General features: G+C 46.6%; 2 long non-coding RNA genes across 4 annotated transcripts; one reads left to right on the top strand and one right to left on the bottom strand.

Moving 5' to 3' along the window:
- Positions 1-5,121: 5,121 nt before the first annotated feature.
- LOC135282765 (uncharacterized) lies at positions 5,122-23,838 on the bottom strand. 3 transcript variants are annotated; one of them, XR_010348812.1, is made up of 5 exons: positions 23,768-23,838; positions 23,604-23,689; positions 21,238-21,368; positions 12,030-12,151; positions 5,122-9,320 (listed from the first exon to the last, which is right to left on the bottom strand). It is a non-coding gene; the product is annotated as an uncharacterized LOC135282765 (long non-coding RNA). The 3 variants fall into 3 exon arrangements; XR_010348813.1 differs by lacking the exons at positions 5,122-9,320; positions 12,030-12,151 and adding exons at positions 17,350-17,498; positions 18,810-18,867; XR_010348811.1 differs by lacking the exons at positions 5,122-9,320; positions 12,030-12,151 and adding an exon at positions 17,350-17,498.
- Positions 23,839-46,543: 22,705 nt separating this feature from the next.
- On the top strand, positions 46,544-49,977 carry LOC135282826 (uncharacterized). Its single transcript, XR_010348854.1, has 3 exons — positions 46,544-46,639; positions 48,197-48,278; positions 49,876-49,977. It is a non-coding gene; the product is annotated as an uncharacterized LOC135282826 (long non-coding RNA).
- The last annotated feature ends 10,971 nt before the right edge of the window (positions 49,978-60,948 follow it).

Raw genomic sequence — 60,948 nt, 5'->3', positions numbered from 1 at the left:
TAATGTGGCAAAGGCAGTGCAAGAAGAATGTTGCTGTCTTCTTCTCACCGTGCCTTACATGTTAATCTTTTCCTTTTCCTTCCAAAAATCCTTGCAGATTTTTGCCCCATGTGTCTCTGTGCAGCCCCATCCCCACAATTAGAGACCCTAGAAGTTTACCCAAGTACCAGAAGGTCTAAATCATCAGTTCCCAGCATTACATTACATCCTAACCACAAAACAGGGCATCCAGAACAGCCTGCAAAGCATGGAGCTCCCTCAGCATCACCCAAACCTGAAGAAAAGGATTCTCCTTTCCATTAAATCCCAAGTTTGCCATTGCAGAGGGTCAAGGCAGACTCCTCAGAGAGTCACAGGCTTCATGCTGTCACTCATATTAATGATGCAATGCTTTATTAATTGGAGTTTTCCTGAACAGCATGTGTAGTATCAGTGACACTCATAATTAAATAGGCAGGCAGCATTTTTTTTTAAATGAGCTGAGAGTTAATTGAATTCTGGAGTCCCTGTGATCAGCTGTGAAATTTATACCTGCAATTTGTGCAGGCAGCAAGAACTAGAGCCTTTGGGGCCTTGTTATTCATCAAAAATAGGCTGATTTATTTGTGCCAAGTATCTCTGTAGGAGGCTCTTGGGCCCGATGTACAGTCACTTTCCTCCAATTAACCTCCCTGGCCTAGAGGGAAAAGAGAATTAGACATCTGTTAAAAGCACAAACCTAGTCTTGAGAAAGTAGGCACATTTCAGTGGAAGCCAGCTCTCAGCTGAGTTAACCTCTGGCCACCACGGGCTGAGGAGTTCCAGCATGAAATATGTCAAAAACAGCCGACACAAAGTGTGAGTTAAAGCAATCACAGGTGATAAGAAGTGGAAGGGTCCTGACACGAGTCAGCTGGACCACTCTGCTTCACAGCCAGCAGACCCCTCTGGATGAGGGAGAGTACCCCTCCTCTGGTTGACAGGTGTAGGACAGCACTTCCTCTCCTGTTTCCTCTCTCTGCAAAATTCACTTCCCTGAAGACTGGGTGCTTAGCGCCCTCTTTTCATGCCACCCTCCTTTCTCTGACTGCTCAGCATGGGTAGTAGGTCTTTGTACAAGGACTGGAACTGGTTCACTTTTTTAGTTTCCATAGGTTGGGGCTGAGCACAAAGCAGCTCGCTGTGGTAAAAGCAGTTTCTTAGTAAGAAGTCTACACACACTTTCAGGAAGATTTCCAGCCACAGACCACTTTGTGTCAGAATCATAAGGATCAGCCAGAAGCTGAGAAGAGATCTTGAGGACTGGAGCCGTATCTCCATTCTGTACAAATCCTTTTGGGATCCCCTCTTAGGGCCAATCATTGCCTAAGAGCACCCATGAAATGGTACAGCAGAGCCAGGAACCAATAATACTCCCTGCTCAATGGATTTTCCAGTCCAAAGTTAACTCTGCCAGCAATATGACAACATTGTTCTTCATCACTGAAGCACGGCACTGGAGCATTAGCTAATCCCTCTCAAGTGTGTGGGAAATAGTTTGGAGTTCTGCAGTTGGCTTTTATAAAGCTGTACATCAGAAATGGCTCCAAGGCACAGACAGATCTGCCATGTGGCCATTCTGGAGAGCCCAAAACATGACTACTTTTGCATGGGAGAAATACAGGCCAGCATTTGTTTAATAATGTTTGCTTTCACAGAGAAAGGCTGAGATCAAAATGGCACCTGCTACCCTCAAAAGTACACCAGAATGAGCACAGCCAAATTGTCCACCCTGCTTTTGTCCACAGCAGATTGCAGCACCAAGTTTTTATCTTCACCAAACTCTTTCTAGCTACAGGACCTGTGACTTTTGGTTGGGATTTTGTTTGTCTCCTTTTTCAGAGCTGGATTTCCTTTTAAAGGCTGTAATTTAGTTTGCAATTTATTTTGGTTGACTTGGGTATAAAGTTTGCTCTGTCCACCAACTAAGCAAGCCCATATCCATGTCTGCTGGAAGTCATGGGTGGCCAACATGCTTCTCTTGAACAGTTTTTCTCTCCCATCCAGTATCACTGGTTGTTTTTGGATAGTCATTCAGGGGTAAAACAAAAACCCAAAATACAAACCATAATACAAACACCATATTGACAGACTGATCAGCTGTTAAATACTACTTTTCTTATGACTAAAAGCAGCCATTTAAAATCAGCAGTCAAGACTTGTTTATGACTCTTGTAAAGATCTTCAGTGATGCCCTATGACATCATCATCACAAGAATCTGTGTAAAATGTTTATATAGAAACTGGTCTCACAGGCAAACTATTTCATTAACAGTTTTAGAAATGCCTTTTTGTATTTCAACTGGTATTTTTTTATGAACTAGCTCAAAGTGCAATGCAACTCAACCTCCAAGCAGCTTAGGTAGTTGATTACAAAAAAAAAGGCAGTGGCAGAAGCTGGTCCCAGAAGTCAGCCTGGAAACCTCTTTATAAGGACATTTCAGTCCCCCAAGACACCCCTGCCACTGCAGAAATGCAGCTGCAGCACAGCAATTGCAGCCTGCCAGCATTAGATGGGATCTTCAGTAGATTAAGAACTGCTCCAGTGATCCTGGACATCTGCAGTTACACCCAGGAGCACTTCACCGTTGAACCACGCTTTAGGGCACACTGCTTTCAGCAGGCGTCTCAGCAGGTACCTTTGCTCATTAAAGCAGAAAACACCAGCCCAAGATTTCCTGCTGATCAAGGAAATTTCCCTGCTAAGCACACAGCTTCACGTCCAGCCACTACCTATAGTGCCCGAATTCAGTGAGTAGCAGAAACACCACGGTATATTACCAGGAAAAGACATAACACAAGTATAACTTGCAGAGGAGTTACATGACAGGAGTCAAATGCTTAAAAGCACGAGATACACAGGTCCACAGTGAGGTAAAATAAAATCCCACAGGAAACAACCAGGCTGCTAACTAGGATGATGCAACCAGGACTTAGCAAACAGCTCTGGGTACTTTCAGTGAATGCAAAGCTGTATCTTCTACTTCAGACATTTCAGTGGGATTTGAATACTTTAAGCAACACAAGCTATTTGCAGCAGAGAACTGGGTACCAGATATCAGGCTCTGCCAGCCAGGGACAGGACCATGCCACCCTGTGAATGAGCCTCCCACCCTGAGCCAGTGTGGCCGGGACAGCAAACATCACTGCTGGCACTTGGAGCTCTCCTGGATCTCTGCAAGCAACAAGCTGGAATGAGTTTGGAGCTGCCTTCCAGAAAGTGTCAAACAGTTCACAGACAACAGACTAACTCATAGCTATGTTAGGGAGAGTCACTCAGAGAAATCACGGCACAGATGCAAAAAGGGCAAAGTTTTCAAGCCATTCATGGCAGAGGATCACCACTGAGATTTTCTGTGTTGGTTTTGTTGTTGGGTTTTTTTAAAGTATATACATACACCTACATGTAAACACGCTCATAACGAAATCAGAACATGTACCTTGAAGTTATTTATGCAATCTCTATAGGTTTAGTCATCATAGACAAAAACATTGCATCCATCTGTCATGCTGGATCAGATAACCGATCCCTCAAACCTAATAACTACTTCTGGAAAGCAGGCGAAAAACACACTTGCTTAATTCTGCCTCTTAAAGACTCAACCACTTGTCTCACTGTGGGCACACAGGAGCCACCAAGGTCCAAAAGGACCACAGGGCATCAAAGGTTTGTTTCAGGTCTCTTGAAAAAAAAATCACAGAAGGAAACATACAAGGATAAAATACCAAGAGGCTCTCCTGGCGAGCTGCCCAAAAGTCAGCCACCAAGAACTGACCCTAAAAAGAGGTCATCTCCAGTACAGTTCTTTTCCATCCACCATCATCCTGGCTAATGCAACACCACACCACAAAACCTACGGCACTGGGAGTGAACAGCCCAGATCGCACATACCTCATGGTGGGGCTCTGCAGACATTCACCCCAACGGGGATCACACAATGGGCTCTGTAGACCTTCATCCCAATGGGGATCACACAGCAGTCTCCACAGCCTTCATCCCAACAGGGATCACACAGCGAGCTCTGCAGACCTTCATCCCAACAGGGATCACACAGTGGGCTCTGCAGACCTGAATCCCAACAGGGATCACACAGTGGGCTCTCCACACCTTCATCCCAACAGGGATCACACAGTGGGCTCTCCACACCTTCATCCCAACAGGGATCACACAGCAGTCTCTGCAGCCTTCATCCCGATGGAGATCACACAATGGGCTCTGCAGACCTGCGTCCCAAAGAACTCGCAGTGGGGCTCTGCAGGCTTCATCACAACAGAACCCACACGGGGCAGGTTTTGCACGCCTTCACCACAATGGGAGCCCCTCTCCAGGGCTCTACACACCCTCCCACCATGGCACTCCCGCACGGCAGGGCTCTGTGTCCCTTCTTCCCACGCCGGCTGCGGGAGCTCTGGGGCTGCCGCGCTTCAGCCACCGCTGCCCTGCAAAGCCACGTAAAACCCCCAGATCTGTTCTTTATTGGGAACACGTATGTCTGCCAGGGACCTCCAACCCAGCTGCCCGACCCCGGGCGGCCACAGGTGCCTTGGCTTTGCCACTCGCCCGGGCTGCGGAGCCGAGTGCGGAGCGGCCCCTGAGGGCGGCAGGAGCCCGCAGCCGGCCCGGGGCTCTGGGGCAGCCCGCAGCGGTTCCGCACAGCACCGGCCCCTGAGGGCGGCAGGAGCCCCGCGGCCCTCAGGGGCTCTGGGGCAGCCCGCAGCGGGTCCCACACAGCCACCGGCCCGGGGCGGCCACCAGAGGGGGACAGAGCACCGCACTGGGCCGGGCCGGGCCGGGCCGCGCTCCCCGGGCCCAGCGCGGCCGCTCCCGGCCCGGCCCCTCGCCCTCCACCCGGGCTGACCCCTCCGCCGTGCCCGGGCCGGGCAGGGGGCACACGGCAGCCTCTGAAGGGCTGCAGGAGGTTCCCCTGCTCCCCGCGGTCCCCCCGTGTTTGGGGTGTTGCTGTAGGGTCTGCACGCTCTATTGGGAGCTGCCCGGCAGTTCGGGGTCCCCCCCAAACCTACGGCTGACCCCAGCATCGCCATCTGATCAAGCACCGCAAATAATGTTGTTTATTTAAAGAATACTAGAGCAGCTCTTTGCCATAAGTGACAAGTCATTATTTAATTCCTTTGGTATTCGCGGAAATAACATCAATCAACATGAATGCATCTGCTAGCTAAATATGAATGTAATCATCCATTAAAATGTTAACATTTATGAAAACTGTTTATTAAAATAAAGTTATAAGAATCTCATTGTGATTTGATAATCAGCTAATGTCCCCTTAAGGCAGAATTTGAACATTTGATGTTTGGAAATAGATAACATTTTAAATGCCCCATCAGTTTATAACTCCAGTTATTCTGAAACATGATTAAACCTTTGTGTTGCAGCCCTGGAAAGATATGTCCTTTTTTATCCTTGTGTCCTGTGCAAAATGGGCCTTGCCCCCTCCCCTAAAAAACCCAAATTCAGATAAAGAACCAAAGAGGTGAATGTATGGAGATCAACTGAAATGAAAATGAGGTGGTCTACCCTACCAAATCTAGCAGGGCTGGTGTGACAACAAGAAGTGCTGAGTTAGGAGAGCCCTTTCCTTCTGGCGGGGTGATACTGGGAGACAGTGACAGAGGAGCATCCTTGGCACGGATGGGCTGTGCCCAAGGAGACACCGACAGGACCAAGAAGCCATCCACACACCCAAATGTGCCTGCAGCTGTGGCCTTACACACCACGCTCTGTCCTTGCCCCTGTGCTCCTCCCAGCTGGCTTCTCCACTTGGATATGCACGTTGGCATCCTCCACCTCAAAGCCACCCCCTTTCCAGGAAGGGAGATGTAATACATGTAATTAGGTACTGTTTTGCTGCGAGACAGCTGACAGCCATGGGCAGGTTTCATTTTGAGTCATGCTTTCTATTAAGCCCGTACCAGGTCTGCTTGCCTGTGCAGAAGCCCCAGCTCCCCTGGCAGCTCGCTGTGTGCCCAGCCTGGCGTGCAGGAGCTACACGGTGCATTCATGTGCACTGAGATTTTTTGCCTTCCCTGTTCTGGTGACTCTTCAGCTCAAATTCAGATGTGACTGTGACAAATTCAGTTGGCACCTGTTTGCTCCATCCAGCATTTCAACACGCAGCTCTGAGGGGAGCCAGGCTCCTAATTCCTGCTGTGCTTTAATCTCCAGACTCAAGCCAGCTCTGGCATATCTCCATAGAAAGCTCATATATGCCATTGTCCTTGACAGGTACAGTTTGATCCTAAAGGACTGTCTTCACCACAGTTAATAATGAATCATAATGAATAGACTTTGCAACAACTTACTCAGGAACTAAACTGTTTCAGACACCCCCAAAATTGGTATGGTTAGTCATAAAGTCCTGTGTTGAAATGTGAAACATCCAACACTGTGTGGGAATAAGAGAATTTTGTGTCTTAATCTGGTTTTGTGTGTACTTTTAAAAAATCTTGAGAACTCTTAACACATAAATAGGGACTTCACAAATTTCTGAGTTTCAGCTGTTTCAGTTGAATTTAGTAAACTGTGGTTTCATAATTCCCCGTCAATTCAGCTATAAACCCCCAATCACTGCCAATTCATTACATATTAGTTTTACTAGAATAGATCCAAATTCCTTTGATAACCACGAGGAAACTCTGAGCACTGTCTTTGTTCTGGAGAATTTCCACTATCATTCAGCATTAGTCAAGCACTAATGGACATTAAAAAATAAAGAATTGCTGTAGACTGTAAAAAATACATAATTTCAACTTTCCCATGTGACTGATGCCTTGAGAAATTGACTGACATAGCTATAACAAAATAATTATCCTGTTATAGCTGTGCCTGTATAACTTCTCCACATGGACATTCTATTCTAAAATTTAAGTGACTTTATTACAGAATAATTACTCAAGGACCTTAGACCAGAATGAGGTTCTGCACAGGAGAGTTTTGCCGGTGTGGCTCTGGTGATTTAAATTCACCATACTAAGCAGGTAAAATTTGCTGTGCGGACTCTCAGGAGAGCCTGCCAGCAGTATTAGATAAGACATCCCAATTCTGTATTATCTGAAAATTGAACTTCCGCACGGTACAGGGCATGGCATCCTATTTTGCATGCATTGTCAAACAGGCAGGGTTTTGCCTCCCAAGGGAATGTCTTCGTGAAGCTCAGAAGGAAGGACAGACAGGCATCACTCAGTTGTAGAGAAGTGAGGATAAACCCAGAGTCACATTTTCCAAGTGCACTGTCACTTCCATTTGCAAACGTCACTCTGATGCCCAGTCTCCCCACCCACTTGCCTATACTTTTTGGCTAGAAAAACACACTTCTGAGGCCAAATTCCTTTTCCTTGCTGGTACTCTCCTGATGGGCTCTCAGGAAGATGTGGGCCTCCCACGGGTTACGCAGCTGGCCTTTCAGACACGCCGTGCTCCCAGCACACGCTGTCCAGACGTGCTGCTGAGCGAGCCCCTGGCTCCTCTGCCCGCTCCTGGCTGCCAGCCCGTGCTGCCTGAGTCACCCTGGCCACAAATTATTCATTCGAGCCACCGAGCATCATCACAAGCCACATTCTTTTAACAAGACTTCACACGCCTCTGCTAGTGAATGTCGTGATGATTTGGGTCGTGGCGAGAACCTTAAGTGTGGAAGGCACAAGGGACTCGCAACCTCCTCCTCCTCTTCCTCCTCCTCCTCCTCCTCCTCCTCTCGGCATCATCCGGGCTCTGGCGAGCGCTGGCTATGCTGGAACAGGGAGCTGTGTTTTGCCTGATCTCGGCAGCAGGAACAGCTCTGGTGTCTGCACAGAGACCACCCGGGAACCTTGGGTGCTCCAGGCACAGAGTCATTTACCACGTGTTTGAAATTGAACTAGTGGAAAGATCTTGTTCGGTCCCAAAACACAGCTGAGCTAACACACAGGAATCAAAGGAAACAAGCAGCCCTATTAACAGCAGGATCAGTGAAGCCTGGTTTGCTGAGCATTTGTCTTTCAAAGTTGAGCTCCTCTGTGGATTCCATCGTGCCTAAAGACTGAGTTTGTACCTTTTATTTGAAAGACAAGTGTACTGGGTTTGCATGACAAGGTTTTGGTGGCAGGGGGGCTACAGAGGTGGGTTCTGTGAGGAGCTGCCTATGTCCCACAGAGTCAGAGCCAGCTGGCTCCAAGACGGACCCACCAATGGCCAAGGCCCAGCCCATCAGCACCAGTGTAAAGCCTCTGAGACTGGGGATTTAAAAAGGGGTGGTGGGGAGGGGATGGGGGTGGGAGTGCCTGTGCAACTGCAGCTGGAGAAAGAAGCAAGAGAAACAGCCCTGCAGGCACCAAGGTCAGTGAAAGGGGAGGAGGCGCTCCAGGCACTGGAGTAGAAATTCCCCTGCATCCCATAATGAATGATGCCCATGGTGAGGCAGGCTGTTCACATGCAGCCTGGAAAGGTCCATGGTGGAGCAGATAGTCACCTGTAGCCTGGGGAAGACCCAACACTGGAGCAGGGGGATGCCCAAAGGAGGCTATGACCTCGTGGGAATTCTGTGCTGGAGCAGGTTTGCTGGCAGGTTTTGTGCTCTCCCTGGCATCCCTGAGAGGGTCAGCCTTCCACTGAGCTGTGGACCACTCCACAGGACAGCTGGGGGGGGATTGGGCTGGAGAGATGGGAGAAAATACTTTTCTGTACATTTCTTCTTAGTCTGAAATAGGGGGAGTAGCCATACATGGGACATCCTGTTTCGAAAGAGATTTCTTAAAAGTAGTCCTTTTTTCCCTCAGAAATTTTGACACTTCCCATTCTGGACTCTACTCACCATAAGTTTGTCATGGAAAAAGAGTTCTGCAGCATTAGAAAGCAAGGAAATACTGAACAGTTCTTGCCTTGCAGCTAAGTGTGATCCAGGCTCCACTGCAGTCAGAGCCAGGAGTCCCATTGACGTCAGTGAGGCAGGGATTTCACTTTTGAAAGTTTAGTTTTTGTTTTGTGTTTGTGTTAAAGAGCCTGAGAACCCATGCTTGATAAGGTCAAGCAAGCCCAGCAGGGTCGATACAATGCTCCTCTCCCCTCCCAGATCCCAGGCACAGCCCAGACCACTCTGTGTGTGTCTGCCTCTGAATTATTTAACTGTCCAGCTGGTTAAAAATAGCAGCAACTCCCTCTCCAGCCTGTGACTGTTAAATGGGCCATCAGAGCCCAGCCAAGGCCGAGGTCGTGGCCGGGGCTGCACATGTGGCCAGGGCGAGCTGGATGCCAGAGGGAGGGAGAAGCATGTCGCCGCAAAGCCTGGTTCCAGCACGATGATATCAGCCTGTGAAAGAAAGGCAAGGCAAACTCAGAACACTATGAAGCTGCCAAAGAAAACACTGGTCTTCACAATGAACAAAAGTCTGATTAATTATTAATTGCCTGGCAGCTAATTAGCATTCCCTTGGGCAGCTGTCTACAGAGTGCCTTATATTTCCAACTCACCGTGGGCCAGCATCATCGATGCAAATGGCTTTGGATCAGAGTTAGTAACTGATTTGTTGCCTGAAACAAATTGTTCCCTCCCATCTCCCCATCTCCTCCTGTCACCTCTCTTTTCTCCACCCAGGGAGTTGGGCTCATTACAGTGTGAGCTGAGCAGAAAACATCCCTTGCTGATGAATCTCCTTCCTGTGGTGCTTTTCCAAGGCAGGCAGACACCTTCCAGCAGCCACCCCTGTGCACAACCCCAGCCTGCATAACAGGAGGATGACTGCAGTGTTCCAGCCCTGGAAAAAGCCTTCTTTGGCTGTTGTGAGGCCAGAGGGGAGGGGAGCAGCTCTGGGTGGTGAGGCACCTATCAGCTGCAGAGGCAGCGACCCAGTCTGGGCTTTAGAACTCAAGACAGCATTTAGGGAATTCAGCATCAGCTAATCATGGAATTGTTTAGGGTAGAAAAGACTTGTAATATCATCAGGTGCAACCAACTGCCAAGGCCACTGCCAAGCCATGTCCTTAAGCACCACATCTACACATCCTTTAAATCCCTCTAGGGATGGTGACTCCACCACCTCCCTGGGCAGCCTGCTCCAATTCTTGACAACCCTTTCAGTGAAGAAATCTTTCCTAATATTCCAGCTAAACCTCCCTGCTTGCATTCAGCTCCTATTAATGTTAATGGGACTTAGGCACATGCATCAAGGGCAAGCTCCCTTACGAGAGCATAAACATAAATTACAGCTATGTACAGGCAGAGCAAGCCTTCAAATTGCTGTTTTACAATGCCAAGAAAGATGCACTTTCCATTTTAAGAACTTAGCAGCTTTTTTTTTTTTTTTTTATGGAACAGGTCAATGGAATTGGTGAAATACTGCAGCAAAATCTGAAGGTTTGTCAGTTTACCATCACATCACTTGGCAAAGGCTGTCCACAATCCTGTGCAGACTAGGAAACAAGTTTAGATTACTAGTGTCTCCAAAATGCACCTTTCCGAGGTTTAAGTACGTGTCATGCTATCCCTGCAGTACCGAATTAATTTCAGAGTTTTTGACATTCACCCCGAGAGAAATTCACCCAGCCTCTGTATTTTACACCTGACACCTGAGTGTACCTGTCACTCATATTCATTAGATGAAGATGTGTCTGAGAGCTTAACAGGAAAGAGGGCAAACTTTAAAAGGAAAGATGGTGAAGGAAACAAGGATCAACTACAGAGCAGGCTCAGGTGTCAGCTCTGGCCATCAGGAGCCAGGAGTACCAGAGAAGGTGAGCTGACCTGGAATGCAGCAGAGGTAATGGATATCACCCCAACAACTTCACCAGAGCTCAGACTGATGCTCCAGCTCCAGAGATTAGAGGAATGATTACTTCCCTTGCAGATAAGGCCAGGTGATAAAAGCTGCCATGGTGATCAGAGAAGCCCTCATTAACAGAAGCACAGGATTTTTGAGCCAGAGAGCAGTTTCCTGGTCTGTTTACACGTTTTTTAGAACAAGGAGTCCTGCATGTAAGACTACGTGTCCTGGCTGTTACTGTAATATAAACATCATAAAATGGCTGTTTTCCTACCCAAAAGCCAGAGGATAAGTGCTGATACAGCAAGATGATTGAGATAAGAACAGTTGTTTTCAGAGTGAAGGGATTAAATCTGTGGGAAGTTCTTTGTTTCTAGGCAAAGAACTTCAGCTACCAAGTGAAAAAAAATGCCCACAGTCAAGTTTCAAGTTCTTATTCTCATTCTACAGGTTTATCCTGCCTGCTGCCTTGCTCTAACTCTACACTGTGCCAGCGAGGCAGCACATTAGTCAAATATGAGACCATTAAGTTATATCTCTGTAGATATGGGACATAACCCCTTGAAATATATATGCACTGCAGAGGAGCAGAGCATGGTTCTGTTGTACTCCTGTTAACAGTCCTGCAAAGAACCTGCAGCTACGATGCACAGCCAGATATTTTATTAGACTACATTTCTCCTTGCATACATGAGTCACATAAAGTACATAAACTCATGAAGTCCATCTAAAACTGGCATAAATCAGGGGTAACACCAGTGGAGCCAATAGAGTTGCACTGGGGTGGAAGTGGCATAAATCAGAGGCTGATCAGGTACACATTTTCTTTAAGGTAGACAGACCATTAAGTGGCTTACATAGACTTCTTATCACATTACAGTTCTGTAAGGTAAATAACAGTCACCCAGCACTGTATATAATGAATTGCAGCCTGGAACATACAGCAAATGGCCATTTTTCTCTGGGAATCTCTCAGCTCAGAGCTCTGAGACCAAAAATAATGGGCAATATTCTCCAGCATTCATGTGTGACATTCCCATTAGTATTAACAGGAGGTATGTGCCCAAAGTCAGGATGTATTCATCAGCAATCTGAATTGGATATTACTGAGGCTCCCAATGAACATTCCAGTTTCATCCCCAGCCGTGACCCTCCCTGGGAGCAGCCACAGCTCTTTACTCGCCTTTGCACAGGAAAATATTTATTTGGTGTCAGGTGGAGCTGGAATCAGAGGAAGCAGGCAGTCTGGCATCACTCACCTCTGAGCATCAGCCCCAGAGGAGCCTCACAGGGGCAGCCCAGCTCACAGCAGGACTCACTGGTGCATGCACTGGGCATCTATCACAGCATCAGGACTCGGAGGCTGCATGGCAGCTGAAGCCTGAAGAAAGGAAGAGAAGTGAAGTGACCACAAAGTTACAGGACAGATCAAGAATTTTACACCCTAAATGACCAGCCTGTTTTCCTCCCCATAAAGCCTGCTTTCTGCCTATATACACATTTATTGTATGTTGGAGGGGTAGTAAAGGGATCAGAGTTTGTTTAGATTGAAGTTTAAATGTAATTTGTCTAGATCAGGGTAGAAAGATGCTTTTTGAAAGCTTAATATACACATTAATTGCTTAATTTTTAAATTAGACTTCAAGGTGACTGGAATACAGAGTTCATCAGGCAGCCAAAATGTAACTAACACAGGCAGAGCATGCATGTGTACACAGCTCTGTTAACAGGAACAAATTGCTTCCTGCCCTGAATTGCACCTAAGAAGAGCCATAAGCTGGTTCAAAACTAAATATACACCACAGCATATGTACTTGCTAAGAAGGTCATTAGAACACAAAGCTTGGGGAGACAGCTGTGCCAGGAGAAAATAAATATAAAAATAAGATGTAGTGGAATCTGTGCAAGAGAAAATAACTGAAAAGACACAGAAGGCCAGGGAGCACAGCTGCTTGAAATAATTCTTTAGAAAAGAAATGGTGCAGCTGCATGCCTTAACCTAACCTCCTGTCTCTGAAGGTATGAACCTTGGCAATGCTCTTCCTGCCCTACTCAAGTGTAAGCATCTGGCACTACAGAATGCCTTATGGAGAGCCAAAGATGAGACTGTCCATCCAGCCTGAAGAATTAGGTTATAAGATTCTGGAGGTCTTGGCTTTGCAGTTTAACAAGTCTCCCTAGCAAAGACTTTCTCCACTGCACTAATACAGACTTCTCTCAGCTCTAAATGTGAGGGTTTAATCCCAGAGTTACTGGCTTGTCAACAGAGTCTCCCAGAATACTGTCCATACCTTGGACAAGCTGCAATTACTGTAACAGAACAAGGTAAACAGGGCTCTAACCTAAACGTGACTGACAATAGAGGGGTCAGGGGGAAGCTAATCCAGTGTGCACCCCCTTTAGCAAGGAATTTGAGTGCAACTAAAAATAGAAGGTGAGACTATCTGACAGCCAAATTGCCAGTGGTAGCTTAGCATGGATTCGGTTACATTGCTCAGCGACCCTCAGTGAATTAAATAGATTGAAATGCTAATGATAGAGTGAATTCCCAGCACAGAGGTAGAATAAAGTACTCAGATTAGGCTTCAGACAAGGTGAGTTCAACGGCAGCAAAGAGATCAGAGTTTGTTTAGATCAAGGTACAAAAGTAATTTGTCTAGATCAGGGTAGAGAGATGCTACTTTAAAGCTTAGGGGCTCCCCAATGTTCAGTAACACGTCAAAAACAGTGTAGACCTGAGAAGCTATTTCAGTGACTGCTATTTTATGTGATTTCTGTCAACACTGGAACATTTCTCACTGGTCTCAATACACTCCTAATGGCATCGTCATTTATCTCCTAATTAATTAAATGCTACTCTGATGACAGATGTGCGACAGTTCACCTGGGCTGTCACTCAGACTGTACTTGTTTCTTCTCACTGGGTATTCCAGCCAGGGTAGTGGCTGCAGTGAAACCATAACTGTGGCATTTCTTCTCTTTGGGGTTTACAGGTGTTCACCATGACCTCACAGCTTCACAAGCACACAGAGGCTCATCCACACTGCTCCTCCTAAAGCTGAGGAAGCACAAAGGAGACACAGGCTTGATCAAGTGTCTTACCTGCCACTGCACAGACCAAGCCCAGGCCAGCTGCTTAACAAAATTTAAACCCCAGGCTAATGATAATGGAAAGTGATACTCACAAAGCACACACAAAAATTAAGACCTGAACTTGAAACTCCACTCAGGGTTCACCTGTTCAAAACAACTCTGGAGGCTCTGCAGAGCAGGTGTATTAATACATAAATTCCAGGATCAATTTAGCCTTAAACAACTGTTCCATCCCTTCTCTTCCAAGGTCACAAGGCAAGTCAATGCCATTAGATTAAAACCAAACTTGATATAAGATGCACTGTCCTCGCAGTGAGGGCAATTAAAGACCTTACTTGACAAGACAGCGGCCTCACCATCACTCAGAGTTTTAAAAATGAGATTAGGCATCTTTCTAAAGGATGTGTTTCAATTCACTACCCTTGTAATTCAGGATAGTTATTCTCGTAAGAAAGTGACATTGTGGCTTGTCATTCAACTATCAATCAGCAGTGTCATAATACTTCAGTGTCAGTTGTCTGTTTCCATTACAATAAATAAATAAGAATTACGTATTCTAGTCAAGAAAAAGCAATGTAAGCCTGTGTAAGGTCAGGGGAGGTGTAACATGTCATGCCCATGGGAGTTGCTTTTGCTGTAGTGCTTATATGAAGCCGAGAGCAAGAAATCCAAGCTCTCTGGCACCCGTGTTTTCAGGCTAAGCACCAGACATCACCATCTGGTCATTGGGTTAATTACCATATAGCAAAAAACTACAAGAAAAAAACATCTTCCAGAGTGATAATTTGATTTAGGTTGCCCTGCTTGACACAAACAGGACCAGTTTTGAGATGGCAGCTGGCTTGGCAGGAGTCAGTCCCTCAGCCAGACAGGCTGCATTTTGAGCAGTCACTTCTCAGACACCGCATATGGGATGGGACTCACTTCTGCCTTCCTCCTCACTGAGGCCAGTTGTTGGCTTAGTCTCAGTGTTACTACAGGAAAAGGCCCTGTGGCCAGTATTTAGGAACTGTATGAGACAGATTTGATGACTGCCCATGAGGCAGCACCCTCAGCACCAGCAGTTAGCAAGCTCTAGGACCAGTGAAAATCTGAGGATCACTGTACTTGAGAATCTACAGTTCCTCAAGTACAGAGGAGCTGACAGCAGAGTCTCACCCCTTGTGTTTCCAGGCCAAAATGAGATGCAGCAAGTGGAAATAATTCTTGAGAAGCAGAGCCCTGATATGCTTTCTCCATTCATAGTAACAGTCCACTTTATGCCAAGTGACTCATTACCGTGAGTGAAGGGAACGTGATTCAACCAGAAAAGCACATGTAATTTGCATAGATTACTTTCCCACTTGGTTTCCATGCTGTGAAGTAACAGGGACTGCCTTCAAGAGAAAAAAAAAAAAAAAGAGCGAGTCCCATGAGTAATTCTTTGCTTAAGTATTAAGATATAATAGATTGAAGAGACATTTGGATATGGCAATCTAGAGGAAATAAAAACAAACCAAGCATTGTGTTCCAGTGATTTCTAGTGTTGCGAAAGTGAACAGAAACTATTGTTCAGAGAATGCTTCAAACAGCCTTGCAAAAGAAGAAATAAATGTTTCTGTGAGCTCATGGAAGCAAGACAGAGGGGTTAGAGTCAGCCATGAATTGGTTGTATTTCAAGATTTGTTTTTCTTCATCGGCTGATTGCATCTTGTGTTTTTGTCAGTGTGACACCACCCTTGTCAGCCTCTGAGGAAAGACCACTGCAGAGCTGGTGGCTCTCTCTGAACACTGTGTGTTCTCCTTCAGGCTTGCACCTTGCTCTGGACACTGCAGCATTTCACAAGGTGAAACAGAGAGGTTTCAGCATTCATATATCCAACCATTAACCTAAAACTAGGATGTGATTTCACTCATAGCTGTACGGAAATGCAGTGGCTGCAGTGGGTAGTTTGCAATTTCATTTGCTGAAGCATTTGCTGGCAGAATTGTGATAAGAATAAGCAACTGGTTCCAGTAAAGTCACAAGGGTGAACCCAAACTGCTTACTTTGTGCATAAATGGTTTAATGTGACAGGGCATGGGGAAAGCAGAAGATCTGTCAGAAAAAATAAACAGGAAAGAAAATATTACTTCAGAATAACTCATCCCAAGTAAATTGAGCTTTCTGAAGAAGCAGCTTGTAAACTATAGGGTTTCAAGAGTTGCATCCTGGCTCCAGGCAATGTATGATGCTTCACTTGACAAACAAACCAAGCTCAAGAAAAACAACTTGGCTAGATTAAGACAGCAAGGAGGTTTTGGGAAGAACTGAAGTGACACACGGCTCACCAGATACAAGGCTCATTTCACTGCAAGAGAGCAGTCAGGCTTCAGATAAGGCAGATAAACAAACAGACCTGACACCCACAAAACCTTTCCCCACACTTTGAACCAACTGAAGACATTAATAACACCATATTTTAGGAAATGTGCAGAAGAAAAGTTGCACCTCCTCACAGCAGCACAATGAAGACATGCAAATCAACATGCAGCTACAAGCCTGGAGCATTTCTCAGCTTTCTATCCCCAAGCCTGTATCTCCTGAAGCCTTCTCCCTGTGCCTTGCATTTTTTACTTCCAGCTCAGTGGCTCAGAGGTGGTTACGTACATGAAATTGTGCTGGTGAAAGAGGAGGTTCACCTCTGCTGTCCTGAAGGACAGGAAATGTCACTGCAGAGATGGGTAAAATTACACCTCTACAAGGCACTCCCTTAACATTCCATGAAATTTATTTTGAACCTCATACAAGAAATCAACTGGAAAATAAAGAGAAAACAAGTAATAGAAGGGCACTGCAAAAGTAAATAGACTTCAGCAATAACAGAACAACAACAAAAAAAATCTCTTAAGACTCTGATCATCAGCATCACATTTTGATCTGGTCCATCTCAGCATGTCCCAGCACCTTTGGCAAGTGGGCCATGTTTACAAGTGGCAGCAGCTGGAGAGCTCAGCTCCAACTGAGATCTCCTTGGGCAGAGCTCCCTGAGGAAACAGCAATCAAAATGTGCTGGGTGAGAGTTTACAAATGGGGAACTGAGGCACAGGAAGGTTAATAATAATGATACTTCACATTTCTTTATTGCTTTAAATGGCCCACACCCTTTACAGTCGTTGACCCTCCCAATACCCTGGGGAGAGGTGACTGGCTATTATTATCCTGTTTTTTCACCTATGGGAACAAAGAGGGTGAAATGTGTCATTCCTCAGGCCAGATAGCTGATAACTGATGAACATACTTCTCTGTTTCAAGTCCAGCTCAAGTGCTTCATGAAATATCATAGTATTCTCCTGATCAACCTTGTCTTATTGCTCCTCCTAACTGCAGACATTTGGAACATCCTTAACTCCTTTGCTGGAACAGCTGGTTGGAGGCTCTGTCCTCACCCATCGAGGACAGACAGCTCCTTTCCCTGGGACATCCCTCTCCCCAGCCTCACCTGCCAGCAGCATTCCAAGTGTGTGTCCTTGCCAGGCTCATTCCTCCTAAACATCTTCCCATAACCACCGATTTTATTGCTGCAGTGCTTCCCGTAACAATCTCCTCCTTTTCCCCTGCTTTTCCAGCTGAAGGAGGACCACACAGGGCTGGGAATGGGGCTGAGCAATGATTTCTAGAAGGATAAATAGAGAGAAGGGAAATAGCTACCAGGCGATGTTGACATAAGTCTGAGTGGAAATTAAACAGTTTCTCACCAGCAGAGTAAGCTTCTGGAACAGGCCTGGGAGAGGAGTAGTGGGGAGTAAATATCAAGGACAAAAAAGGCCCTCAGCCAACCTATGTAGTTTTAAGATGGAGCTTGTTCAGTCTATGGGGATGTGCCTTATAGGATGATCTGCTGATGGAGGAAGTCTCCCCAACCTGTGACTTCCTTGAAAACACTGAGCTGTGCAGCTCACAGCCACCAAGGGTCATTTCTGTAAAACCTTGGCTGCCAAACAAACAAAGTAGTCATCAAGAAAATTGCATTGCAGCACTCAGCTCTGTTCCTGGCACTTTGGGAATCTGTGTGTTTATGTCTTGAAGGAGTGCCCTCATCCCTCCTGTGGCAGGGGCTGCTCAAGTCACACCTTAAGGAGGTCCTGGGACGCTTTGGCATAGGGCTGGTGGTCCCTGACTCCAGTGGCACTAAATCTGCCTCCCTCTGTCACACCCAGCTGCTCTGATTCTTTTTGCTCTGCTCCAAAATGAATTTACAGCCTGGGCTTCCTGTGGCTGGCATGTCCTGTGGACACAGATCACAGGCCCCTTTGGTCAAGCTTGTGGAGAAGGCTGTAACAACAGCAAGGGGACTTGGTGTGATTTAGGAAATGTTGGGAGCTTACTTTCAAGAAGGCAGCCCCTCCACTCCCCTCCTTGCTTTCCCAGGGTGCAGACTGCCCTCGTGCCCCCCAGGATCAGCCATGCAGTGGGCACACTTCCAGCCAGAGGGGATGAAAGGGACGGGTCAGAGGCCAGGTCCTCCCGCCTGACCCAGGGGGTGTCACAGGCAGCCAAAAGCCATCCATCAAATGGAAGTGCTTGGTTATCACAGAGGGAGTGCTGGAGGCTTTGTCTCCATGGGAAGATTGTGCTGGTATCGTTCAGGGTATGAACACAAATTGCTGTGATCCCTTGGGGCCCTTCTTCGCTAGAAAAATGTGAGTCCTTAATGCTCATTAATTAACTCAAAGGAGGCTTTGCGGGAAATGTGTAGTTTTCACATGAATCAGGAGGTTATATTAAAGACCAGCTCTGCATATTTTATTGCTGTATGATTCAGCAAAACTCAAGCATGCACTTAAGTTTAAACATCTGCTTAGAGCTCGCTGAAGTCAAGGGAAGGCTGCTAAAACACTTCAGTGAATTGGAGCTTATTTAGACTGGGTGTGATTAGAATGGCTGTGATTTAGGAATCAGCAATCAAAAATTTCCAATACTTTACCTTGTACTGTAGTACCTGAACACATCCTCCTTTCCATTTGGCTGGAAAACTGCTAGCACTGTGAGAATAGACAAGAACCAAGAGTACAGAGGATTCGAGGCTGGCAGTCACAGCACAGAGCTGCATATTTCTCCCTGCAGGACTGAATCACCCCAGTGCAATAAGGACCCCTATGCTGGTTTTCTGCTTTCCTAAAGGCTGTTGTACTATGGACTGAACTGCTTTGTGCCAAGAGGCTGCAAGGCTCTGCCCAGATATGCTGAAGAGCTTGTAAAACTGCTGTGTGTGTTTAAGGCACTCACAGTCTTGGGGTGACGAGGTACTGCTGTAAAGTTGAGAGGATCAGCTGTGCTTTTCTGCCTGGATGCTAGCAGGCATAAAGCATGTGCTGCCACAAGAAGGCAATTCCTGGAGCTCTCTTCTCCTGCCATAACACGGGGATACAGGAGGGTCCCAAAACCAGTAAAAACAGCATCCTTCCAGCTGGGGCTGACTTGCAGCAGGGGCAGCGGATGCAAGACCCAGGCTGTTCCCCACTCAAAGGGCTCACTTCCTCCACCAAAGCCTAATGATTGTTCTTTAACCTTAAAATATGACAGCCCCGTGCTGCACTTCTGTGATCCTGTAATCATCTCTTCCCACAGACACCCTTCTCGTGCGGCTTAAATATTTTACAAATACATGTCTAAGTACAAATCTACCACATTAACTCTTGTATAGAGGGTACTTATTTTCAGCTCTGTGGCTGGGATTCCTATCAGTGTAATTTACCATGCAGCATGACAGAGCTGAGCTAGAAGGCACAGCTTTTACTAGCTAAAATACAATAAAATATGCTACACCGTGTTTCACAGATGAATCACTTCTAAACCATGCCTTTAAGTATTGTCTGTCACTGCAGTTCCTTATTGTAATACTTTGTGAGAGCTAAGAGAAGGAGAGAGAAATTGCCCTTTAAATCTCTACAAAGCCTATCATCCAGAAGAAATTAGGGACATTTGTTCTTGGAGTCAGGTGGGTTATGTAAGAAAAAACTATACACAACAGGTTTTATACGAGTGGAGGTGAGGCAAATGTGTTTTCACTTATTTATATTATGTTTTAGTCTAAGAATATTCAAGGACCAGCTCACAAACAAAACAACATCCAAACTCTGTAAAGAGCAGCTGCAGTCCAAAGGGTGCAGACAGCAGTTTCCTCTCAGCCCAAGCTGCCAGGCCACCAGCACAGAGACGCCAGGAGAGCAGAACTTCCTGATACCTGCTCTGAATTAGCTCCCAAGGGGAGAGTGAGCAGCATGTGGACAATGCAGAGGAGCAGGTCAGACAAATCATCAGCAGACAGTAAGGTATTCCCATCTGCAGTCTGTGCCAAATGATCTTTGCAGCCCTTGCTCCAGAGGACAGCATTGGAAGTGCTGGCACGAGCCCCCAGCAGCCACAGAAAACCTGAGGAGCAGACAGCTCTTTGGGAAATGGCCATGCAAGACCTATGCCAAAGATCTCTGAACACTTCCCAATGTCTGAAACCAAGCTGAAGTATGAAAGACCCAAAGTTACAGGGAGAGAGCAATAATGGTCTCCAGTGGGATGGCGAGAGTCTGGCCAAAGTCTTTATAAAATTTATGTGATTGGAAGGCACACACTTCATTCCTGCTACTAAATACATCTCCACTCTCCAGATACCCAGATTTTCCCTGCATTCCCTGGCTCCCTGCAAGGGCCCTGGAGCCAAGTGTTAGGTTATCCCTGGGGCTGCTGGAGCCCTTCACAGACCCAGAAGTTCTTCTGTAGATTGCAGCAGGTTGTTTCTAAACCAGCCTCTCCTGGGCTCTCCTCTGAGCTCTTTAAATACCTCTGAAATAAAGCAGGAAAGACAAGGCTGGAGCAAGAGGGCTGTCACAGCTGGTGGCCACAGCTGCAATTTTGGGCCAGAACACATTGTTCTTCCTGCTGCAGATGCTTTCTGTTAATAAGACACTTATTACAGAGATGTTTTCTTCTTTGGGGATCTACAGCACAAACCAAAACCCAAAAGGTCAAAGAAAAAGTCCATTTTTTCATTTACCATTTTGGAAGGATAAACAAGAAACACTTCAGTCCCATCTGACATAAATTAATAATGCTCCTGTTATTCACTACCTGTCAAAAGTTTCCTCAAGACACAAGCTCAGGTTTTGAAAGATATCCAAAGGAGATTAAAATGCTGCATGACAGAAGAACACTTGGCCTTGAGGGCAGAGCTGCTGGGCAGCAGTGCAGCAGCTGTGCATGGCTGCTGCACAGGGGTGCACACACACACAGCCTGGTCCCTGCAGGGCCTGGCACTGAGCTGCCAGCACTGGCAGGAGTGTTAGAGCTCCCTGTCCCGTGTACACTGAGGGCACAATCCAGAGTGTCACCCCAGAAGGTTTCTCCCTCTCCAATACCTTGCAGAGAATCCTCCTCTCCTGCAGCTCTGAAATCAAGTGCAGCAATCATTCCATGCTGAACCACAGCATTCAGCTTCAGAGACTAAGGCCCCTGGGATTGTGTGCCACTGCCTTTTGGTCACATCGATCTGAAAACAACATAGTCAGAGGGAAAAAATACTGAGTATCAGCTTAGTGTCAGTCCTCTCTGCCAGCCTCAGAGACCAGTGCAATTGGGGTTGTTGAGATTCCTGTCATGCCCAGGGCTGGTCCCAGGCTTGCATGCAGCTCTGGGTGGCTTGGTGCAGCTTCCCAGTTCACTCCACCCACGGAGTTTGGTTTTCTGACTCGGGCTGCACAACTGAGTGTGTCTCAGTACCAAAAACCAGCATCAGGTTAGTTGGACTAGTGCCTTCCTGTACATTTTGTAAACAGTTTGAGACCGTGGGGTTTCACTATGTCTCATGGCTTCTGCAGAAGGAGGGTGAGTCAGAACCGGCCAGTGAAGAAAGCTGTTGTGTCTGGGACCCTGCTCCACCAGTTTCAGAAGCTGGAAGGTGCACATTACGCTTTGCATGTATGTTTAGTTCAGTTTCTTCAGCTGCCCTAGTGGTCTGGGAAGGGGAGCCATGAGGAAGGGAGAATTTTTCCTTTTTGTTTTTTGACAAAACCAGAAAAACCCCAAAACCATCAGAAGTATCAAGTCTCGGTTTTATGCAGGAACCTTCACAAAGATCCCCCAAGCATTTGCATCTAGAATAGCTCTGTCTCCTGCAGGCACCAACACCTGCTCACATCAATTTCCATTGAGCATCACCTCACCCTGTGGTCCCTGCAGTCACACAGAGCTCACACCAGTTCAGGACAGAGCTGACAGATTTTCCAGCCCCTCACTGCCTCCATCCCAGCCATGCAACACACAAGAAGGCTGTGTGAATTTGAAGGCATGCAAATCTCTGCCTATAAACCTGGCTCTGCTCAGCTGCTCTTTCAGCCCCAGAGATTTATGTATCCCCTCTCTTTTAAGTAAACTCTTTTTCAAGAGCATGACTGTAAAGGTAAGTTCAGGCATAGACCTGTGTAAATTATATGGTTTGAGCTCCTCAGGGATCAGCATGGTTTCTGCAGTCTCTCCACTGCTCAGGCTCCCCCGTATGCTCCATAATCATTTCCAGGTCCCTTCATGCTCCCTGACTCAGAGCTGTAACTCAGACTGTCACCCTCTGTGCTGGAGAGGCCCCTCTGGCAGCTCTCAGTTTGCCTGGGGGACACTGGACTGTCAGCTGAGGGGACCTGGGTGTTTTTAAAGATCATCTATTTTGCAACTACATTGTCCAACTGAGTAAAAGTTGCCCTTGTAGCAAAGGACTTCTATAAAGATCAGAAATGGATGTTGCTTATTGCCTATTGATTTCCTGGATGAGGAATGTGCACATGGCACAGAGCAGAGCGTTTGCACTACAAACACTTGTATAATTATGGGAGAAGTACACATTAATGAGGGCCTGACTATATTTTCCTTAAGTGGAAAGTGTATTTAAAAGGAGAAGGCTCCTAGAGCTTTTGAAGTCAGAAGTTGTTAAACAGTCAGCAGCTGGAAATTTAAAATTCCTTCACATCAAGGCTCTGTGATCAATAGGGATTAAGTCAGACAGGACCTTTCAAAGCTTTCAAAGCTTCTAGCCTTATTAACAAATAGGTATCTGAAACACAGAGGCACTGCTGGAGGCATCTGTGAGACCTTGGTGCCAGGAGAGAGGCAAGGGGACAGGGGCTGAGGCAGAGACATGACCATTGTACCTGGCTGTCTCACCTGCAGCCACAGCAGCCAAACGTGGATCCTCATTTCCCTTCTTTTGCTGTTGCCTATCTCCCGATCACATGCCAGTCTGAAGAGGAGGTTTCCTGCCAAGTTTCCAGGCACCCTACTCCTAAGTGTGCCATCGTGGTGCCCCTTTCCCACCAGGAGCTCTCTGTTGCAGCTCAGATGGTCAGAGAGGACCAACCAGGTCTGCGAGCAAAGACCCCTCTGTGGGCAGGGAAGGTGCAAACAGCTGCTTTGCATTTGCTCCACTTGCAAAGTTTAACATCTCTGGTTTTGGTATAATAAAACCTGATTTAATTGCTTGTTTGGGTTTTTTCTTTAAAGCTTCTCAATCTTCTTTGGGGACCAAAGCTTTGTCTGAGTGAGGGTGACATCTCAGGGGATTCTGTAAGTGCTTCCAGGGCCTTTATTGGAACTTGTTTCTGCTGCTAATTAAAGCCCCAAGGCCTGTGAGCTACAGGTGAAGTAAGGTTCCCTCTGCTACCAGTTCACATCACAAAGCAAGGGGGCTGATTTGTAAAAAGATCAGCAGCTCATACCTCTGCACCTCTGGACTCACCTGAGTCCTGTCTGAAGACTGCAATTGTGAAATGCCTGGTTAAGGGATCATGACAGTCTTCACCTTCTCCTGTCACCTGAGAAGCACTGAAAAGAGGAGAACAATGGATCTGAATGTCTTTGTCTTTTTCTTTTTTAATCAAGGAAAGAGAATAAATTAAGAACCTTTCCTGACAGTTTTCCATTCAGTATGGACTGAAAAAGCATTAGGTCCTGGGTCCATAGAGAAGGTGTCCAGGCAGCAATTCTGTAAAAGAGGAGCAAAGATTAAGAGCTTTGCTCTGATCCGTTCCAGAAATCAATTTCTTCTTGTTGTAGGATTTTTTTTATACACTAGTTTTGCAGTTTTACTAGAGTTATAAATATGCTGTCTTTTGAAGAAAAAAATAGATTCCTGCAAAATTAAGAAATCCAGTCCCTTTCTTTTCTTTGTATCTAGCAGGTGCAAGCTACCAAAAGAGATTTCCTTCTCAGCAGATGCTGTATCCGAACACTGTGGTTTCATTTACAATATTTCCTGCATGAATGAGCATAGCCCTGTAGCTGCCACGTCTTTGGATTTACGATGTGGTCAACAGTTTGTTATTTTCTCCTCTGCCTCCCAATCGCCTTTGTCTCGCTCGGGTGACAGGGGAGGCTGAGGTGAGCCATGTGGCCACTGGAGACTGCTGTGCATCTTCCCCAAGTGGCAGTGGGAGCTCGGGGACCCCGGGGATGTCTCAGCCAGAGAGGCACTGCAGTGACAGATGTGACACCAGCACAGCTCAGAGCCCGCGCCCGCTGTCCTCAGCACAGCATCACTGCGCTGACGGGCACAGGGAAGTGTTTTCTGCTGCTGTGAAAGGAACCGACCCAGCTGGAGATGGAGTCATTTTGGATTCATCCTGGCACAGTGCCACTGGTGTGTACAAATGGAGCATTTAATGTTTCATTCTCTGCTCCGGCTGCGCCCTGACCTGTGCGCGCCGCGGGGATTTCCGACGGCGCGGCTGCACGTGGCATCAGCATCTGAGGTGAGTGAAAAGCACCCACCCTGACACTGCCCTGCCCTCTGAGAGGCTGGCACTCAGCGAGGGACCTGCCTGGTCCAGTGGGATGTGTAAAACCCACTCACCTTGACACTGCCCTGCCCTCTGAGGGGCTGGCACCCAGCAAGAGACCTTTCTAGCATGGTGGGCAAGGTGAAAAGCACCCACCCTGACACTGCCCTGCCCTCTGAGGGGCTGGCACTCAGCAAGGCACCTGCCTGGCACCAGGGGGGCTGGATGGAGAGCCCCACTGGTGGCTTCTTGTCATGGCAGCACGTGGTTGTGGTGCACAACGTGACACTCCAGGATGTGACTTCACTGACCGCACCGGTCTATGCCTGTTAAATAATGTCAGAAGTTCAGAAAGGACATCCTTCTGGTAGTGTGGCACCTGTTTTGGGCAAATAGAACCATGTGGAAAATAAGGTTACACCAGTTGCAGCAGCTTCCTCTTCCCCCACTTCACTCCAGGTCAGCTTCCCACAGCTGGAGACCACAGTAAGAGGAGACTGCAAGTCCTGCATCCCTCTCAAAGCAACAGCAGACCTGGGTGAGGAGAGCTGGAACCCTGCCTCACATTGTGCAAAAGTAGAATGAGTACTAGAATATTATGGAAATTGCATCAAATGGGGAAATGCCTTTTTTGTGCATATTTTTTTTCCATTCCTCTCCCCAGCCCAGTAAAATGACAGACTCCTACAACTTGCAAGCTTCCTGAGGATGCCTTTATCAGCCAAAACAGGGATTGTTTGTAACATTCCTCTCTTTCCCTCTTCCACATCACTTTTATTGGCTGGCTCAGCTTCCGCTGCCATGTGCTGCTCACTCCTCCAGCAGAGGAAATGAGCAGCACACACAGGCTAGGCAGGAGAACAATATTAAAGAAAGAATTGGGAACCATTTAATGCAAATTACCCTGGGATCAGACTGAGCTTAGCCACTGCTCCCCATCTAATATCATTTTTGTTTTTAAGAAATATCTAAATGCTGGGAGCAAATTTCAAGTGTTGTTTGTACTTGGCCCCAGTGCAGGTCAGACAATACAAAGCAAACTCCCACGTGCTCTGCCCCAAGGAGGCTGATTTCTTCTGCACTCTGATTTCCTCCTGCCCTGAGAAGTAGGTATCACTTGTTACTCAAGCATTTCAAATGCCAAATGTGGCAGGATTTGTTCTAATCAAACTCAGCAGTACTGCTGAGAAAGCAGCTCTGAATCTGAGATACGTTTTTTTCTTTGAACATTTCCTCTCCATTGCTAAACCTTACAAGCACTTTCAGCATCTGGCAAGTTTCTTGGTTGGGTTTCCTGGGACCAGACCTCAGCAAACCACACAGTACATCTTCTTCCCCAGGGAAAGTCTGGGTAACAAAATCATCCCTGACAAATGTTCACCCTTTTTAGAAACCTTCCCAAGATGGAGGGCTTGTAGCCTCCTCATGTGAGCCATCTGAGTGCTTCATAATTGCAGAAAATACATGACACCTTGGGAAAATCTCCATAATATTACCTCAACCCCATTCCACCATCTGCTTTGGTTTCAGTAATGACATCTCTTAGCGTCAGGGAAAATCTCTAACTCAGTATTTGCAGGACAATGGCACACACAGGTATCATTGCAGGGAGAAAGCTTCCAGGAACAAGTGGATTTAAAGAGATTTGCTGAGCTTTAGTTGTGAGGTTAACTGTGGCTATGAGAAGAAAACACAGAGGAACTGTGAGGTATCAGAAGAGCTGAGTTAGACAGAGGTGTGGAATGGTGTAAGAGCAGAGACATTCTGTCCTCACATCATCATCATCCAGTGGAAGGAATGACCTTGCAGAGGGCAGGACTGCAGACAAAGGTCAGCCTGTCTGGTCAGAGTGTCAGGACAGCCCTTTCTACACAGGTACCAGCCTACTGGGAACCAGACAGGACCTGGCCACTCCTCAGGCCCTGAGCACCCAGGAACGGCAGGAGATTCACTCATTGCTGACGTGCTGTGATCTGGAGCCTCTGTGGTGGAAGGGAAAGCACCTCTGAGTCATCCCTGCTCTGTTTACTGTTAGCAGTGATGCTGAGAAGGGAGCAGCCTCCTGGGGCACCTCCTGCCACAGAGCCACCTCCGAATGGCCCACACTCTGCAGAGCAAACAGAAAGGCTGCTGTGGCCAGGAATTTCCTAGTGGGAAACAGTTCAGAGCAGAGTGAGGCTCACTGTGGTTCCACTTTGCACGTTCCATTGGCTTTCACCTCCAGCAGGTGCTGCTGCATGCCCTGCTCTCAGGAGTATGTGTATTTTGGGACATAATTTAATTTCCCTGCCAGGCAGATCAGGTGGGTTCCCCTCTAAAACACTCAGTCAACCCACTCAGAAGGGCTGGTGCCCTCACTCCCCAGCTCCCAGTCCCAGCTCTTCCCAGAGCGTGGTTGCAGCCTCACAACCTCCTCATTGCTCAGGTCCAGGAGAGAGGACGACTTCTCCTCTCCTCACAAACATTCACAGCACCCCTGGTCTGGTCCCACATCCCTCAGCTCCATCAGCTCCAGATGTTGAATCTCACCTGGTCAAAGCCAAACCTGTGGATCCAGGGCTTGATCCCAGCTGAGAAAAGAAAAGGAAAGTCTCAGGAACACAGAGGCAAGAGACACCAGGCACATTGTGTCCTATTCACACTCACACAAGGGTGCAGCTTGCCAGCATTTGAAAGTTCCCATGTTCTAATGTATTTTTTAAAATAGGCCTTTTTAAAAGTCCTCTCACACGAAGAGGATTTTTTAATAAAATGGTATTTGAGGAAAGAATAAAGCTGGGATTTTGTTGAGGCCAGAGGGCCTAGATAACACTACTGAGTAATGAAATAGTGCTCAGCTAACCTAATGGGCTTATCTGGATGGTCTGTGGGTTTCCCTTTGTCTCCAAGCCAAAACTTCAGAAAACACCTGCAGCAAAAATCTTATCTGCACTCTTCAGTTTTCTTCCCTCCCTCATCTCCTGCACTGTGTGTTATAAATAGTTTCTTTCCCTCCTCCCACTATCCCATTTATCAGCACAGCACTGGTTTTGTTAAAATAACGCTACATCTAGAACTAGGCTCCAAGCCTATTTGGAAGGATTTGTAAGTATTATACATTTCTTTTGTTCAGCAAACAGAAATAAAATGGGAATAAATCTGTGAAGGAGCTTGAGGCTGATACCCTGACCCCCCAGCAGAGACTGTGCACCAACACCATCAGTTCTGGCAATTCTCAGCAGGGGTGGCACTGAGCTGCTGAGAGTCCCTCTCAGGTGGCAGTGCCCACCCAGGACAGATAAAACACAGATGGACAAAGGCAATAATCAAAGCCCAGGAAGGAACTCCGTCAGTTTACCAGAGGTTTAAGGAAATTTTCAATAAACCAGAGCAGGTTGTGCTGTCCCAGAGAAGACAAGGGCAGCTGAGATGTGTGCAGGTGGCTCTTGTGGATGGTGTGAACAGGGAACATACTGACTGCAGGGAAAGCAGATCCCCAGCTGGGCTTCAGTGCCTTTGGACAGGAGGGATCCATGAGAGGATAAAGCTGAGCTCCAGGCCCTGACATAGGTGTGGAACAAAGGTGACTCCAGTCTGATGACCCTGAGAAAGGAAAAGCAGGTACCCGGGAGTCATCCTGCAGGAGAAGCTACAGGGATAAAATGACATCTCAGCCTCAGGTAAATTTATAAAGGGAAGAGCAAGAAGAAGAGGACAGAGGATGTCAGGACAATGTGCAAACGTAAGAGCAGCTGACTGTGCATACCCAGAAATGCATCTGAGCTGGGATGCATCTCACTGCACTTCAGAGGCATCTGTCCCCCTCATGATGGCTCTGGGCTCCCTTTATAGTCACAGCAGAGAAAAGGGCCCATTTACAGAATGATTCATCTGACCTATTTTAGACATTTACTCCAGCATACAATGACTCATGTCCTTGGGGTGCCCATTTCTTTCCTATAAACAAGAGTCTAGACAAGTAACTCAGATGTAGACATTCACAATTAGATGTCTACGTTTGGACAGATGAATTCTGCCTCTAATGTTCCACCAGAAATCAGCCTAGAAGCTCTGCCAAAGACAGCTCTGGTTGATAGCCACGATAGGGAAGAGAAACAGGGTCATTCATTCTTTTTGATGGTGCGTAGCTCCCTGCACAAAACGCTCAGAGCACTTGCTGAAAGATTAACCATCCTGTGAAGGGCTGTGATAGCATTCCTGGAGCAGCAGCAGGGACCAGTAAATGCAGATTCATTATTGCAACTATTTTTCTAACCTGCCCCTACATCTAATTAACTGGTGTCAGATCCCTTTTCAATCGAAGTCGTTTGGCAAAAGGAAACACAAATCAGCAGAGTCTGGTGTGCCATCACCTCTTGGGTGGTGGGTGATGGTGCAGATGTGCATCTTGCATGGGCTTCCACTCCCCCAGACTCGAGAGGCCACAAGAAAAGCTGGTGGCAAATCTCTTGCTAATCCCAAGGGTCCTTTCTGCTGTCAGCAGAGTTAATGCTGTGCTTTCCAAAGCGGGGCTCTCAGAAGCTCCTAAGGCTTGGAGGTAGCTGGCAGGATCTTGTGATGCTTTAGGAACCAATAATCTGGACAAGTCAGGCCAGACCACTGGGAAGACTTTTTGTTTTGACAGTTTTAAAGTGTTTCTCATTTCAGCCTGTCAGTCTGATTTCCTATGGCTCATACATTCACACTGGCCGTGTCTCCCTCAACAACTTTGAACTCATTGAGCAATTTCAGCCAAATTTGACAGAGAGATAACAGCCTCAGAGACAATTCAGTTCCTCAAAGGTTCGCAAAAATAAACATCCACGTAAAGGAGAGAGATGTTATGAGTAACCTCAACTGAACAAAAGGCTGACACGTGAGCTCAGAATCAGCACTAGATATTCCTCAAGCGAAGGAGTCTGCAGATCACTCAGACCCATCCCTGGGAACAGTTTTCCTGACCTCCTCAGCAGCCCAAACACCACCCCAGAGCAAACTAGCTTCACCAAGCAGCCACAGAGCACCAGGGTTATTCTCCAGGCAGTTTTGGTAAAAATCTGTTGAAGTTTGAGCACTCAGATTTGAAGCAGTAGTTCTGTTGGGTGGGTGAGTTCTGTTTTAACATTACAGCTGCAGTTTCAAATGTGTAAAATCAGGATATTGTTCCCACAGAGCTGAGTTTTGGAAGGGAAAGGTAAGCATTTCCTGATTAAAAGAGTGTGATAGGGAGGCTCCCCAGTAGCTCCTGCCATCACATCCCCAGGGCAACATTCCCGGGCAGCAGAGCCTGGGCAGGGAGCAGAACCCAGCCCTCACTCCTGGCACCAGCCAATGTCCCTGCCCTGGGTGGGGCTCAGGAGCTGCTGGCTGTCCTTCCCACACCCCTCTGAGCTGAGCAAGTTGGGTTTATCAGTGCCACTGAGTTTCAGCTCTGCTCTGGGTCCCTCAAAGCTCCTTGTGGGCTCTGCCAGCAGTGGCTGGAGATGCCTCAGCCCAGCAGAGAAGCCTCTTGCTTCCCTCTGATACGGGGTGAGTGGGTGAGTGGGAGGCTGCTGGCACCACGTCCCCAAACTCAGGCAGGGCCAGGGAGTGATGCAGAGAGAGGCTGCATGGGGAGAATCAGCTCTGAGGCTGGCACCATGGCAGCCAGGCTAGCTGGGCTCACGAGGCTGCCGTGGCTGTGGACAAAAAGGAAAAGTTGTGTGTCAGCAGGGAATTTGCACACTCTGGGCCAAGGTCTGCATGGCTCACAGCCCCGCTCCCAGAGCTCTGGGATGCAGGAATCAACCCTGAGTTACAGCTGGGTGCTGCTCAGCCAGGGAGGCTGGGTGCCCTTCCCTGTGCTTGCCAAGGGACTGCCCTGCAGCAAAAGGGCAGCTGGAGAGTGAGTGAGGAATGAACCCCTTCCTCAGCAGCACACAGAGCCATGGGCAGGGAGGCAGCAGAAGGCACAGCTCTGTGTGTTCCTCTCCTGGCCAAGTGGTGGGAGCAGCCCCACACCGGGTCAGGATTTCATCATGGGCAAGCACGGGTTTATCAACCCAAACCAAACCTCACAGCCTCTGGGCACTGCGGGGACACAGGCTGTGACAGTGAGGACTGAGAGGGAGGAAATCTGCATCATCTGATTCCTGTTGCCACCTGCCAACCCCTCCCTTTCCTTCCCACACCACCCCAAGCTGCAGCACCTGCAGAAGCCCCGGGACAGCTCTGCTGGCCCAGAGGAAGCAGTGCCATCAACAGCAAGCACAGGGCTCTGTTCACTGCTGCAACAATCCAGCCCTGCACAGCCACAGCCTGGAAAATTCCTCCAGGCTGCCCCTCTGGTGACCCCCAAGTGATGAGATTTATTCCCTGTCTGACTTTATCACCCCCACAAGTGGCAGAAACCAGAAAAGACCAGAAATGTGTGCCACAGTTTTGGCAAAAATCAAACCAGCATCAGGACTAGGGGGCTGACTCTGAGGGAAGAAGCACATTAAAAGTTCCAGACATCCTGAAGTGCTCAGACAACTAAGGCAGGCTGTCAGCCACCCTGAGAAAACACAGATAAGCCAGAAACCCCCATTTCCCACTTGCCAGAGCTCTGTGAGCTGGAGGAGAACTCAGCCACTCCACAGCCAGAGCTGCCTGCTTGCCAGCAGCTCCTCACCAGTGACAGGGGAGCAGCAGCAGGAGGGGAGATGCTCCTTCCAGGCACCACCAAAACCACTTAGACACACACCAGTCATACAGACACCAGCTTATTTTCAATACATCTCTCTCCCCCCAGCACAGCTTCTGCAGTTCAAGCAGCATGAATGGTCTATCTTGCTGCCTCATTTATTTTAGATGAGATTTCTGTTGGCATTACTGAAACTAAGCTGTCTCCCTTTCACAGCCATGATGTTAATGGACAGAACCAAAACCCCAAACCAGGCTCTGTCACCAGCTCTGCTGTTCCAGCCAAAGCAGCAGAAGGACCTAAGGTCACAGCTCATGCTCTTCCAGGTGGGTCCTTCAGCCCTGCCCAGTGCCCTCTGCTCCCGGGTGGCATCACGTGGCACTTGGTGTTGAGTTAAGGTGCTTAGGGAATGGGTTGACTTGATGATCTTGAAGGTCTCTTCCAACCTTGTCATTCTGTGATTCTCCCATGACACATCAAGGCTGCAAAGCCTCCTTTGAAACCCCGAGGAGAAGGGAGCCTTGCCCAGCCAGGGAAGCCCCTGGCAGTGGGGTGCAGAGTGTGGGAGAGGCTCTGTGTCTGCAGCAGGGGCTTGTGATGGCTCCTTCCACACTGCTCAGCTGATTGATGGCTCACCAGGAGCTGTTAACGCAGCAATATCCCAGCCCTATTTACAGACATCTCTGCACATTTACTTTGTCACAAGTAAACTCTGCACACAGCAATAAAGCTTAAGGTAATGACTTCTTCAGCACAAAGCCAGCAATTTCCTGTCAGCTTGGTTTACAAATGGCCAACTCTGGGCTTAATTTCCAACTGTGGCTCCAAAGATGGCTATGCAAAGTGGGGGTGAGGGGAGGGAGAAACTCCAGGCTGTGCCACTCTGAAACGTGGAACCCTGCTCTGAAGGATGAACAGGGTGGGGCAGATGCACCCCATGCTCACCCACAGTCACACTGGTTTGCTCTTTTTCCATCAGCAGGAAGGCCAGGGAATGGCAGCCCCAAGGCTTGGGATAACCCACATGTTCCTGTGGCTGTGTCCCCTTCTCAGAGCCCACCTGGCTCTGTCACAGCTGCTGTGGCACAAGGGGACACCACAGTGGGTTTCTCCAGAGGCCTTTCTGAGGGAGATGCAGGCATCTCATCCCACTTCCCACAGCACCCTGCAGCAGTCCCAGCGTGACCTGGGTGGGAATTGTGACCACACTCCCTCCACCATGCTCAGCATTGCCAGAGACAGGGCAGAGCATGAACCTGGACAGGCCTGGGAGTACCTGTGTGGGCTTCACACCTTTCTCTGGAGCAAAGGGAAACAGGGCAGGCAGGCCATAAACCAGGGAGCAGGGCTGCAGGTAACCTGCACACAACCATGCAGGCACCCCACTGCCAGCATCAGGGAAAGCAGAGTGGGTACTGCTGCTCTCTCCTGCAGCATCAACCCTCACGTGCTGAAACTGTGCTCAGCATCTCCAGCCTCCTGCTATAATTAGTGCAGAGAGAGGATGTCTGAGAAGAGGAGTCTATTTTAGGTGTCATGAGTCACCTTCCAGAGATGTGGATTTCTTTTTTTTTTTTTTTTCCTGTGCACTGACCATATAGAAAGATCTGAAAGTAGATGCTTAAAATAGACAGTATAAATATGCATTGAAAGCTTGGAGCATCCTGCCCTTTAACTGGGTTATGATGTTCCTCCTTACCAAAGGGTGTGAAAACACTTTGTCACACTGAAATCTAAGCTGCTGCACCTAGGAGGGCTGTCAGCAGCCAGCTCAGGTACAGAGGGGACAAGATGATGCTGGTGAAGTTTTTCTAAGCCATCCTGAACCAGCATCCTCATCCCACTGGGAAACAGCAAACTGCTTTCCAGCACAGCCCCTGGACTGGGAGAAAACAGCTTTGGCATTGTTGAAAAGGGGGGAGAGTGAATATATTTCCATCTGTGAAAAAAGGGTCAAAAGATCAAGAGCTCTTGTTGGCTCAGTCTCCAAAAGGCAGGTCTATATGTAATGTTTTCATTTTAAGCTGTGGCTGAAAGGTGAAGAAAATAAAGATGGGAAAAGGCATCCTCTTGATCCATTAGGGGAATGGCTGCAGTAAAACCTCAGGGGTTTTCCACACTGCAGCCCATGATTTGGGGGCTTCCCATTTTCCTCTCATCTTCCTAGTTTTTCTGATTTTTCCTACTTAATGTTCCTCTCCACTTTCACAACAATTTCAGACACAAAAATTGTGTTGGCTAAAGGAAACCCGTGTTTTCAAGAGCCCAGTCTTTAACATTTTTTGCTTATTCTTATTGAGATCTCACTCCCATTGTTTCATTTCTACTTTGAAACCCCTCAGTCTCCTGTTTCCACTATTAGCTGCTGCCACTGTTCCTTTTTTATGCCCATTCCAGTTCACCCTCCTTTAAAGTTCCTCCTTTACCCTCCCAGCTTCCATGAAGACTCCCTCAACCCTTTCTGTAAATACTTCAAAGCTTTAGAGAATGAACTGTGCTTCAGCTCTGCATCCTCTTAAACAGCTCACTGAATATGCTTCTTGTTATTTTTAAGAATCTGTTAGAATTAAATCCCTGTAAGAAATCTGCCACCATTGTGGGGGAGAGCACATTAATCAAAGACACAAGCTTCTCCCCAGCTGCCTGGGTAGGGCCCAGCCTGGGATTGATAAATTGCACCTGGAGGTAACTAATAAATCTGAGGAGTCATTTGCTTTTTATGAACAGGAGCTGCAGGAGATGCAGCTTCCAAAGGAATTTGGGTGGAAGCAGAGCAGTGCCTGGAGCCCCCAACACATTCCTCTTCCCATTGCCCTGCTCACTGTCACACCTGATGTCCACCCCTGAGCCACTGCCAAGCACAGCAGGTCCTGCCATGCTCACATTGGGAATATTTCAGGGAATTCCTGGGGTTTTTCCGAGGCACAGGGCAGGAGAGCAGCCAGAGCCTCCATCTGCCAGCAGGAGGGGAGGATGCCCTGGCCTGCAGCTCTGCCCAGGACAGCAGTGCTGCTCCTGCCAGGGGCTGTCACAGCTGGAGACACCTCCTCCATCCATCCCTGCCTGTGCTGGAGGAGGAATTTTGCTGTTCTCAGCATCAGCACAGCAGAGAACCTCCTCATGAGGGACTTGGAGGTGAGGGCCTGAGAGTCCCCAGCTCCTGTCACATACAGGTCAGCACCTTCCCCCTCATCGTGGTCTGAGCAAACTGTCCCCACTGAGCAGGGGCTCCAGAAGAGTCCCCCCCTGTGCTACAGCCCCAATACCAGCACTGGGGCCCTGCTCTCTGTCAGCATTACCATCATGTACCTGTCAAATAACCAACCATGGGCAACTTCCTCTCACTGCTATCACTGTCCACATTTGAGTATTACCTCACAAGTTTAGGAAACACAGTCCTTGTCTTTATTGGTTGGAAGCAATTATATGGTGCTCACATCATAAAAATCTGCAAGAACTAGGATAAATCATTAATTACACATCTGGTCCTAGAAAACACTGCAAATGCTTTTGTTCAAAAACATGGGGTCAGTGAAAACCCATCTTCTGTAGCACTGCCCAAATGTTATTTCCTGTTTTCCCCAGGTCACAAACTCCCATGGTGAGCAGCCTTTTGTACCCATGCCCTGCACAGAACTGAACACAGAGCTCTAGAAAACACACACCAACCACCTACACTTCAGAGAAGCCAGAAGGGAGGATCAGACAGGATGTGATCACAGGAGAGATCATACCCGACATGGGTTAAGATGTTTCCTCCCTCCCTCTCTCTTTCTTTTCATGTGAACATCATTAGGGCAGCCTGGAAGAGCTTTCCTGACACAAGCAGAGCTTTTTCCAGAAAGCCAGGACCAGCCATGGGCAGTGGGGCTCAGGTCCTGGGCACAGAAGGAGCAATCTGCTGGCATTGATCTATTGTGGGAAACAAATGCTTTTCCCTGCTACATTAGAGCACAATTTAGACACCACACTTCAAAACACAAAGCTGCATTGCAGCCTGTATTTCCCCAGTGACCTCACTGCAAGAGAGGATCAGAAACGTGTTTGGAAATTCAGAAGTGTGTGGGGTCACGCTGAGAAAGAGGCAATCCTTATTCTGCTCCAGGATGTGCTGGCCTCTGCCAAGGCTCTGATTCAGTGACTGTCAAAAAATATCTCTGCTATCCAAATGTCCCTTTTTTCAAAGTCATTCTCTCTGTGGGCAGGGAGAATGCAAGAAGAGCATCATCTGCACCTCGGAGTACCACACCTGGGGATAAATGTGTCCCCTCCCCTGAGGCACTGTGCAATACATCCCACTCATCCAGAGATGCAGAGATCAGGACTTCACATCCAGTGGAAGTCCTCCCAGTGCTCCTGGCCATGTCCAACATCCACACCACATCCATCACTGTGGAACACCAACCCAAATCCACCCCCTTGGTCATAATCAGCAGCTGTGACTTTTATTTTCCCTTTCCTACACAGGGCTGCTCTGATATTTGTTCACAACACGGGCTGTGTATCACATCAGAGGGGAATTACTTACTGCCAATTATTACATTAAAGTTCAAGTGGAACGATGTACTAATTGTCTTGTTATAGCTATTAAAGCTCTGGTGTGCAAGCAAGGCACTTTTCAGATTATCTGCATCCTCTGTGGTGACACATGAAGCATAACATGATCTGCTAAGAAGCAACTGCTGATACAGTCATAGACTCTTTAATAATATGTACATTAAATAAGCAGATATTATATATAAATCTAATAATAATTATGTATATATGTAAATAATAGAAGCTTTCAAGTTCAAGATTTGCTAGGGATTCTGCAAGATCCTGCAAGATCCTGGATGCAGCTGCTCTCTCACTGCCTAAGCAAAAGTCCTTATGAGGCACTGACCAAATCCAAACTTTTAAAAAGCAGCAAATACAGCAAGAAGTACCACTTTAGTAAGAAGAGGAGAGGAGACATCTCATCTCTTGCCAACAGGACACTGGCAGAAAGCCAGCCCAGGCATTTCAGTGATCCCTGCCTTCCCCAGGGTCTGATCCCTCACTGGAGGGTTTTGGACATATGTGTGTAGGGGAATCCTGGTGAGATTTCATGCAGCTCTGAGCTGTCTCTGGCATCTTTGCAGGGAGTTAATTCATTTCCTTCCAGAGGTAGAGAAATGTGTGAGCTGCTCCAGAGATTTCCAGCTGGGGTGGAAGGGGTGAGGTGATGTGAATGGCCCCATGACTTTCTTGCAGCTAGGGGAAGAAAATAGCCCACTGTCTCCCTGCTTCCCACCACTGGATCAAAGCAACCTCCTGGATCAGGGAATCATGGGCAGAGACTCAGCAGGAGCCAGCTCTGCTGCTCAGACATTGCATGAACATCTCAAGATATTAATAGGAGGTAAACTAACTATTCCCTCAAGGCAATGTGTACAAAAGGAAGGATGAAAGGCCAGAATGGGATAAAATCAAGTTTAAATGGCAGCTGCAGGGTTTTATCCTCAGTCAGGTTCTTGTACAAGCTCTCTTGCAATGTTTTTCCAGAGCTCCAGCTATACTCCTTGCACAATTCTCATAGACCAGCTTTGGGGCAAGGCCATTCCCTGGCCAGATTCACACAGAGGGGTTTTACAGCTGGGGCACAAGTCCAGCTTCCAAACACAGCTCAGCCCAGCACAGTGGGGTCTGTGCCTAGAAAAGGCCTCCCCAAACTGGGGGCAATGTGGACCCAGACATTTCTGAAGCAAAACAGAGATGAAGCAAAGAGCACAAAGTCCCCAGCCCAAAGGAGGGGGACCTGTGTCACCCTACCACATCCACCAGGCACCTCTGCTCCTGGCACAACCTCCCCATTATCAGCAGATACCTCCCTCACTACTGTGTGCCAGAGCAAGAACCAAGAGTTAAGTCTTTATTTCTTGAATTGCTCCTCCACTGGTTCAGGTTGAGGATGCCAGCACAGCAAAATCTGTCGCCAGCAGCTTCCACTGGGGATGGCTGAAAGCTTTTAGAGATTAAAGGAAAAAACATGGAGAAAGAATCTCCTTTCTGTGCCAGAAACACACACAGCCAAAAGCTTTCCACAATGCAGGAGAGGATGAGGATTTGGGGGGCCTATCCTAACCCCCAGTAAAGTCAGTGAAAATATTTCCTGATTATTTCAGTGGGCCCAGCAGAGGAAAGAGTAGTGCTTAAGAAGTCCTTTAACCTTAAACTCTTTGAGACCAAATCTGTTCAGATTGCTACTTTTGTGGGTTTGGGGAGGATTGATTGAGAAGAGGAGGCAGATAAGAGCTGAGTTTCAAAAAAAACTAACCATTGTTTTCTTTGTGACTATTTGAAACTGTAGTTTAATGTTGTCAATCCCTTGGCCTGGTGCACCTTGGTACCAGCTGGGACTGTGCAGGCTGGCTGGTGTCACCACTAAAGTGTGATCCTGCTTTTATAGCATTGCCTCAAAGGGAGGGCAAAGCAATGTACTCATTTTGGCGTGGTCTTTAGTAAAACACAGGGAAAAAAGTGTGAGCAGAAAGTAGTATTTCACAAAGGGGATAATGAGAGTTTCAATAATACCCAGGTATAAACAGGAGCTCCTCTAAACTACCTAAGTTAAACTCCAGTCTGAATACATTTTATAGAAACTATGCATCACACTAGACACAAATTACAACTAAAAATAGACAACTTTCTGCAAGGAAACAACACTGCAAGCTAACCAAACAAATTTGCTGGTTTGTCTTTCTCCTGGCCTGGGTCCCCTTCCAGCACTTAGGGCCCTCTCACACCCTTGTGCCTGTTTGCAGGGCTGGAGCCACCCCCCCACACCCCCATCAACCCAATCTGATGTGGAACAGACAGCTCCAGCGAGCCCTGAGGAAGGCAGCAAACCCTCCCAGAGCCAGCAGGGCTCCTGCTGCACCTCTGAGGTCTGAGAGGGGACAGCAAAGTGCCAGCATCCCCCTGTAACCCATCGGGGTGTGCATTAGAGCCCTGGGATGCACCAACACAATTATCACCCACATGGGCTCCTCACCAACCCATCCCCTAACAGCCAACAGAGCTGCAGGTTCCAAACCTGCAAGGGGAAGGAAAACACCACCAAATAGATTAGCTCCACAGTTGGGCTCTTAATTATGGGTCATTTAGTTCAGTTAATCAATAGGCAGACTTCTTTAACCGGCTAATTATGCCAAACTGCTTCCACAATGAGCAGGTTTGCTGCTGGTTGTTAACCATGAAGGGATAATATTTCACTGTAAAGATAAGAAGGCTCCCAGTCCTCAGACAAATGCTTTGCAGTCACAGGCTGCAAATTTAACCCGTTCCACACCAAACAGAGGCTCACAGCTGGAGCAAAAAGGTACCAGCATCCTTGGCTTCTCAGGGCTGCCTCGAGTGAATCACTCACATCATTTCCTCTCCAAATCACTCCTGTTCAGGCTAAACAGGAGCTAAAAATTATCTATGCAAATCACCCAGCTGAACTTCTTGGTGGTAGCCCTGATAAAAACCAAGCAGTCTCTGTTGCCTTTCAGACAAGAAATGCAATTCCCTCCTTTGCTTTTTTGCATAAGACAGCGAGTCCCAGCTGAGGCAGGAGTCTGGAGAGCCAAGCCACGTCCTCCTTCCAGACCCTGCAAGAGCAGATCAGCATGCAGAGGAGGAGGTCTAGCCCTCATTTGTCAAAACAGATAAAAGGCCAAGACAACCTCTTGTGACTTTTAGTCGTTTAGAAAAAAAGAATGGATTTTGTTGCAAACGTGAAGAACTGATTACTGGATTCAAGGCCTCTGTTGAGGTCATCAAATAGTTATTGCAATAGAGCAAGATAAGAGCTAAGTGATAGCAAAAGTTTGTAGCTGAATTTCCTGGGTATTTGTTTTGACAGAACAAAGCAATCTGTGCTGGGGGTTTGCTGGCAAATTGCTTTAACTGGGGAATAACCTGCAGAGAGAGCATCCCCAACAGAGCCCCCTCAGGATGCTCGGCCAGGCTGGGATCCCCCTCCTGCTGTTTGACACCCCTCTCCTGGAGGGCTCCACTCCCAGCCAAGGACAACTGGGACTGCCCTCAGTGCCTCCACTGGCTTCTGAATGACTGCAAGGCAAGTCACAGTTCCTGTCCTGCCTCAGAACCACAGAATAATGAGGTTGGAAGAGACCTCTAACATCATAAGTCCAACCCAGCCCTAACACCTCAACTCATAATCTAGACTATAGCACCAAGTGCCACGTCCAGCCTTTTTTAAAACACATCCAGAGATGGTGATTCCACCACCTCTCTGGGAAGAGCATTGCAGTACTTTATTATTCTTTTGGTGAAAAATGTTTTCCTAATATCCAACCTATGCCTCCCCTGACGAAGCTTGAGGCTGTGTCCTCTGGTTCTGTCAGTGCTGCCTGGTGGAAGAGACTGACCCCCACCTGTCCACAACCTCCCTTCAACCTGTACCCCCTATTTTGATTTCCCCATCTCAACACCCACCTTCTGGCAAACCAGACCTTGGCTTTTGCTGCCTGAGAAATCCCATTAGTGGAGCATTAAATAAAATCCCTGGCCTTAAGAGCTGGCTAAAAATTTATCTGCATGAAAAAGTCACACTGCTGTAACTTACACCAGGATGACTGATCCAGTTTGATATTGCCATAAAAACAGAACTGAAAGCAACAAATACCTTTACCAGTAGTATTAGCCATCTTTGTGAGGAGGAGAATTCAATGATTTGAGCATTCTGAATAATTTTAGAATAAATCACTGTGTGTTTAATTCAGCCCATCACAAAACTACCAGCACAAAACTTGCATTGCTACAATTCTTAGTAACAGGGGAATCCTGAAGTGCAGTGCCTGGGGCAGAGCATGGCCCTCAAGCTGCCTCTGTCACCTCTTCACATCTCTGGTGACCTTTTTGGGATCACTTCACTGCATCCTCAACCACAACAGACCTCAACAGCTACAAAAATTAAGATTTTTGCTGGTAGAATTTTTACCTTTGCTCCCCATCACCTTCTTTTTGGCACGTAATGCTGTATTGTCTTCTGAGGAAGCAAGGCTTGAACTTCAACATTTGTCTGCCATCAGCTCTTTCTAAAATATGCTGTTGAAGTGCAAGCTTTATGTAAGCTTTACAGTTTTAGAAGCTATTTTCTAACCTCCTAAAACATTACAAACATTGCAATGTCGACTGGAAAAAAAAATAGAACACAGACTTGTAGAAAAACAGGCATTGCTGAATCACTGAAAAGATCTTTAAAGAGCAGTAATGTTTATATCCTAAAGTGTATCGTCTGCAGAATTTTCTTGCTGAAAAACAGGTTTCTATCAAAAAGGCTACAGTTGGATTCCAAGGGAGTTTGGGCAGAGCTGCAGGATCAGATTCCAGGTTAATTCCATGTTTACTCTGGGAAAAAGTGCTACTGAGATTTAAACCCACTATTTCTAGTACTATAAAACATCATACATTCCCACATGCAACTGATTTATTAAACTTTAGTGCATCTGCCAGCAGCAGGAATATCAGCCTAGAAACTGGGAAACAGAAGCTTGATAGTTCATGCTTAAGAAAAAAGAAAATCAAGACTGTTTTTACCCGGATCATGAGAAAACAATGGGATAAGGGGTATTCCTTTGGGACATGCAGTGCTAGATTGCAGATGTGATTCACAGAGACATTCAATCAGATGGCACATCAAAAGCAATGGCAAATTACACGTCTTCAATAAAAAAAAAAGACATTAACTCATAGATAGTTGGCCACGGAGGAAGGCAATTAGACTTAGCATTATTTGTTAAACAACAGGCACAAGATGATACATAGTGAATTTTTTGCAATAATAGCCATTCCTGGTCATTGGTTTTGAAGAGAATAAATCTGTCACTTGAGTGAAAACAACTGACAGCACCATTTATTACCTTGCATGCTTCAGAATAACAGCACAATTTACATGTTGCCCTTTGGCACTGGGACTCTGAGCTCGCCTAGAAACAAAGCAAAAATATCTGCAGACCTGCTAGCAAGGATTTAAGCAGCAGATGACCTTATGGGGTTTATTTAAACTTCTATAATGGTGCAGTCTTGTTCAGCCTCTGGTTGTAGAAGAAATAGGTTCTTCTGGAGAATCCACAGCCTTGAGACTCTGAAATACAAAGGGTCATGCAGAGGTCTCTGTGTGTAATAGTTCAGAGAGTAATGTTTTAGCTCTGATCCTCTGAGACATCTCCTGGGAATTAAAGATATTTGGTTTCCTTTCAGAGGCTTTAAAGGGCTGGGTCCATCAAAAAGGAGGAAATTTTCCCCTAGCTCATGAAGATAAATCTTTGTGCTAAATCTTTCTTTTCCATATGAAAAGGCCAGGTCCTTGGTACATCCAAGCCATTTAGCCCAGTGGAAAATAAAACAACAAAGTCTAAGGGAAACATTTCTAGAATAGAATATACTCAGCCAAAAAAGAGATTAAATATCCCAAGATGCAGCCTTTGATAGTGGCATCTTTGTGGCATCAGCTGTTGGCTGGTGTTTCTTTTTGAGAAGGTGTCCTATGGCACCTGTTCCAAATACACGAGACACTCCAGTTTGGGTTCAGCTGTAATGGAGGAGAAGTCTGAAAACAATTTTGGAAAGGCATTTTAAAGGGATAATTAGCTCTTTGAATCCAATAGAAACACTTAGGTTGAGAGCTATTATAAACCTCTACAAAGCACTTCTGTCTACTTCAGCAGCAAAAAGTTGTCCAGAACGGGTAAACTGAAAATACCTTACACTCACCCTCATGGAATTAAACTGGGATTTCAGGTCTATAAATGGATGCTCAGGACAGCCAGGTGCTGGCAAGGCTTCCTCTCTGCACAGGGAGATCTCCACAACTCCAGCACACCCCAGCAAGGGCCAAACCCAGCTTTTCCCAGCACAGAACCCTCAGTTTGGCAGTGGCCATTCCAGCTCAGAGGGCTCAGGCTGCTCTTCCCTTGGGCAGTGATGCCCTGAGCCTGAAGGAAGGGCAGGCCAACAAGCCCTTGTGGAAACCCAGGGCACTGGGAATGTTTCTCTGTCTGCTCTGGGGTGCCCTGACCCCCAGGGGAGCACTGACTCTGACCCTCAATCATGGAGAAAGTTTCCTAGACTTCAAGATAGACTGGAATCCACAAAAGTGTGAGATAGATTATAGAGAGTGGTGTAGGTGCATCACTTGGTGAGAAATTTAGGTTTTGGGGTTTTTAGTATGTTGTGGATGGAAGCAAGATGGAGGGCACAGGGTGTTGTCCTGGGTTTCTTCTTCCTTCTTCTTCATGGGTTTGGGTGGCATTTTGTAATTGAGCAGAAAATTCCACATTGAGGGCTCTTTGGGAACACTTACTGGGTTATAAGGGGAAGTAATCTAGGTGTCAGTTCTTAATTGGATAGTTTAGTCTTAAAAGACCTTGTTGGCCATTTTGTGCCTTCTAATGAAAAGCTGCCCAAGTCACAGTAGTGAGACTGTTTTACTGACAAGAAATAATAAACACTTGAGTCTGAACATGAACTACTGTCTCAAGTGGCTTCAATCCAGACCCAGAGAAACCAACAATTGAAGCCCCCACAACCCCTCTCTTGTCATAAATGCCATGCAGACTGGGCTGTTTGGTTTCATTTTCCACCAGTTTGGTTGCACATGGCCAGATCAGTCTGGCCATTTACTGAGGAGCTCCACCAGCCCCAAGCACTGCTCTGCACATGGTGAAATTCAAAGGGATTGTTACAGCTGGAAACAGCATTTATGTTTTCAACTCACACCTTGTGCTTTTGTGCCTCTTCCTGCAGCACCCTGGTCCTTGCAGAGCTATGAAGCACCTGTCACTCTGAATTTTCCTACTCTCAGCATTGTGATATGGTTATAATAAAGTCAATTAAATCCTGGTTTTCACGTACCTTGACAGATTTTAGCCCTGTGCTGTTACAGAACATTTGCAAAGATCCAGGCTATATCTGCTTTCCTGGTATTTTTTTTTTTTAATTCCTGGAGATGCTAACATATAACCAAAATGTCTTTTTTTTTTTTTTTTCCTTTTTAAACAGTTGTCACCAACCTGTAGTTATGTTGTCAAATAAACTGCTGATACAGGTGTATTATTTACTTCCATTTCTAGCAGGGCTGAGAGCAGAGTTTCTTTTGTTGGTTTTTTTTTCCTTTCTTTAAACACCACAGCATAAATTCCCACCTGACTCACATGTCGATTCAGGGCTCAAAAATACCGTAAATCCATGTGAATAGACTGAATGACCAAGAAACACATGAGAGGGCTCTGGACAGCCCAGGACCATGAAAGTCCCTGTCCATAACAGCAGACAGAAACCACCAACCAAACACAACTCCTTGCTACAGACAGCAATCACCTGGAGGTTTGAACCTCTCCCTCTAGTAAAATCAAGAAACAAAGGCTCGAGGTAGGGATTATTAAGCTATTTAACCATCCAGCCTCCAGTCAGAAGAGCCAGGGCCAAATCTTGTTCTCATTTTTACTAAGAGATTTGCACAGTAAAACTCTGGGCAATGGGATTTTTGTTTTACTTTATTTCCTCTTCCACAGGTCTGACACAGAGATCTTCAAGAGGAATTGTGCCTAGTCTGTGGTGAATAAGGTGAAAGCTAAATCTCCTCACATTTAGAGTTCTCTTAACCAGGCCTGAAATTATTTATCCAGTTCCCTTCATTGTGCTCCACATCTGCTTCCTCTTTAAAACAAAATTTGGCAATGGATAAAGCAGCACAATACCAGGCTTGTGGGGCAAACAGAGGTCACATAACCTGTCTCTGCCTGTGGAGTCTAAAAGCAGAATACTCAGTGTTATTAGCTTTTCTGCATGAGTGATCAATCCCAAATTGGACATATGGGTGCCATGGACAGACTGATAAAAGTAACATTTATTTTTTTCTGAGTGAGCTATTTACTACTTACTTGGGAGTGCAAGAGAACTGCAAGCTCTCCTGCAGTGATGTGCTGCTATCATTCTTTGTGATAAGGCTGAAACCATTAGGCAGACAATAAACAAACAAACAAATAAATAAAGGGGAAAGTGCTCATGTAAATGCTAGGGGAATACTTGAAGGCAAGCTGGATGTCTGCTAAGAGAAATGACACCTCTAAATTTTGTCCTTCACAGGGCTACTCCTGCTACCTCTCTGCAGGGATAGCTGAAGATATAAAATAATCTTCTAGTTATTTTAGGTAGGGATCTACCCTCACAGGCTCTACTACACAGAGGCAAAAGACTGCTTCCCTTTCTCAAACACACTCAAATAACAAAACGCCCAATTCTTGCACAGTTTTCCTTCACAGCCTTTGTTTATCCTTTATTTAATAAATGGAGAGACAAAGTCACAGCCATGCTGTGCCAGGCAGCACAGCTGAGTTTTCCCATGTATAGCTGTGGGACTTTGCCCACAAGAAGAATTAAAACCCCACCAGTGAATCACATTAAAGCTCAGATGACCTTCAACAAGTCTCAGAAATTAACTCTGACACTTACACCCACACACCCTGCAAGGCAATGGGAAATTATCACCCAGCTTTGACACATGGTCTTCCCAGGCTTTTTGCTGTTCAGATGAACTTTCTCTGAATTTGAGAAGTTTCAGCTTCCTGGGGGGAAGGGCAGCTACACCCGACAGGGGCACTTCTTACCAGGTCAGGCCAAGCAGTTATTCCTGAAGGTGAATTTGAGGCTCACCACAGCCCTTCTGCACTCTTCCCTATTCTCAAGTGTCTGGAAGGAACTGAAAGAAGTCAGTCCTGGAATCAGGGAAATCAGAGCAGGGCACTGCCTTCAGCCCAGTCACAGCCCCTTGCATCATAAGGGAGACACCCATTTCTTTAAAATATTCCCCCAGCTTCTGTTTTTTTGTTTCACTTCCCTACCCCTTGACAATGCAGACCTCAAGTTTGGACTTTAGCACCTAGGAGCCAGCAGACAGAGAAGCCTGGGTCACTTCTGCAGCCTGGGTCACTCCTGGGCACCTGCCTGGCCCAGGGCTTTTGAGGAGCATCTGCTTCACCACAGGATGCAAAGAACATTCAGAGTGGTCTGAAATTCATACTTTGCCTTTTCCCAGGTAATTCCCTTCAGAAGCATTTTCCTTTCTATGTGGCAAGCATGCCAACCTGCACAAACACTTTACTCCAGAAAAGTCTTTTCCAACCTCCACCCCCAGTAGGAAACCACCCCCCAGGGGCTGATGGTCACTGCCCCGTCTGAGCACAGTGGACACCAAAGGAGCAGCACAAGAACCAAACTCTGTACAAAACAGTGCACAGAGTTTCCAGGAGCCCCCACATAAATCATCTTAAACCCACTGAAATCATAGCCCAAGCCAAAAAACTGTTCTTCTTAACACTGGGACATTTTTAATTTTTTTTTTTTTAACTGGCAGATTAACTGGAAAACTGTTTTCATTTCACATGGCTTTACAAGTTGCTCCAAGTTGTTTGCAGCCCAGCAATTTGAAATGTCTGCTTCTGCAAAGCTGTCTACATTTCTTGGCACAGCTGAGTTTTCCACTGCAGATCCCATGAAGTTAATCCATTCTTTAGAAAGTGAAAGTCAAATGAGGAAGTCCAGTTGCAGTTATGGGAATCTTTTCATGAGCTTTAATAGAAACTGAACTAAACACTGGGATAACTCAAGACTTTGGAACATTCCCCAAGCTTGAGACAGCAGACATGGGGAATGGACTGCAGTGATTGATGTTTTGCATCCCTGGATAGTGCTACTCCCAGCTCTGGCTGGCCAGCATGGAGCACATAAACAGAGCCATGTCCCACAGGCTGTCTGGGGGTTTGTGATGGTTAATTATTGTGTATTGATAAACAGGACAAGCACACACCCACCCTAAGCACAATGCACATTTTATGGGTGCCAGGATGCAGCGCGCTGGCCCTGGCAGTTTGTGTCACACGCCCCACGTGTGAACCACCCCCACACTGCAGCCCACAAGGAGATCTTCTCACTGCTGCATCCTCCCAGCCTCATCCCCAACTGCAGGGACAGCATAAACCACAGGGGACAATGTCAAGGGAGGCAGCCAGCCCAGTCTGGGATAAATCTCAGGAACAAGACACCTGGCAGGTCACCTTGCTCTGCTCCCCCAGCAGAGGCTTTTGCCTCTCTGGTGGAACTGCCTCCAGCAGCCATCCTGCAAGAGCTTGTTAAAACAAGCCCAGCAGCACCAGTGCTCCCCATGCCAGAGACTTGAATCATGAGGTCATAAACAGGGCTGATGGGATCATAACTAACACGCCTGACAGCGCTCGCTGCTCGCTCCGCTCTCGTCTCACACACTGGGGACAAAACGCAGCTTGGAGCTGAAAGAGGAGCCCAGAACACATCCCTGCAGCCTCTGAGGTGTTACTGGGCTTGCTGGGCAGCAAACAGCTCTTGCAGAGCACTGGAAAACAAGCTGCTGCCTCGTGCCCTGCATGCCTGAGCAGCTCAGGAGGGACCCAGCCAGGCTCCCTCCCAGCGCAGCAGCAGGAGCCTGGTGGGAAGCCTGGGATGGAGGGAGGGGGCAGGAGAGTGCAGCACAGCCCATGCTGGGCTCTTCAGCTGTGGGAATGTGGGAATCATGGTGAAAGCATATTCTTTGACTATAACCAGAAAATGAGAACCATAATGAGTCATAAAAATGAAAGAAACTGCTGAAAATCAGCAAGAGCTAGGAAAACACACTTCCTTTCTGCATCCAGAAAGGATAGCAAGGGTAGCAATATTTCCTTAGCTGGACAGGTAAAACACTTCTGTGAGTCTGCAGCTATTGAGTTGAGAGATCTTCTGGGACTTGAGCAACAAGGCCATGCTCAGGGAAACCCAGGCTCCATGGGGTAAAGGCAGGGCAGCTCTGTGGCTGCGGGGTGAGGACAGACCAGCCCCAGCTGCTGCCTGGCTGAGCGGGGCCATGGCAGAGCTGGGGACACCCTGCAGCATCACGAGGGAGGCAGGATGGCCCCAAACTGAGCCAAACCAGGCTCTTGGTTCATCATCAATCACATGCAGGTGAAGCTCTCACACACTCACCCACAAACAGCTGCTCTGGGGTGCAAGAGCCACCCCAGGCAAGGTGTGACCCCTGCCAGGGGGGTGACATCTCCCATTTATCATGTCCCACTGCACCCAGCTCCGGCTTCCAAGGGAGAATCCAAAAATGCAATCCCATGAGTTGTGGAACTGAAAGGAGATGAAGCTTTTCTACAACTACTGATTAGGTTATTTTCATGGATAAAACATTAATGATAGGTTTTTGGATGGTAAATTGGTATGGGAGGAGATGGATTTTCCAAGGTGTCAGAACATTTTGTTTCAACATTTTTCAAAATGAAAATGTTGACATTTTGCAAGGAAAAAAAAACTAATTTAGATTTTAGTTAATATTAAATATGGATTCATCAAGAGGAAAAGTCTAGAAAATGATCCATTTTATGTCAAGCATTTTAGAACTTAGGTCAAAATGAAATTGGGGTTGAGATTTGTTTAATTAATTGAACCCTTCTGGAAAGTACAGCTTTCAGCTGGCCTGAAGTGATACAACCCAGTTTACACATTCAGGCATGGAGACAGATAATTCTACATTCAAATTAAAGGGAAGTGGGGGAAGATAAACCAGCTTGAAAAAGCAGCATTTACTGAAACACAAAGAATAGGTTGGGAGAGGGAGTGAGATGTACAGGACTGAACAGTGCAGATGTCAGGGGAGGACATTCTAAGCAAAAAAAATTATGTACAAGTGCATAGACCCCACTGGAAAGGGATAGAGGATTTGGCATTACAGGGGAAAAGTAGGATGCAGAAGACAAGGGGCTTTGCAAGCATGCCTTAATCCCTTTGCATCCTCAGGCTAAGCCCAGCTTCAGAAGATATAAATGCTTAAATAAACATGAGTCAATTTATTATTCCTCTGTGTTTCAGATCCTCCTCACCTTCTGCCTGGCTCATTTACTGCAATTAAATGCTTGTAAACAGATTATACCCTGAAAGCTACATTTTCCTGGTAAGTGGTCACCTTAACCTCCTCTGCTTTGACTGTGGCTAATATTCCCCAGGTCACACTATAATCCCTGAGTAATGGGAGCAGAGTGAATCACGAGGTCACTTGGCTGGACAAAACTCTCTCCAGCATCCAAACCACATCTGGGACTGGGCTTTGCTGGGGACTGTGACAAGCGCTGCTTACACACTCAGGGAAAGGATTACTAATGTCATAATTCTCATAAACCTGAACAAAACCTGCCCTGGACACAGGACACACGCTGCTGTATTGGGCTAGTAAGCATAATGACAAACTCTGCACTCACACGGGTTTGCTTTGTGGTTGGTTATGGCTTTGGACACGTTGTGAAAACAGCAAAGTGGAGCCTGCTGTGACACAGTGCAATTTTCTGAAAAACCAGAAAAGCTTCTCCAAACCATTCTGAGAACTGGTGTTCAATTGCCTTGGTTTTAACTCAGATCAAAATATTTTTCCTCACAACCAATACAGGTGTGGGGAACTGCATGGCCAGCTTGTGGAGCTTTCAACAAGCCTGACTTTTAATGCTTTGTTTGGTTGTAGAGGCAAGGTCTGAGCTGAAATACTACTGACAGGGACAGAGTTTATTATGGATGCTCAAATGGGAAGCAAGTTCTGAGATGGTGTGGATGAGTAACTCCCCTGAATCAAGTGGGGTCACCAGTTTACAGTAATTGGCAGTCTTGCTCTATATTTTCTGTCCTCTAACACTGACTCTGTCAAACTGCATTGATTGTCTCTGTCAGGGAAAAAAACCCAAAGCATATACATAGGGGAGAATAAACAGTCTTCCCATATTCAGGTTAAAAGATTTTGCTCTCCAGAACAGGTTTAAGCAGATAATTTCTCTCCTATATCCCTCAGAGCCCACCCTCCATTTCCCCCAAACACAAAACAGCTCTGCAAAAATGAGTAAGAAATGTGAAGTTGTCATGGAAAAGAACTCCACTGCCTAAGCTCAGCTTGTAGCATGAGTTTCACAGCTGAGTGGTGCCTGTCATGGGCTGATCTCTCTCCATCCCTTTGGAAAAGCAGCCTGAAAGTCAAGATTTGTGCTCTCCCCCAAGCCAACACGCCGTGCTGCCCTTCCCTGCCTCAACCCCAGCAGAACAGAGGAAAGGAGGCTGCTGCATGCCACTCACTACAGGAAGCCAGCTCTTTGTTTTTACATAATCATCTCTATTCTGAGCTTTATGGAAAGTTCATAAAAGGGAAGGAACAGAAAGTCACGGTGACAATGCAGCCCAACTCAGAGATGCAGTGTGGTACTTAGCAGTGTTTACCTGCTCCAATAATTCTGATCCCAGGGCAGAGCACTGAAGATTAGCTCCAGACCTCATTAGGCAGGATAGAATTATGTGGGTTAACAAAGTAATACTCTTGGCTTTCTCTTGCATTTTAAAAGTGGCTTGAGACCTATAAAATCCCTTTGAATTTTATTAAAAGTCTTCTGCAATCATTTTTCATCCTGCAGCCCAGTTGAGCTGAACTAATAAATTAGCATGTTATCTGTGTGGATATCCATTAGAGCTTCAAATGAAGATTATTAGAGCCAAAGAACTAACAATGCCACTTACAGCTGGGGAGGAAGCAAACTGCTCCACTGAGCAGTGGGCAGCGAGGATAAGGAAGGAGGAACAAATCCACCCCAAAGCCAGCAGGACGTGGGCAGCACGAGGAGGAGCAGCTCCAGTGCCCAAGGGCAGGCTGTGACCACCCTGGGCAGGCAGCCAGAGGCAGGAGGAGCCTGGCAGGAGCTGCTGGAAGTGAAGGCAGGGAGCCCAGCACATCCCACAGGGCTCTGTGGCTCTGCTGCAGGCTGCCAGCGCCTGGGCTCTCCCTGCAGCAAGCTCATCATAAGGCAGGGCTTTAAAGGAAATGTCATCACATGCTGCCTGGTTCACTGAACCACAGCAGCTTGGTTGTGCTTCCCTGGGCTCTTTTCTTTCCCTTGAACAAGGCCCTGTTCCAGGGCTCCAGCCACAAACTCGCTTCTCAGCCCCCACCTGCATCAACACCAATCTGACATTTGTGTGGGCATGGGTTGTTCTTTCCAAAAAGAAAAGAGCTCCTGCCTGAGCTTGAGTTTCATGATGTGATACCCAAAGTGAATTTCAAGATACATCTCCAAGCTGCTGATCTTCCCCTGGGGTCATACAGTCAACCATTTTAGAATGTCTTTATTTCCAGCCTTCCTTCTCTTCATCTAATTCCCTTTCACCTCCCACTCCTATCTTTTATTACTCTTCTATTATTTTCTAAGAGGAAAATGTTTCTTTTCATTCTCAATCTCTGTTCTTTTCCTCCTGTCATTCCCTTCATGTCTCAGCCATGATGATATTTTTGTTCATGCAATAACTAGTTTGCTCTTTCTCCTCTTCCCACTGGGCTACTTTGATCTACTGCTCCTGTGTCTGTTTTACACATTCCTTTTCCTCCCTCCAAAGACACATCAGCCTATTTCCCATTCCCTCCTCTTTACTCATCTCTCTTTTCCTGCTCTGATCTATTCTTGCTGCACCAAGCTTGTTTCATGTGGAGATGGTTTTAAAACCTGCTCTGCTGCCCGGATGGGCACTACAATAAGTGCTGAAGGACATGGTCTGTCAGTCCAGTCACCCTAAACCAACACAGGATGCCACTGTAACACCCTGCCCATGCTTTACTGAGAAGAACACCACCTCATTCCAGAGGAAAAGCTAACCCAGGGAGCACTGGGGATGATAATCCCTCGGTCACTGCAAGTTCAGCAGATCAAGTTGCAGCACAAACCTGGAAAAGCCCCCAGGGATCTCTCACTGCCTGGATCTTTGGCAGGAAGTGTGCCAACCAACAGGAATGGACTTTTTGTTGTCTGTAATCAAGTAAATCTCCCCAAAATGAATAAAATTTACATGCAGCTTCACAGCATTGTGGAAAGAAGAGCTTTTAGAGCTGTGCACAGTTACAATAAAGCACAGCAAGATTTGACATCAAACAGGAGGGAGCCTGTTGCCCCCCCCCACAATGGGAAACAACCTGGGGGTGGAAATTGCCCTTCCCCTCCTTATGGCAGCCACTTGTAACCACTGTCCCTTGCCTGAGGACCTGTCTAAAACCCATGCTTTTCCAAACCAGACATCAGCACTCCCTGCAGCTTCTCCTCCTGATGAAAACACACTTCCACCTAACCTTGCTGCTTCAGGGAGTGAGCAGGTAACAAATGGCACAGAAACTGCTGCAGCATCCTCTCCTGAGACACAAAAATGCTTCCTCGGGGGCAGGAGCTGTGAAACAGGGCTTTTGCAGCCAGAACATTTGGGCAAAGAGCTCACATTTGACCATTTGATGCCCAGCAAGTGCCCACTGGGCGTCTGGGCTGCTGCCAGGCCATTAGTCCAGCTGCCTCACCTCTGGGCTGTGATGAGCAGCACTTAATTCAAAGGTTACAACAGAACGTTTTGGCCACTCTAAATTCATAGCACACCATCCAGTGATTTCATTAATGCTGTGGAGCTGTGGGACTCTTGCAAACATTGCTGGCATTCTCCTGGAAAGGAGCAAAGAGGCTTACTGCATTTTCCTTGTTCCAGACTGGAGAATAGGGGAACAAGGTGCTGTGCTTGTGGTGATAGGAGGGGTGTGTCAGCAGAGTGAGTCTGAGCTAAAAAACCCAGTTGATGGCAAATGAAGAAGGGTTCATTTACCAGAGCATTTGCAATGGCAGTCCCAGAAACCTGGCCTTACTTCTTTTACCTCAAACCACCACGTGAATCAGTAATTTCCAAGATGAAAACTGCAATGACAGTCACAATAATGACAGCAGCCTGCAAGAGAGCTCTGTGTGCACTCCAGCACCGTGAAATAGCAAAGTGGCCACAGCAATCTTCATGTCATTGCAAAGGTTAGGTGCAGGCTGCCCTTTGCATGTCCCAAATCCAAACCTGGGCAATGTCTGAGTAGAGAGGCAAAGGGGGAGCTGAGATGAAAGAAGTCTCAGTGATTGCTTCACACACACACAGTGCACTGTTCCATAGCAGTGCTCTGAAACATTACACTCTCACAAGGCTGTAACTGCATCACTTAGAGCCATTACACAGGCAAAATGCAGTTCAATTTGGCAGCATTTTGCTTTGGTTTTTTTACCACAGATAGGAAGAACTAGAAGCCTCATGAACTTCTGTGAGCCCATCCTAAATAATTTCACTGAAATGTAAAGTATCATGCCTCAAGTCAGTTCAATCTCTGGGGCATTAAATTAGCCCATTTGTTGAATAAATATCGTTATTTCTATGTAGAAGGGAGCAGTTCAAGTAGCAGACAAGCATCTATTGCCACTTTGACACTCAACTGTGCCTGTTGTAATGGGCACAGATCTCCTGCATCCTAGATTCCAGCAGTATGGGCACGTCTCAAATGCTGCAGAGCATCAAAAATGTCACAAGACACCTACATTGGGGCACCTGATCCACTCCCACGTGCCCCTGCAACAGCAGGTGATGTAACATGATAAATCTCAGTGTGGAAAATCCCCCCCTGCACAATTTCCAACCCACTTCTGACCATGAGCTCATCGAGGTCTCACAAAAATACCATGGGGTACAAAGATTGTCGATTTAACTATTATTATATTTATGTATGGCTTCAATATTGTATATATTTGTGTCTCCCCTTTGTAGTCTATTAGCCAATGGTGACCAAATTCTGTCCTGGGAGGTGCAGATCAGGCTACAGCCAAGGGCAGCAATTGTTCATAAACTGAAGTGACACAAGTCAATGGAGAAGAAAGATAATTTCATTACCTGCATCTGAGCAGATCTCATCATATAAGAAAAAACCTTAATGCAGTGCTGATGGCAAATATAAGTAGATACGTTAATAGCTGTCATCACTGCCTGAACCATATGAACACCTAACACAATTGCTGTGCTACAAAACAGCTTTTGACCTGCTGGTAACATTTCATTTTGAACTCAGCACTAGCCACAAAACCCAAATCCACTGAACCTGTAAGGATGTACACACTGCACACACAATGAACTCCTAGCCTTGAGGCCAAATGTTGCCTTATTTGGTGAAAATTGATTAGATTTGTCAGGTGAATAAAATTCTTTATTAAATTTTCCCAGCTGAAATTTTGCCTACGTATTTTATTTTTTCATTAGAGTGCTGCTGAATTTGTCTGAAGTAGTTAAGAACATTTGTAAGTGATATGGCAGTAACAACTGGACCAAGCCACAGCAGAAACCCCCCAGGAGAAACACACTTTGCCTGTGGAAGTAAACTCTAAATGCTGCTGGTTTCAGTTTCTCCCTGCCAGAGGGGACCAGAAGAGAAATTAGGCTAGAAAGTTTAAGGGGTTTTTTTTTAAATTTTTAAACAAGAGAAAATAAAACCCTCAAAAACACCTCTCCTCACTGACACACACAGACTGCCAGGAGGGACAGCACAAATATTCCAGAATTAGCTGTGAAATTTGGCAACAAGCATCAGGGCCAGGCACTCAGCAGAGCTGCCTCCCACCCTCCCAGTGCTCCCCACTGCCCTCTCCACACCAAACACATCCCACGCCTGGGGAATTAGCTTCAGTTGCCCCAATCTGATTTCTAATTATGATGCAGGATGCACGGTGATAAATTTCCTATGGGATACTCATTATATAGAGCATATGAATGTGCTGTAATCAGGCGTATTTGTTGCTATGGAAAAACACAGCAAGCATGCAGAGCCTTCTGTGTGGCATCTTTAGTGTCCCTGCACTCAGATTCCTTGGCAGTGTGTGGCATAGCAACATGTTAGCTGGCACCAAAGCCAAGGACCATGCAAGTTTCAGCTGGAGAATTTGAGGGGTTTTTTAACCTATTGCCACTTCAAGGGGTGTGGGATGTTATAAATCTGCATTATTCCCTTTTAAAGCAAAAAAGATCAAAGAAAAGTATCACAGAAAGCAGGAGGTTTAGAGTGTGACCTTTCCCTCCTCCTGTTTGCTGCCTTCCTCATCTGCAGACTGGCCACATCCCTTCCAGGAGGTGAGATGGGATTGCTGGACCTGTATTCACCTGCCATGGCTACACAGGGCCAGGCGTGGCTTTCCCTGTGCCCAGGTAAAGGGGCATTAGCCTGAACAGCACAGGGCAATCCAGGTGGGACACACCATGCCAAAGGAAAAAAAAAAACACACAGAAAAGTCACTCTGTTTATTAATTAAATCCCATGTTAATCCCTTCTGTGAGAAGCTGTGGAGGTGGGGAAGGTGCCAAAGCACAGTTCTCTCTGTGCTACCGAATTAAATGGATCTTGGGGCACATGGGAACACTCAGCCTGTTTGTTTTATGCCTCCCATCCTTTAAACATTTAACCCGTGGCAGCAGAGCACATTCCCTGGGGGCTTGCACAGTCTCCATGGAGAGACAGGACAGCAGCAAAGCCACCTCGCTCCTCCAAAGGGACAGGGAGGCAACACCCACTTTCATCTTCTCTCAACAGCTCTCAGCTCTCTATTTCTGGAGGCTCTGACCCAGAGACAGCTTCTTCTGAGGCAGCACCACCACCAGCATTACCTCTAGGGGCTTTGGGTTTAAAAGCTTCTGGTGGCTTTTTGACTCCCTGCTGCATGTATTGATATTTGTAATCTCTCTGCTGGAATGTTTCATGGTCCCATGGGGACTGATGTGAGGAGTGAGATGGTGTAGCTGAAGAGCTGCCCCCACACAGAAGTTAAACTGGGACAGTCTCAGCAGTTCTCTACTGGCATGGCCAACCACCCACCAGAGGGATGGGGATCTAAAATTCCTAGAAATTCTTCCTTTCAGGAAAGCAGGGTCAGTCCTTCTGGTGGCTTTTGCTGGGCTATGTGCATGAAGCTGGGAGCAGGCCGGTTTATATGCACAACACTATAAAATCAGGGCTCCTCACAGTGCACAGCTCTCACAGCAGTCTGGGACAGGCTTGGCTTAGCTTGAAGCCTGACTGCCCAGAGAGGAGCACAACTGATGAGGGACACCCATCCAGCGAGCCTTGTGGCATTGCTGCCATTCTTGTGCTGATTCTTATCTGAGCATATCAGGATATTCCAAAAAATCAGATTAATACCATCACTCCTACTCCTTTTAAAGACTGGGAACCAGGGAGCAAAACCTAAAAAGTTGTGTTTCATTTTCCTGCCAGCTGGGTTTTGAGGGGGCAGCACACTGTTAGCCATGTGTGTGTACAGCCCCTCACACCATCCCAATATCCCAGATGGATAATACAATCCTACTCACTCCATAAAAATTTACCAGCAGCTCAAGCTCATATCATATCTCTCTCCAGAACAAGTTCACTGATGAAAACTCATCTGCAAAGAGGCTGTGATATTAAACTGAGCTGACAGCAGACCAGTGACTGCCACACTCCCCAGCCCCTGGCAAGCAGCAGGTTAATGGTGAAGTGTTATTCCCCCAGCTTGAAGGAAAACTGTTCAAAACATTGCTGGTTTTGTTAGCAAGCTTTACACAGTGCTTATAAATGAGGAACTGGACAAGAAATGTGAATTCACTGTTTCTCAAACAAAGCACACATAAAAGAGTGAAACTCCCCTCCAGCTTCAAGGGAAAAGTGTCTCATTTGCTGATGCCAAATACTGATTTAAAACACTGACAGACCCAGACCACTAAAACTTCCCGTAATAAACTGTGGTTTTCAGTGTTGGTAAGAAACCTCAAAACACAACAGGAAATGAGGCAAAGGGTTTGTTTTGTTTCCCCTACTGGTGCTTATATAAAGGGGAAATCGTTATTGTCTATTGCTAAATCCATAACTCAGAAAATAAGACCTGATCCTCCCACTCCCCTGCCCCTCCTTGATCCCATGCTCCCAGGGGAGCTGCACCACGGAAAGAGACACAGGTCGAGGTCATGCCAGGTGCAAATGAAAGCAGAAGTCTGCTTTAAAAAAAACAAAAAAAAGTTCCAAAACCACTTTTATTTTCTGTCAGTTGCACATTGCCAGCACCACCACCATCATTACCACTGGGGGCTTTGGGTTTAAAAATTTTTGGTGGCTTTTTGACTCTCTGCTGCATATGCTGATATTTTTAATCTCTCTGCTGAAATGTTTCATAGTGCCATGGAGCTTTTCTCTCCCCAGGCAGAGGAAACTAACACCCATAAAGTTTTTTTTCCAACTCTGAATACAGGGTGAATATAAGTATTTGAGGTTGCACTCCCAGTCTTGGGGACCAATCACGCTTCTGGGCTAAGCTGACAAAACTTGAAATGTAAAAATCTGCTTTTTGCAATGATTTCTGCCTAGAAACTATAAATAGATATATTTTTTACAAATCCATAGAAATATTGCAGACACATTTCCCCAACTGCATTCAAATTAGCTGTGAAAGGAGCCTGCTAACTAAGGCAGTATTAGCTCTCAGCAGCGTTCATTGCCTGTGTCACACTGCAGTTATCCCCAAAGGACAGCAAACACCCAGGACCAGCTCTCTGGAGAGAGGAGTGCTGCTGTCCTGTGAACAGCATAAACAGCTATAGATAGTGAAGGGGGGAAAAGAAACAGAAATTCCCTTGGTTTTGAGGACAGAGTCCAAAGAAATCACAGTAAAGATCCCCGAGCTGCGTCACTCTGGAGCCCAGCCAGAAGGTGCCATAAATAAGGTCTGGAGGCCAGGATGCTTTAGGGAGGCAGGAGGACAGTGTTCCCATGGACAGAGATGGCAATCTCTGCTCAGCTGCAAAGGGCTGCAGCTGCTGAATAATTGCTTCAATAGCAGTGGTTTCAGAGAGGGCTTATCAGCCTGCCCTGTCCTGCCCTTGGAGTGGGAGGTTAAGGTCCAGGGACAGAGACAAATTTAGAGGGACAAAGAGATGATAAGTAGAAGGAAGAGGAAGGCCTCTGCTTGCTTCCCATTCCACTTCTAGTTTGGAGAGAAAAGGATCCTTTTCTTTTTGTCAGAGCAATAAAAGGGAAATGGATTAACTGTGTTGGCCAGGATTTTGACTGTGGAGCCAGAGGGAGGGGGAACAGCCAGCCTGGGCTGTGATTCCCTCCTGATGTCTGACTGTGGCATTACTGATACCAACTGTCCTGGGGGTGAGCAAAGCCTCTTCCAAAAGGGAATTTACCTCACTGTAGCTACTCACTATTTAAGGTGAAAAAAAATCACTGGTTTGTATACTTTTGCCAGAGCAGATGGGATTTTTTTTTTAGCAAAAAAAATAGCACAGATTTATTAGCTGGGGCACAGCAGTGAGCTGATGGTACTCCACAGCTTCCAGGTAGCAATAAAGCAATGCCCAGCAGTTCAGCACACAGGGGCTCATCTGTGTCTTTTCTGGCCTGAAATAAGACACCTTAAGAGCATTAAAAATAAAAAATAAATAAAAATACACCTTTTAAACCTGCATCTAGCAGCAGTGAAACAGAGGGCAGATAAATGGGAAGAGGGAACCCAAAAGCTTCAATGAAAAATTTATGCTCCCTTCATTTTCAGGAAGAAAATATCCAGCAGTACATCGTGCTAACACAGCACTGCTGTGCTTAGGGGGAAAAAAAAAAAAAAGAACTTTGCAGTGGATTCTCCTCTTGGCAGCAGAGCTGCACTCTGCTTCTGGGCTGAGGCTTGTGGAGAGACCATGTGCCCTCAGCCCAGGACCTCCCACTTCATTTCACTGCTGGGAAGGGCACCGTGGAGGGGCACAGATGATTATCTTAGAGCAGCATTTTTTAGTGGTTATCCATGGCTACACTCAGTTTTGTCAAACAGCACTGGGATGATGTCACTTCTTAAACCACAGTTTAGCATAATTCTTAGGTGCCTCATTGAACTCACAGGAAATTAAGCAGATGATTATCTAATCAAGAGCACAAACTGCAATAATTTCCCCTTATCTCCTCATCAGCCTAAGATCTCAAAGCAATTTACAGAATGAGTGAGTCAAGACATGTAGCTCATCTCCAAGGATGGTACTGTGCCATTCTACAGACAGGGAAACTGAGGCACAGGAAACAAACTTTCCCTTTACCCTGTGACCACTCATCCAAATCAAGGTGGGTGACAGCTGCAATGGGAGGATGAAGGGAAGAGGGACAGCCCCAAAAGCCTGAATTACAGACCAAAGGGTGGATCAGGAGCAGCAGCTGCAGGACCTGGGGGTGCAGCCATGGCTCTGCTCTCCCAGGCACACACACGAAGCCTCTCTCCCTGCATCAAGAGGTACAACACACGTGTTGCTCTGTGAATTCCATTCCTGCACCACACCGGTGGCTTCCCAGCCCTCTGCAGCAGGGGAGGGCCATGGATCCACATTAACATGCATCCCAGGAAGCAGGCACGTCCCCAGGGGAGCAGCATGATTCATTTTTAATGATACTTCCCCGAGTCTGTAGGCCCATAAGCCAAGAATTACAAGCCTTGAAAGTCATCATCACTGACTGAGCTGTTGTTGGTGAAGGAGGGTTTCCAGCCCAAGTGGGAGTCGTTACAGCAGAGGGATCATTTTAAACTAAGTGACAAGAATCTATCAGGGGAAGGAAAATTACACTTTCCAACAACTGAAGAAAATAATAAAAAAAAACCCCACCACTTCCTGCCAGAAATTCTGATTCAGAAACAAGACAAGAAGGCAAATTGCATCCCCCAGCCTACCCGGCATGGAGCAAACCTACACACATAGGTCAGAGGCCTGGCAAGAGCCTGAGGCTAAACTAATTATTGTGATTTGCTCGTCTTTTGTAATTAATCTAGGAAAGACTTAAGGCTGTTAGCAGCTTTAAAGAAGTAAATCTGAAGGACCAATTAATTAAGAACAGCAGTGCTTAATGAGGACCTTTTGGTTCTCTCATGTTGATTGTTATATTTGTTGAAAGTTAAGTTTCCGCTGTCTGTCAGATCTTGTCTAGTCTTGTAAAATAGATCTTCTTACTTGGTGCTTAACCACTTGACACTGGAACAAAAGCTTTCGATTACAAAGCAATTTGTGGGGATTATAATGGAATGAGCTACGCCCACACTCCCTGATTTAACAATCAATTTGAAGCAATGTTCAGTTCAACCCAGAAGGCTTAAGGATCCTGAAAGTACAGTTTGGATCTCCTGGTTCCCTGCCTTCAGGCTAGACCCCACAGGTGCTGCTGGTGGAGCTAGGTTGAAGCATGCACCTCAAATCCTCTGAAAACAAAACAGGGATGTGCTTTTCCTTACTCATTCTTGCCTCAAATTGGCAATTAAGCTCCCATCTCTCTCCACATTTTCTCCCTGTCAGTCTGGTGCAGACCAGGAAAATCATGGCTTGCTGCAAAACCTAGAAGTGAAATTCAGCTGAGCACCACAGAGATACAGACACATCTTTATCCTCTGGCACCAAACATCACGGAGCCAAAAATCAAAGCATGACCTGAAAGAGATCCTGCACCAGCAGAGCCCTTCACCTGAGGCAAATGCAGCTGGGTGCAAGAGGAACAAGACACCAGAGATGTCACAGGCAGAGCTGAGAGGAAAGGTCAGTGCTGGTTCTGCTGTGCTCCTCAACACCTTATGCAATTTTCTCACACATGTGGAAAAAAGTTGATGCTTCAGTTTATTTAATTGGAGGAACAGGTAAATCACCCCATGAAGAATCTATTTTTTTCTGCTTCTGTTAAGATGGATCTCTGAACCAAATCATAATGGTTCTTCTGTGAGGAGAAACACAGACAAGCACATCACCTAGAGACCCTGAGCATCTCAGAGAGACCAGCAATATCATTCATCAACTGAGGGAGGCACCTGCCATTCACAAACACAGGACCTCTGCCTGTTCTCTGTCTTATGTAAGACACAAACAAGTATTTTGTGCTGGCAGAGAGAGACCAGCAAAGGAGTAAATCAGTGTGAAAGGAACAAAGATCAGGTTACCAGCTCACCTCAGGAACAGTCCTTTGTGAACAGAACTGGACTACTTTGCTTTGCAAGGAGAGGAGACATACCCATGCTGTTCTCTTTCAGACACCTTCCCTGTCATCTGTCCCCACTGCCAGCATTTTTCACATGCAGCAAATTAATTTTACATTCTCAGCAGGCATCTCTTCTAGAGACCAGCCAACTTCCTGATATTTTCTGTTCAGCTTTTATATCTGCAGATCTATTTTAAATAAAAAGCTATGTGTTTTACAAAACATGAATGCCAGTAACACAGAGGAAGAATGTGACATTTTTCTCCCCAGGATATTTTGACTGACACGTGAAAAAGTCTATAATCTTACATAGGCTCAAGCTGCTCATGTTGACATCCAAATGTTTGATGAAAAAGAGCTTGACTGCCTTCCATGAAAGGTGTAGTCTTCTGATTTAGTCTCTTTAGCCCAGAAAAAAAAATGACCCCAAGCTCTTTCTCAAGGTATTTTATTTTATTCCCCTGTCACAAATGCAGCAGATGAATTGTGGGTGAATTGACTTTCAACTCCCTAACCAAATCTCCACACAATACCTTGTTTATTTTCATCATGTTCTCATACTACCAGCTGAGCCTGTTCCAAAAGCCACCTCAGCTCAGTGCTCAGCATGGTGGAAATGCTCCCTGGCTTTTACAACTAGGTGATCATTAACTCAGCAGCTTTCTTAGAAGCTCCTCACAGTGATCCCTCATCATCCTCCTGGAGAACCAGCCACCCCTGCAGACAGGGAGCATCTGACTGTGGAAGT

This window comes from Passer domesticus, chromosome 17 (genome assembly GCF_036417665.1).
Source record: "Passer domesticus isolate bPasDom1 chromosome 17, bPasDom1.hap1, whole genome shotgun sequence".
Classification (NCBI taxonomy): Eukaryota; Metazoa; Chordata; class Aves; order Passeriformes; family Passeridae; genus Passer; species Passer domesticus.
Note: the sequence above shows the minus strand (reverse complement) of the source record. Positions and strands in the feature narration are given on the sequence as shown.